At 47.3% G+C, this 71,747-nt stretch overlaps 1 protein-coding gene across 1 annotated transcript; it reads left to right on the top strand.

Moving 5' to 3' along the window:
• Positions 1-33,621: 33,621 nt before the first annotated feature.
• Kcnj5 (potassium inwardly rectifying channel subfamily J member 5) lies at positions 33,622-62,499 on the top strand. The gene is made up of 3 exons (XM_036193131.1): positions 33,622-33,823; positions 54,943-55,881; positions 60,472-62,499. Exons 2-3 carry the CDS (start codon positions 54,945-54,947, stop codon positions 60,792-60,794), a joined length of 1,260 nt encoding a protein of 419 aa, XP_036049024.1. The 5' UTR covers positions 33,622-33,823; positions 54,943-54,944; the 3' UTR covers positions 60,795-62,499.
• The last annotated feature ends 9,248 nt before the right edge of the window (positions 62,500-71,747 follow it).

Genomic DNA, 71,747 nt, shown 5'->3' with positions numbered 1-71,747 from the left:
ACTATGGAGTACAGATAGTCTATGGTCCTTTGCCAGAGATGGTCAAAACCATACAGAAAGAAAACTGAGGCAAGTGGCTGCCCAGATACTGAATGACTGCTAATAGTTCTTTAGAGGTGGAAAAAATGTTTTTGATATTGATTGTGGCTGTAAATGTATTATTTTTAAAAATTACTGAAGGACACTTCTGATAGTGGGATTGTATAAGGGGAGTTATATCCTGCTAAATCGGAAATTGCACACTAAAATGCCTGCAACAGCCGGGCGGTGGTGGCACATGCCTTTAATCCCAGCACTTGGAAGGCAGAGCCAGGCAGATCTCTGTGAGTTTGATCCCAGCCTGGTCTACAAAGTGAGTTCCAGGAAAAGCACAAAACTACACAGAGAAACCCTGTCTTGAAAAACAAACAAACAAACAAAAACAAAATAAAACAAAAAAATGCCTGCAACATAGTAGGGATGCAACAAACTTCCTCCCACCCTCACCTAGCTTCCATTCCTACAGACACCTGATGGAACCTCAGGTGACCTTGACTCACCACTGCCAATGCCACCCATTAGTTGCTTGATCGTGGAGCACAGAAAGCATTCTTCTTGGGCACCATCCCGTCTACACTTCCTGGCTAGATGCATTTGCTTTCTTAACTGTGTTCTCCCAAACATGAGGGGAAGGAGTGTGAGGTGCAACAGAAAAAGTAGAGTCCTGGGTTCCCCATCAGGCTGGATGGATTATGCTCTAGAATTCCAACTCCAGGGTGCTACTCCCCAACACCTGCAGGGCTGTTAGCTGGGGCTTCAGCTGCCACTAGTGTACCAGGCAAGCTTCATGGGGCCCTGAACAGCCCACAGTAGATGGGAGGGTGTTCTCAGGACCTTGGCCTGGTCACCGCACCACATGTTAGACCCTGCAGTATACATCATCATCTCTGGTTCTTTCTCTTTGTCTTTTGTTCTTTGTCCTTTAGCACTTCTACTGTGTCTAGCATTTTCTTCTTTGCCCACAGCTCTTATGTTCTGGATTCAGCATCATTAATCTTCCATTGCCATGGAAGCTAGAGTCAATGCCAACTCAAAGACAACCCCAGAGTCCACAGGACCACTTAAAACCCTTCCCTGAGACTAGAGAGATGGCTCAGCAGTTAAGAGCCTGATTGCTTTTCCAGAGGACCCAATTTTGATCTCCAGCACCCATGTGCAAGTTCAAAACCATCTGTCATTCCAGTCCCAGGGCATCCATCACCTTCTTCTGGTTTCTGAGGCACATGCGCATAAGCACAACACTCATACATACAAAATAATAAAACAATTTTTACAAAATTAGAAAGCTAAGAACAGAAATCTGAAGTGTCTCCTAGTTCCATCTCTCCATCCCCTCCTCTGCTGCCCAGCCCAGCCCACAGGATCCCAGGAGAGAAAAGGACTCGTGAATGGGACCTTGCCGCTCCAGAGAATAAGGACCGGCAGAAAGATGGCATGGAGTCCAGGCTTGGGAATCTAGTCAGAAGATGAGGGGATCAGTCCAATAGAGTTTGGTCTCTTGAACAAAAGTGGGGCTAGTGTCCTTGCCTGCTTCCTGAGAAGTGTCATGATCAAGAGTCAGCAATAATGCACTGGGTCACCGCTCTGTGTTCAGTTTTCAACCTTTAAAAAGAATCCTTGGGCGGGGCATGGTGGCACATGCCTTTAATCCCAGCACTCAGGATGTACAGGCAGGCGGATCTCTGTGAGTTCAAGGACAGCTTGGTCTGCAGAGTGAGTTCTAGGACAACCAGGACTACATAAAGAGACCCAGTATCAAAAACGAACAAACAAACAAAACAAAGAAAACGAAACAAAACAAACCCAGAATCTTCATCTGGATTAACACAAATCATAATGACCCGGTTGATGACACCTGTGTGACGGTTTGGGGGCGAAACTGAAAGACAGCCTATGCAAGCTGAGCCCTAATTTCCTTGAGGAAAACTACCTCAGTCCACCTGCTGAGCAAGTGCAAGCTCCCTTTAGGCTCTCGCCTTGAAACAAGCGTCAGTGTCCAAGTCTGGCTTGAATTCCATCCAGCTCTGTTATTCTCTGGGGCATGACCAAGCAGCCTGCCTGGAGGTTCCCAGGGCTCATCTCCCCCATCTAACGCATAAGGGAAGGGAGGGGAGGGGACCACTAAGCTGTTGTACATCCCCTCCCTATCTCCCTCCCTCATGCCCTCCAGCCTGTACCAATGTTTCTTGATTCCTTGTTCAGGCATTCCGCAGCAGCAGACTCAGCTCTGCCATGTCCCACCTCGTTAAGGCTCCCCCGAGAAGCAAGAAGACCTCCAGGAATAGTGAAGAAATTGACAGCTGTGCTCAGCTGGAACTAAATTCCTGGCTCTCTGGCTCCTGAAGGTTATGAGGCCCAAGGTGTGATCAGCATTAAGACTGAGGCAGTGCCCGCTGTCTACAAATGCTTCATGAGTTAGTAGCAGTCAATTAAAGCCAGTGGACTGGGGTGCCTTGTGTGTAAGGTCGTTCATGCTGTCACTGTTTGTACCCAGCACCACCACCAGGCCTCAGTGGTCTCGCTAACAGAGAGACCCCAGGGGAAAAAGCTGTTCTGGTTGCTCAGCTAACTAGCTACCCAGCAAAGTATCTAGGACAGCAGGAAAAGCACATGTTTTGAATTCAGGAAATGCTGAGGAGGACACGGCAGGAAGGAGCATCAGTTCTCCCAGACACATTGGATGCACCTTTGAGCATTCCTTCATCTTCTTAAGCTAAGCTTACATTTGATGACATGTGGGGGCTTGACATTTGTGGCACAGACATTTCACATGTATTGAAGTCATACATGAGCATCTGTTTCCATTACCAAAGACCTGCTAGTTTTTAATGTTTATAAACTTATCAAGGGTTTAAAGGTTTAAAAAAGAACAAAGCCACGTCTTTCATGTCAGCACTCAAGAGGCAGAGGCAGGCAAATCTCTGTGAGTTCAAGGCCCAGTTGGTCTACAGGGAATGTAAAAGTTTTGCACACTGTGCAAAAATATAGGCCTTCTTTCTTCTAGATCAATCCTGATATTTAAAGAAGGGAAATTAGAGCCATATCTGAAAGAGGAAATCATATCTCTACTATCTTTTACATTCCCTTTAGAACCTAGTAAAATATAGTAAGTAATATTAGGTATAAATGTTCCAAAACCAGAGGACCCCTCTGTGGAGGTCTGGTATTACATGACAGAAAACACACTGACTTTATCAGCTGGTAATAGAAACAGCCACAAAACACTGAACAGGTACAGTGTTGACTCTGCTTTTTGATAAAAGACACCTGAGTTAGATTAGCATGGAGATAGCATGAGATGAGGTACATTTGGAACAAGAACTAATGACCCGGGGTATATCAGATCGTCAGAAAATAGGAAAGAGCCTGTAGCCAGATGCAGAAGTGCACACATAGGAGGGAGCTGTAGACCAGAAGAGTTCTGTGGCTTCTACCCAAGAGAGGGGAGTCCAGGCCTTACCACAAGGAGATGGGGAAAATCCCATGTAACTGGGTAGAAACTCCAAGAGATGTCCTTAGGGTCTCCTTCTGCTTCATCTGGCTCCCCATCCTTAGATTCTTCATCAGATGGATTTGAAAGAGACCCAAGTGCAGTGTATAGAACACAGACTTTATTTCAGGTGATGGTGGAGAAAACAGAGATTAATCAAGTGACTACCCCAAGGGAGAGAGTGGGCCATAACTGAAGGGGCCACTGCTCAGATTTACATTAGAAAGTAGCCTGGGCAGCTTCCTGTGGGGGCAGGCTTTTCTAAGTGATTGGCAGAAAAGAGATAAAAGCATGTAATGTTTTGAGGAAAGATTGGAATGTCACATCTGAACCCTAGGTAGAGGTTAGAGCTCAGATTCCATTCTTTGAACCAGCAGTCAGTTTTGTTCCTAAGCTTCAACAAAATCTTGAAGCTCCAGCTTTTCATATGGTAGCTTGAATCTTTACAGAATAATTGTGATGTGTCTATTTCAAGTGTTACCAGGGAAACAGGGGGAATGGGTCCACCCTCAAGGTCTTCCAAGTGTGTGAAGATCTAGCTGGCTACCTAGCATTGGAGCCCTCATGCCTGACACCCTATCTGTGTTTCCAATGAGACACAAAGTCCTGCAGAACAGAACTGTCTTCACACTTTGCACAGGCCAGCAGGGCTTCCTGGGGGTCTTTTAGCATGATCCTGTGACATTGCCTGTACCTTATCTCTAAACACAATTCAAACTCTATACTCCATGCATAACTATTGGTAGCTCAACCCCCTAGTAACACCATAATAAAAGGTTGACTGTGCCTAAAAGCACAAGGTCAGATCCTCTAATCTCTCTGAATATCTCATCTTTGGACTCAACTCCATGGGTCCAAATTTTATGCACATTTTTTCCATGAGACACTAATAGCCACATTTGCCAAGTTCACTCTTCAAGGACAAATGACTGATCTGGAAAGAGCCAGAAAACTCCTAAGAATTTAATCAAGGGCAGCGAACCACGAGACTTCCCTTAGGGGCAGTCACCTGAGAGAGCTTTGCTTGCCCTAATTCTGCAGAAAAACACGATATTAACCTGTTGCTTTCAAACAGTGTTCGGTGCACATGTAAATCATCTCCCTGGGGATATGGTGGTATACAGATATACACCGGTAAACACAATTCCTGAATCTGAGCCAAACATACAGTGTTTGTGCAGTTGGAGGAGAGGGAGAAGAAGACGTATTTGAAAAATTCTAAGTGGAAGTTCTTGGCCTGTATCTAAGAGAACTGAACTTGAATCTTCTCTCAGAAGCAGAGGTGGTCCCCATGAATCTAAGTAGTGTACAGGGTTCGCAAGCATCCTACATGCAGAACACAGGGCAAGGCAGACAGGCATGCCTTGATGGATGCCATTCCTTCCTGGGGCACTTCTTCTGAGTGAAGAACTTATTGATCTAACGCTTTGCTGGCAGAACTCAGATTCTGGCTTTCTTGAAGCCTGAAAGCAAGTTCACCATACTGTGAACCTTTAGTCTCTTCTTTGATGCAGTGGATAAGTTGGGCTCAAAGATTTCAGGCAGTGCTTTGGAGCCATTTGGGGCAGGCTGCAGCTAGAGCCCTTACAGGAGTTCTGAGGAACAATTGAATGAAGCGCGGCATTTTGGGGTTGTCCGTTCTTCTGAGGTTGCCTGTCACTTGCATCATCCTCGGGTTCTTGCTGCTGTTTCTAAGATTTATTTTATTTTCAATTACTTGAGCCTGCGTATATGTGTGTCTGTGTGTGTGTAGGTCTGTCTACAGGAGTCCAGGTGCCTCTAGCAAAATACCCCTAGGATTGAAGTTACAGGCAGTCGTGAGCCAACCAAACTCAATCTCTACAAAAGCATACGGTACGTGCTTTTACCATTGAGCCATCCCTCCAGCTCATTGGTGCTACTTCTTTACAAAGCTCCGGGAGCTCTGTGGAACAGCATCGCTCCTCTTCGAATGTGCTGGAAGACCCTAACAAGGCAATGGGAGGACGGGACCAAGGGCTCAGGTTCTGCAAAGCTGTAGCGTGGAATGCATGCCAGGACTCCTGCGACCTAAGTCAACTTTCGAATACTGTTGACTTTTCCAAGAGTCCTCCACACCGATTGTTTCCTCTACTTGTTTCCTTTGAAGATGTTGCTTGTTCGTATTCAGTTTTGTTTTTCCAGTGTCCACACCCTGCTTTTCCACTTTCAAAGGACATTACCCAGAAAGCCATTCTCTGCCCTTTCAGAGGAAAGCTAACATTCATGAATCACACATGTTCCAGGAGAAAGCGTAGATGGGGGAAATCCTCTATTGACTTGTGGCTTTGGCCTGCATCGCCACAGTCTACACTGCCCTTTCCCCACCCATCAGGTGAAGATGATCTTATTTGGAAAGACAGACCAGGCCTTGATGTGAGGGTTGAGGAGAAGCAGGAAAGGACTATCGACCTTCACTTGAAGGTCTGGATTTGCCCTTTCTGGGACATTACAAAAGCTGGGATCATTTGGGGTTGCTGTTGGGATCTTAAGGGTCAGTTCAGCTCTAGGGACCAAGGTCCTGAGCTTTGCAGTGGCTGTCCTACAGTACGTCAGGACTTAGAACCAAGAACACTGAATCTACAGACATTCTGTACTGTCGGGCCTCACCAGGCATTTCAAAGCTGATAAACCCACCTGAAGACATAAAGGAAAAAGGATGAATGGGGGCCTTGGGGTCCCATGGAACTCAGATATGAATCCCAGAATACACACTAGGGCTTGGCCCAGTGCTTCCCCAACAGGGGACTCTGAAGGGTGTCGTGGGTCTCAGATCTTGATCTCTGTGACTCCAAAGGTCAGTGAGGACCGGAGGCAGCAGGCTCAACATCCTCGTCTCCACACACAGCAAATCCTTTAAACACCACCAAGCTCCAGGAAGCCAAGCAGGAAAAACTCAGGAGACATTGGCTCAACTTCATTTTACCTCACTGCTGAGGGGGCCCAAGAGGCATCGTCCTTAGGAGAAATGGTGCCCTGGAAGGCTTGCCTGTGGTGACTCAGGCAAGGGGGGGGTGACAGTAGGAACCAAGAGCCTTTAGCATTTGACTCTGCTGTGACACCTGGCTTTGTCTCAACCTTACACTGCCACATTAAGTCATTCCTATGTCCTACAGGGCCACTGAGGGCTTAGTACTCAGAAACCAAACGGACTCAAGGTCCAATACAATGCCTCACTTAAGGCCCAAGCACCCAAGGGTAAAGGTGCACCTTTTCCCCCAGACAATCTTGCATTTCAGTGAAGTGGACTAGACAGAGGACCCTGCAGAGCAGGAACACTGCCCAACTGGTCCCCCACTCCAGCTGTCTGAAACTGCAGCCCAGATGGAGGAGTGAAGATTAAGAGTAAGGAAAATGCTCACTGCCATTCGAAGCCTGCTCGCTCATCAGGTGACCTTTGGGAACCTTGCCAGGTCTCAGGCTTTACTTCATTCTTCTCTGCATCCCCCGCCCCCCCTGCCCCCCGCAACACACACACTCTAAAGCCAACCAGCAGCTAGATCTCAAGGATTCTGCCTCTTAGTGACCTCCTACCTGGTTTCCCAGCCCACTTTGCACTGAAAAGCCTCCTTTCCACTTTGAGACTAAGCTCTTACTTGGCATCCCATGGCCTTCCAGACATGCTGAGCCCTGCATCACCTCCTGTAAGGCCTTTTGTCCCATGTACCCTGTGGTATCTCTTGTCTTACATTACCCGTTCACTTTCACCCCCAACACTGCTATACTGGCTTAATGTTCCCTGCATGTGTCATGCCTTTATGGTTTTGTGAGCACTATTTCCTTATTCCAGAATGTTCTTTCTGTTGCCCCCATCAGGCACCATTCTATCTACTAAGGCTTTTAGGATCGTGCTGTTTTGAAATCTTCTCTTGACAATGTACAATCCACTGCATGTGCCCTCAGCCAGGATTCCATGACTGTCCTGCTGTACAGACCACCAGGGTATTTCTGCCACACACTCCACACATGTAACCTAGACTGCAAGTGGCATGTCCCCACAGCAATGCTGCCAGTTACAAGCATGGGTCTTGCCATGCAGCGTTGTCCCAGGACCCTAGCACAATTCCTAGAACATTCTAAATTTGCTTTTTGTACACTTACGGAAACGCATATGAAGATTGAAAAGACAGCAGGCATGATATTAATATTAATGAGCACAGGAACGAAGAAAAGACAAGCGTTATCAAAGTCATGTTTGACAATAGAGGGAGAGAAGTCAAATGTGGGTTCAGTGAGGACCAAAGTGCTGGAGCATGTTGTCATCCCAGAGAAAGTTCTGTAAGAAAAGTTGGAGAGCTACCTGTCCACAGAAACCCTGGGACAGAAAAAAGGCAAAACACGTGAGTCACAGCTGGATCTTTGGGAAATCACGTAGATTTGTAACCTAGTACTGAAAAACACCTGGCAGAGAAAGGAAAGAGACATGCATGGGGGATTCTGATTCTCAGCTCCCCAGAGCAGAGCACGTGTGGGCATCATAAGCATCGTATGTTGGGATTGCTCTTAAGAATCAGTCCGAGCAAACCAAAAACCACCCACAGCACAAAGGAGGAAGACTTTGTCATGAGCAACCTGTGCCCCCTGCTTTACAAGTTCAGTCTTTGGCCTGAGAGAACTTGGTCTCTTCCTTGTGCAGAGGAAATCCATCTCCATGAGTCAAGTGCCAAAGAAGAGAGAGAATGGGGGAAAGAACTTGAAAGGACTGATATTTTCCCAGATAATCCTGTCCCATTGTGACTTGAAGAGCTACAGTCACACCGTTGATTGGCTGTATGGGAACATATTCACACAAACCAGAGCACTGGACAAAGCAAACTCAGCGAAGGGCCGATGAGAAACCCAGGACCTCAGTACCAGGCCTCTCCTCCAGCACAGGAGTGTCTGGGGAGCCTTTGTATGCCATTGCTTCCTCCCACACTCACTGTGCTCCGCTCCAAGAGTTGTAGATTGCCCTTCCTAAATGTTGATTACAAAAGACCACCTTCTTTTGAGTACTTATGAATAGAACCCACAGAGACAGATACTTGGAGAAGGAGCCCATGCCCGCCTGAGTATAGGGAACCACTTGGTCCGCAATACCACTCTCCAGAACATTTATCAGAGCAATATTTAGGGAGCTGCAATAATAATGCAAGATCTAAATGCCTGCACTTAAAAGGGCACAGAGTCCACAAAGGGTTATGTAGGAAAATGCAGCAAAAGCGCTTGCCCAAAGCAAAATGCCAGATAACTTGTAACTTGCCTTCTCCACCCTAGACCTCTATAGTCCTCTTTCTCCTCTGCCTGTAAGACAGAGAGTGTCTGAAGGGAGTATTACTACTAAGCAAAGTGCTGCTGAAAAGGAAGGATGCCCCCAGCTGCAGAGGCCCTGTGTTCATCTCTGCTTCATCTGAGGGAAGAAGACAGTGTACTCAAGAGTGATGCAATCAGAGTCAGCCTTCCAGCCTCAGAGCTGAGAAGTGGCCGAGGGAAGGCAGGATGTGTAATCCCACTACTAATCCATCTGTAAGCAGCAGATCAAAAAGGACAAGTGATTTAAAACCACACTCTTATCCTCTGGGCGTGGAGGGGCAAATCTGGCTGGATTACTGCTAGGGGGGAAGAGGGTAAATTTCCATGAGAATTCACTATTTTTTTTTTTCTACAAAGAGACAATGAGAAGGTTCTCTTCTTACCTCATGGGCCGCTGGGGTAAATGTGGAGACAAACACTCATTTTCTTGGTCCCCCAAGAAAGCAGCCAGGTGGCTGATGTGAGCAAGTCCCTTGCACCTTTGATCGGAGAGTTTGGATGTCCCAAGCTGAAGGTACTCAGTGCCTTGGTTTTTATGTCTGTGGGTCAGCTCAGACCGGCTACTGACTCATCTATATGCAGCAGTTCTCAAAGAACATGGTTTACTTTATAACCGGATCCAACAAGAGTAGGCGTGGCATTAAATGAGTGAGATACACCAAAGGTGTTGAGCTGCCAAGATAATTAAGAGAAACTGCTTTTGGGAGCCAGGGCTCGGAACCAGAAGGAAGGCCTCTTCTTCTGTGACAGTGTCCACATCACATAAGTGAGTACACAAGGACCAGCATGCTACAAAGAGGGAATTTAGGGTCCTCAAGGAGCCCCTCAAAAGAGGCACCTGCCTGGTGACTCACTCAGCTATCCTAAAAGGTTAGGCCAACCTGCCCTTCCAGTGGTCTATCTTCATCACTACAGTTATACAGCAATGTTGGCCTTTCTTGTGTGGACTCTTGAGGAGCCAGACAGGGGCAAGACCCTGATCCACCAGCTTTTCCCTGAGGCAAGTTGCCTAGCTTCTTGCCTGCCCTCGGAAGCCTGTACTGTGAAATGAGTGAGATCATGTAGGAAATGCATTGGCATAAGTGTCTTCTATCCTCTATAGTCACCCTTACATCAGATCCTGGATTCCTTCTGAGTTGTTCTTCTAGGTGGCCCTTTAGGGTGCAGTCTCCTCTCTGAACACCCATGTCACCACTAGTCCCCACCAGAAGCATGGAAAGCTGTCATGGTGCAGCAGAAATAACGGCTGTCTAAACACAGCTTCACTCTGGCAACACGGAGATCCAGCCACAGCTCGGGAGTGGAACCAATGAAGAAAGCAGAAGGTCCAAGAAGCACCTTGGCTGCAGATGCTGCGCCAATGGCTCTGGCACCATAGCTTCTGTACAGCCATTTCTTCCATACTCCACCAGGTGGGCGGTGCTGGTGCACACCTTTAATCCTAGTACCTGGGAGGCAGAAGCAGGCAGATCTCTGTGAGTTGGAAGCCAGACTGACTGGTCCACAGAGCAAGTTTCAGGATAGCCAAGGCTATACAAAGAGACCCTGTCTTGAGAGGAAAAAAGAAAAGAAAAGACACATTCCACCTAGGAAGAGAATGGAGGCTTGCAAAGCTCACAAGAAAACTGCAAGTCTCAGAAGGCCCTCCTCAGAACTTTGCAGACAGGAAACACTGCTAGGGGAGAGGAGACGCGTCAGGGATGCGGCTTTCTTGAGCTGTCAATCATGCTGGAGCAGACATTTTGGCAATGCAGCTACCTGACTCACTTGTACTTCTAAAAGTAAGCTTCCTTTAGCCTCCTGTAAATAACCCTGGTAACTAGATTGAGTCATCAAGTTTGATTTGGGTAAAACGGTTTTCTTTTGTCTGTCAGTGGTTTTTTTTTTTTTTTTTTTTTTTCAGGGTTGAGCAGACTTTTGTCCATGTCGCCCCTAGGAAAAATCATACAGAAACTACCTTCCAGAGTAGAATTGACACACAGAGATGTTTGCAACAAGGATGAAATGAAAAGCAATGCAGAATTGCATGGGTGGAGGAGACCACCTGGGTGTTGCAGAGAGGGGAAAAGAACGCAGTCGGTTTCTGTGATCCTGCATGCTGAAGTGGAATTGACAACGTGATTGTCTTAAAAGATGGAGCCTGTAGAGGATGGTTAAGCTGTGAGGGCAAGGCCCTTAAGGATGTTATCCTGACCTTCGTAGAAGGGCTTGACGGAGTGGGAACACTCTCTTCTACTGTAGGACACAACATCTACACTGTGAAGGCACAGTGCTGAAGGTGCCATCCTGAACAGGCAAACTGGTCATTCAGAAGATTCAGAATCTACCATTGCCCCAATCTCTTGGGCTTTTCAGCCTTTAGAACTGTAGGAACGAATATCTACTGCTATCTGTGAATAACCCAGTCTCGTGTATTCTGTTATAGAAATCCAAGAAGACACAGCTTTAAGGAAAATCCCTTTTGGCAGCATTTTCCCATGTCAAGTTCATAGGAGACTTTTCCCAGGGAGCAATCATATGACACAGGGAAGAACAAGAGCAGCGACTCAAAGCTTTTACTAAGTGTGACCTTTCCTTCCATACAAGCTCTCCCATGGACACTTTAATTCCCAGCTGCATGCCCCTGTTCTTACATTCATTCCTTCTTCTTGCTCCTCATTGTGTGGCTCTCTTCTTATTTTTTATATCTCCCCAACCAATGAAATATTCCCAAAGCCCAGGCTGACCCCCAACCCAACCCCAAGCAGTCTAACCTCCTCCCAGTCTAATCTAGGAATAGAGTCCCCTGAGTACAAGCCCTAAAGACCTCCAAATGAAAGGAGAGCCATGCTCGGGCCCATGCCATTGATTCAGTACAGCAGGATGCTAAAGAGAACCCCTTCCTGGCTATATGAATCTCCTTCAGTCCCTACAGTGGTCTAGGACACTGCCACCAACCTGCCTTTCCCCTCTTCTTCATTCAGTCAGCCTTGACTCAGTCTTTGATTACTTCTGGCTTCTTCCCAGTTTTCTCTCACCTGACCCTAATAAATCCATCCCACCACTAATCTCATCTTATGGTCTGTTTCTTGGAGGAATCGGAAAGGCACCATGGGTTATTCAGATAAGACGGGAACCATCCCAGAGCTTGATAAGAGAGACATTGGGGTCCCACAGAACCTTGTAGGGAAGGAGCTCTCACAAGCCATCATCCCAAGCAGCACTTTCATAGGCTCACATTCTGCCTGCCTGCCTGCCCCTGTGGCTCTGCCTTTTCATCCTCCCAGATACCCAGCAGATGACTGTGGCAAGACAAACATGTATACAAACACTTAGATCTCAAAGATAAATAGTGCTTAGCAAACGTGAAGAATAAACCCCAAATGAGGAAAAGCAATGTTTTCTTAATGCCTCACTTATTTGAGAGGCAGGTGCCTCTTGCACAACAGCGCCAGATTGTCTCATTATTATGCTGACCAGGTAGTGACCTTAACTTTGTCCACCACCCTCGTGTCCTCTACCTTCAAAACTGGGCCCCTTTGCACCTGCAGGGAATGAAAGAGAAACCCGTCGCTAAGCAACAGAGGAGGGCAGGGCCGATGCATTCTCTCAATTCCACAAATCTTGGTGCTAATAAGTAAGTGAAGCCGGCTGACCTGATAGACGCTGCACCTTCTGTGATACCCAGGTAGCTGTTTCGTCCATCCCTCCTCCTACCCCAATGTCTGCTCCAGCTCCAACACCCATCTGCTGCTTTACCTCTTTCTACAATTAAGGAAAAGCCTAGGTCTCTATTCTATAACACTTGAGGCAGAGTGAAGAGTCTACCTCCCGCCCCCAACCCCCCATCCCTGCCACTCCATATCTATCCTTCTGTGTATCTAACAGTGCTGGCTTTGCTGGCAGTGAAGGAATTCTTATGCATCACCTCACCCAAGCACCTGAATGCGATCAAAGTGAGTAAATTTTGAATATTTAAAAAATATTGTTCTGTTGCCACTGAATATCCCAACAGAAGTTGTTTGGAGAAGCCATTTTTAGGGGCATCTATGTGCTTTAGGAAAAACCAGAACATTCTATGCCTACAACAAAGGGGGACAGCAACAGATTTCCAGGGGCAAGACCCATGGAGGTGGGAACAGGCAGGGAAAGCAGAGATGACCTTGCAAACCAGAGCCAAAAACCTGGCTGGAGGAATTAGAGACACATGAAAGACAGCCAAGGGGGAGCCACCCAGCCCAGCAAGACAGCCAAGGGGACTTCTGCTTAGTCAAAATGAGGCTGTTCACTGTTCACTGTTCACTGGACTGTTCAAGGCCTCTGCACACAGCATCACAGTTCATCGTTTGGGGACCCTGGACTTTTACTAATACATAAACAGAGAGGCACTTGCTTCAGGGTACATTCAGTTTGTGAATAAGCTGTGATTCAATGCAGGCCTACCAGTGGTGCAGAAGTACCCCCACCAGCTGGTTCGTGGAAGGAGTTATCTGTGGAGCGGACACAGTGTTCCCAGTGAGGGGATAGAGTCTGTCCCTCCTCTGATCTAATTCATTAAAAATCACTTGTAGCTGTAGACTTTATGGTTTCGTAAATATTCTATGCAGAACTCTGAACTCACCTTTTGGATAATCAGGGAAGAAGTCTGGAAGAATCTTAATATAAAAATACAATAGATTAAATGAGTGCTGCTGTTTTAAAGACAAATGGAATAACAAATCCCAAAGGTAAAAAGCCAGGAAGAGCCAGAAAAGAGAACACATGTAGTCGAGAGATTTTATAAAGTTTAAGGAGCTGGGAAACAACTGGAGAGAACACCACTGTCAAAGCCAAGCTTGGGACCATTGGAGAGCAAAGCAAAGGAGCAAGGATGGCCAGATACCTCTGAACAGGGCTCATATCAGGAGCTATACACAGGAATACTGGTTAAAGACCTTATAGGTCTGGGAATGGTGGCACACACCACCTTTAATCCCAGCACTTGGGAAGTAGAGAGAGGTGGCTCTCTATGAGTTCAAGGCCATCCTGATCTACATAGAAAGGTCCAAAAGGGCCACAGCTACTTAGAGAGACCCTGTTGAAGGAGGAGAAGGAGGCAGAGAAGGAGAGGAAGGGGAAGAAGAAGAAGAAGAAGAAGAAGAAGAAGAAGAAGAAGAAGAAGAAGAAGAAGAAGAAGAAGAAGAAGAAGAAAGGAAAGGACTTGGAGGAAACAGATTTCTCAGCCCATGATTTGAGGTTCACTCTAGAAAACGTAGCTTCTTTAGTCACAGCTCAGGGTGGGCACAAGGCACACTACAGTATAGACATGGTGCTTTGGTCAAATCCAAATTTTCTAATAAGAGGCCCACACCTCCTTCCCCTACTCTGGGCTCAAGTGCTGGATCCCGGCCATTAGAAGTCCTAATAAGGAAGCTATGGGCGGAGGAAAAAAGACCCTGTCTCTATACTGACATCTTGAGATCCCTCCACCTGGCAGGATCAAATGCAGCCTCTTCCTCACTATTTCAATAAGAGCCATTCTCTTCAATGCTGGGCAGCTAAGGGTCATCAGACATCTGAGGAAAGGCTCTAACATGAAAGAGACTCTAACAAACATGTGTACAAAAGCCAGAAAAAAAAGAGACAAAGCAAAGGACAATATAAACTGAGATGACACTATAGGTAAGTACAAGTACAGGAAACAGGGGTGGGGAGAGATGCACCTGGAAACATAAATTCTTACAGCAGGAAAAAGATGTAAATCATGGCATAAGATCCTGCCCAAGTTGCTTGGTCATGGTATCATCACAGCAATAGTAACCCTAACTGAGACAGGTATTGTACAGAATACCTTCCAGTGCCATGAACAGTAGTCAGTAGGAGTGAAGGCTCTATGTCACCAGATCTATTTTTGAAACCATTTTAAAAATATTAAAAATAAAGCAAAAGATATTCTTTGAACAAACATGTTCAGGAGAAATCACCAGAACTCCCAGTAGCCACACTGGACAGAAGCCCCCCCCCCCCCCAAAAAAAAAAAACAGCAGAGCAGGTCTACATCAAAATTATAAAGAGAAGAAAGCAGTTCTCACATACTCTGATCCCTCACCTGAATTGCAGGAGGGTTGAAGAATATTGCAGATGCACAGGGTTTAAATGGTAGTGCTCCAGACCATTCCTTCTGAGATGGCTGGAGGATGCATCTGCCAAAAAGGCAGAAGACACCCAGAAAATGGGATAGATGTGAACCCAGGGTGAGAGGTGAGGAGCCTTGCTTGGGTGATGGTGACCGAGCCACCTCAGAGAACACCTGCCTGGCTGACTGTGAGGATAGCCAGTACATAGGGATGACTGTCTCTCAGGGAAAATGGTATATGGAGCTGTCAATATTGATGTTAAAAGGAGTTTTATGGTTCTGATGATTTTCCAGATGAATTAATGATAGATATATAGAGAACTAGGTAAGTAAAGAATGAAAAATTTATTGATGCTATTAAATGCAAATATCTACAAATGAAAGAAAACAAATTCATTATGCACTTACTAACACACACAAAGCAGGTAATGGTATTAATTAAGAAACAAGAACATACGGTTAGGGATTTAGCTCAGTGGTAGAGCACTTGCCTAGCAAGCACAAGGCCCTGGATTCGGTCCTCAGCTCCAGAAAAAAAAGAAAGAAAGAAGAACAGGAAATTAAGAAAAGAAAGAGAGAGGGGGGGAGAGAGAGGGGGGGAGGGAGGAAGAAAGGAAGGAAGGAAGAAAGAAAGAGGAAGGAAGGAAGAAAGAGGAAGGAAGGAAGAAAGAAAGGAGGAGTAGTGATGGCACACACCTCTAATCTCAGCACTCAGGAGGCAGAGGCAGGTGGATCTCTGTGAGATCGAGGCCAGCCTGGTCTACAGAGTGAGTTCCAGGACAGGCACAAAAGCTACACAGAGAAACCCTGTTTAAAAAAAAAAAAAAAAAAAAAAAAAAGCAGTGTGAGCTAGATTTGGAGTTCTAATCATTCAAAAGTCAACTGGCCTACTAAGAAGTCTGATATAACTATATGGGGAGGACAGAGGACCGGATCTGCAGTAAGACACTGAGATCCTTCTAAAACCTTGTCTATATTGACATATTAGAATAGAGCAAAAAGGAACAGCTCCTTTGTTTTTTGTGGTACTGTGAACTCAGGACCTTACACATGCCAGGCATGCACTCTACTAACTGAGCTAGATCCCCAGTCCACACAGTCCATTTTTATCATTGGAGACTTTACAGTGAAATTCAGCATGCTAGAGCAAGTACAGAGACAGTGAGCTCTGTTCCTTTCAGATGGAGCCTCTGACCTCCCTTGAACCACAGTTTCCAGGGCCCTGGAAATTGCTGCCATGCTTCTGTCTGTGGAAATGGTGCTGTGACTCATTTTGAGTGACTTGAGGTATTTTCACCCAGCATGTACTCTTGGTGGAAGGAAGGTAGCTAAGTCCTCCATGGACAGCTGACAACAGTCACAGCTCCTCCAGACATTCGCCTGAGGGCAGGGCCCTTTTCAGAAACTCAGTTCCAGCCTGACTCTCAGTATTGAAATTATGTGACTATGAGTCTTCTCCTGGTGGGTAGTATTTCCCTTTCCTTAAGTCTGTCTCTGAGATATGAGACCTTTTTTCCTGGTAGAAAACATGCATGGCACTCACATTTGTCTGAGAGACAGAAAGAGCCAAACAGTGCCAGTGTGCACTGGTGAGGTGTATTGGTACGTGACTGTATACCACAGTCTCCCACATCTTACAAAGCAAGTGTACAAAGCTGGTCTTTTTATGTAGCTGCAAACCTACAGTCTATAAGTGACTTGATGGGCCCCATCTGGATAGGCCCAACCTCAACAAGTATTTCAAATGCGGTGAGACCAAGTTGAAGTCTTTTTGTCTAGCTGCAAAGCTACCATCTGTCTCTTATTTTCATTTAAGGAATCCTGATCTCCGCCATCTACAGGTGAGTATTCTTTGATTTAAGAAGGGTGGCAATGAAGATGCTGCCATTGGAAAAATCCACCACCCATGGGCCTCTCTGCTTCCGAAGGGGCAGAACAAAGGGGCTTCACTGAATCTTTATGTTTTAAAGTATATTTGTTCCTTGACAATTTCATACTATATCAGGTTCCTTCTGATTACTGTGGTCCCCATCCTCTCTAATCTTCCTCCCTCCCCTAGTGACCCCTTCCTATGCTTGCCTTTTAAACGTCCATTTCTTTCTCTCTTTCTTTTCTTTCTTTCTTTCTTTCTTTCCTTCTTTCTTTCTCTCTTTCTTTCTTTCTCTTTCTTTCTTTCTTTCTTTCTTTCTTTCTTTCTCTCTTTCTTTCTTTCTTTCTTTCTTTCCTTCCTTCCCTCCTTCCTTAGTTAGTTAGTTAGTTAGTTAGTTAGTTAGTTATTTTTGACACCTACTAAGTCTAACTAGGATTGTCTGTGTGACCATGTGTTTGGAACTATCCACTGGAGAGCCTGGTAGGCTCTCCAGTGGATATACAACTGAAGACCTACTGACCCTCCTTTGAATCCATCAGTAGACAATACTTGATCATGAAGGGACCTAATGGACCCTTCTCCAACCCATGAATGACTTGATAATCCCAATTTGTGTAGGCCCATTGCAGCTGTGGCTGCTTTGAGGTCATGACTACATTGACTCTGCCATGACCAGAAGACAGGATTTCACAGCCCATCTCCCTGTCTTCTGGTTCTTCATATTCTTTCTTCCCTCTTTTCTGCAATGATCCTGGAACTTTGGAAATGGTGACATAAATGTTTTGTTTACTGCTTAGCCCTCAATAATCTCTTGCTCTTGGCAATTTAAAAAGCCATGGGTCTCTGCATTCACTACCATTATTTGCAAAGAGAAACTTCTCTGATTAAGGCTACAAGTAACATTTATTTATGGGCATAAATATAAATACTTAGAAGACAGCTTGGCACTGTGACTATTAAACTATACAACAGTAGTAAGTCCCTCCCTTGGGCCTGAGACCTTTCCTACCATTTTTTTTAACATATTTACAACACAAGGCATGCATTTTTGTGTGTGCAGTAGGATTTAAATCCAGCAGAGAGCAGTTGGTTACCCCTATAACAGTTGTGCCACTATTGTGCAGGTAGACATCTTGCCTGGCAGATTGCTATTGCAGACAGGTTCTTTTATCTTTGAGGCTTGATTTTCTTATGGCCTTTGTCAGGCAGGAAGAATATGTTTGCTATAGAGAACTAATAAAGAGCCCATCAAGGTGAGACTAAGTAAAGAGCAATGTTATCTCTGTTTCAAGCTCAAAGGTTCTAAGAAAGCCATATATGAGAAATGGAACAAGAGAAAGAGAGAGAGAGACAGAGAGAGAGAGACAGAGAGAGACAGAGACAGAGAGAGACAGACAGAGACAGAGACAGAGACAGAGACAGAGAGAGTTAAATGGAGGATTTTTCACAATTTTGTCCAAAGCTTGTTAAGGGACCCACTAAATAAAAGGCACCATCCTAATGATTTGGAGGATCACAAGATGATAAAACATGGCCCTTGTCTTTCTGGAATGCAACATCTTGTGAGGCTAAGACAATGATGAGCACTGAAAAGCATCAATACCCAGGAAGTGACAGGGATGCACAGAAGAGAGGTTGCTTCCAGCTGGAAATGTTGGGAAGGATTCTTACCCAGTTATGTTGACATAGGCAAAGGAAGAAAGGAGAATTATGGCAGATGGACTTGGAAAAGGGAGAACTGATTAGTGAGTGCCTGCTGAGCAGTGTCAGAGTCCTCACAGGAAAAACCACTCATTTAGAGACAGGATGGTGGTGGATAGTCAAGGCAGAGTTAAGTGGGACAAGATAGCTAAAGAACAAAATGTCATGCCATTGGGATCCTGACTTCTGAGTGTTGTGTTTCTCTAGTGGGTGACAAGTACTCAGAATGCAAGAGCACTGATGCTCACTTCTTAGTCTTCATTTCCCAGCTTGAGTTTTGTCATGTTATTACCAGAATTTTATATTTACAGATACATTTCCTACTCTGGCATCTCCAGCATGTTTTTAACAGATTGGAAATTCTCCTCCTGGACAGTGGGTGCATCCAGTTAGCCATGCTGTCATGTACACAACATGCTATTTGCAAGAGCCCAGTGACTCACGCCAGTCAGAAAGCACTGGTTCCAGCTGGCTGCAGACTGGCTGGCCTCCTTCCCCTGGACCAGACTTTGCAGAAAAAAATCTGTCCATCAGCAGAGCTCTGGAGGCCTTCTGTCTCAGATATGCTTGAGTCTGGGTGGACTATGGTCAGTCCCCTCAAGCAATTGTTCATCTATCCTAAGCAGCAATGGTAGCTCCCAGCTCCTGCCCCTTGAGTAGGACCTCCCTGCTGACTAGGCTCTTTGTGAAGACTGTGTGTAATGACCATGGCTGGGGTTGATGGCCCTCTCCTCAGAGTGAGCTAGCCCAGGGACTATGCACTTGACAACCCCAAGGCCTTTTGGATGCTTGCTGGTTGAGGGAAATCCTTCTCATTAGAGTTGGATAAAGTGGCAGGAGGACTCCTAGGTTCCCATCCAGCTGCTCTGGGAAGCCTTACTCATGAGAAGGGCAGCATTGAGGCATGGAGGTGAGGTCCTTAAGTGAAGATGACTAGCCGCTTTCCATCCTGAAGTTCCCAAACACCCTGAAGTTACTTTGCTCTTGGCATCTTCTCCCTGGAAAGGAGGAGGTTAAGAAGCAGGTTTCGTAGGATTCACTTTAGAAGGATTGCAAGCTCTTCTGAAAGGAATGGTAGAACTGACCGACTTCACCCAGAGTCTGTGACCTTGACCACTGCAGTGTTTTTGACAGCTGGATAACGTATCAGGATTTTGGGGGGCTCTAGACATCCCTACACTCACCCCATGTCTCCAGGCAGGTACCTCCTTACGATGCAAACAAGGTTCAGGATTCACCAACTTCATACATTTAGAAGTCACCAGTCACCTCTGGCTTGCCCACATTTTTTAAATTTTCTCCCCCAGACACTCTAGCCTGCCTAGAGTCTTCTTTAAAATCTGGCCCTTGGGGCTCACTACAGCTAGCCCCAGTAGGACCTCCTCTGTTCTGGATATCATGTTCCTATTAGCAACCCCAACACACACACACACACACACACACACACACACACACTCATTGGGTGATATACATGGAACTAGAAGTACTTTGCTTACCGATGTTACAAAATCCATGTACTTCTCAGCCATCTCTTGCATGACCTGCTGGCTGGTTCAAGGAGACAGCTTCCTTCCCTAAGTCTGCATTCACCAACAGAGGATGACTGTCATCCACAGGTGCCCCTACCTAAGAAAACTGCTTTCAAAAGTCACCAGCATACATCTTGCAAAGGTCTTGCATACACTCAAGACCAAGGCAGGAATCTTGTAATTTCTTATTTTCCTGACACGCTGGCCACTGAGCCCATTGTACCATAGGGGCTGCTGTGACATACATGGTCTCTAGATTCCTTTTCCTTGCTAGTCAATGAGAAGTGGTTTCAGAACTTCCCACAATAGCTCTGTGTGCAAAATGGTGTGGTATTTGTGTATGGCTAAACACTTCTCCAAGACTCTAAATTGTCTCTAGATGACTTAGAATACCTAACATAATGTAAATACAATGGAAATATTTGTTAGGCTGTGCTGTTAGGGGATTAGTGGCAAGTGGGAGGAGCCTTGTATTTATTATGGTTGCTATTTTAAAGACTATTTTCCATGAATTGTTTGGATAGAGATGGCCAGTGGCTCTGTGCACTCTATGGCAAATGGCAGAGGAAGTGCTTTCTACAAGGGGGTTCTGTTTGCTGGAGAATTACCAGGTGGGCTTCCCACAACTGAGACATATATCAGAGGGAATTGGGCTAAGGAACAAGCTGAGTGGCCTCATTGATGAGGCCTCTATTCAAAATGCCTTGAATTAGAAAAGAGGTACATACAGGATGCGACAGAATCCCAGGGAAGGATTTTGGAAAGTTCCCAAACAGGCTCAAGAACAAGTCTTCATTTTGCATGGCAGGGTCGCTGGACTATGGCCTCTTGCTCAGTCTTTCCCTTCTAATCTCCACACTGGTTTCAGATTCTCAGTTACCTGGCATATGTCCCCCTAATATCAGAAGATAAGACAAAGGACATTTCCAGCTGTTCACCCCATGGACTCACTGAAGTTCCAGGAGGCAGGAGATGCAGCATGAGCTGGCAGGTGCATAGGCTGCTTCGGCAGGACCCTGCACCCAGGCTAGTCTGTTCACCAGGGTCTGTTTTCTGATTCCAGCACCCATCCCTGGCACTGGACATCACTGACATTTGCATAATAAGCACAGGCAATCTGGCCAGTCCAGCGACCTTGCAGGCAACATCCTTCTGGCCGCTTAGCTGATGTGAACAGCTCTCCTCTGTCCCTGTGACCTATCCCGTACAGCACTAGATTACTCCTGGATACCTACTCCCATGCCATGGGACAGTCTTGGTACATAGGACAAGCCACAAAGTCCAGGTTCTTCTCCATGTTTCCATATAGAGAACATGGCCTCCCAGCCTGCCCTTCCCCCAGCACTGACTTTCTGGGTCCATAGGCCCTTGTGGGTTAGGTCGTGAGGATTTGATGTCAAGGGTGAGAAACATGTGTTAGAATAAGGGCCCCAAATGAGCCTCAGGGAGCTTGGGTGATAGGAAAAACACTGAGTCAAAATCCTGGGTTTAAGGTCTAACTTTGGCACGCCATAGCTATATGACCTTGAGGTAATTAAATAACTTTCCCGAGTCTCACCTTCTGTTCCAGTGGGCAAACTGTGCGTACCTTATGTGACTGCGCAGAGATGCCTAGTGACAGCTAGCCATGGCTTGCCATCACTTTCTCTCATTATACGCAACACTAAAGCCAAGCACAGCCAGGAACTGGAAGTCCTCAGCTTCGCCTTGAGTCTTCCAAGCTGTGCAGAGTGGAGGCCACCCTTGGTCCTTCCCTGTAGCACTGAGGGAGAAAAATCTGTCTGAGTGGCTCTAGGGAATACTTGGAGCTGGGAAATGGGGGTTTCGGGTGATGGAATGTTCTATGGAGCCTGGAGAAGACAAATGGGGCCTGGTTTAGGCAGAGGCCCCAGGACATGGGAGCTTTGCTGCTGTCACAGGATCTTGGCAGAATTTCTAAGGCAATCATGACAGTAGCCTTCCTCAGGCTGGCCCTCACACAGCATGTCAGTGTCAGTATGTGACCAGCTGAGGAAGGAAAAGCGATGGCAGAGAGGGATGAGGACTGAGCCTGGTAGCATGACCCCATGACCCTCAGTCAGGTCTGTCCCTGTCCCCCAGCTGCACTGATATCATGGAACAGGAGAGTGATCTAGGGCATATCCAATCCTGCTACCCCTAACACTTCTCCATTGTGCAGCCCACACAGGGCCTTACCCTCCCTGGCTCCATGTACAGAAGGTATGAATGTGCCCCCCTGGCCTTGCAGAGACACTCTTAGCAGAGGAGGAAGATATCTCCCCACACCGTCTCTCACCAACACCACTAGCTCTTGGTCTCTACCTTGAAGGAGCACTGGTGGTTGCCAGGTCCAAGGGGAGGGGATTTGCTGGCAAAAGGACGGCAGGAGGGTCTCTTTCTGTGACTCTCTCTGGTGACCATAGCCTTCTTATAACCCTCCAATGCACAACAGAGGTAGAGAACTCGCTCCACGAAGCAATAGTATCCTCTCTCTCAATCCAATCAGCCCAGGCTAGAGTCTCAAGTAGGCCATTGCAGCCGGGAGGCGGGGGAGGGATTTGGATAAAGGCAGTCTTAAAAATGTCCCTTTAAGCAGGGCATGGTGGTGCAGAGGCCAAAGCAGGTGGATCTCTGTGACGCCAGCATGTTCTGCAAAGCAAGTTCCAGGATAGCCAGGGCTGTGTAGTGATGAGCCCTGTCTCAGAAAATAAAACAAAACAAAAAAACCCTTTAGAAAAAGTCCAACCCTTTTGTGTCTTCATGTAGAAACTGAGCTTTTGCCAGGAGGTGGTGGTGCATGCCTTTAATCCCAGCACTTGGGAGGCAGATGCAGGCGGATCTTTGTGAGTTTGAGGCCAGCCTGGTCTACAGAGTGAGATCCAGGAAAGGCACAATTCTACAAAGAGAAACCCTGTCTCGAAAAACCAAAAAAAGAAAAAAAAAGAAAGAAAGAAAGGAAGGAAGGAAGGAAGGAAGGAAGGAAGAAAGAAATTGAGCTTTTACATTAAGAAAAAAAAAAGAGATAGATAGAGAAGGGGAGGGAAGAGGTGGGCAGAGCAGAGCAAACAGGGACCCACTACTCTCCTAGGCTCTTTCCAGGAAAAGGCAGCCTCATTCAACAGCTCCGGCTTTACCTCCCACTGAGCACTGCCTTCCTCCTTGCTCAATCGCCCAAACCAAAAGCACTCAGTCTAGCCCACCCTTGACAGATTCCAAGTTCAGCCAGCAGGGCTGAGTCTCCAGGCAACTCACTCCTGCAGAGAGCCATGTGCAGAAGGGGCTGTCCTGTGTATTTGCGTTCCTACCATGATTAGGGGCTCACTGACTATGAGTTAAGGAATTAGCCTTCCCATCTAGGCAGCAGGAAGCTTGATGGCAATTAGTGAGATGCGTGTTCTTGGGGGGAGGTTGCTGTGCAGGAAAGCCAGTGTCTGGACCATGTAACTCGTTGGAATATCATGGAAAACAGCCTATCTGACCTCCATGGAGATTCACAATCCTCTCAATTAGCTGCATTTCTGCTCTAAATATATTTACCTAACAATTTATTCATCTGCCACATGTTTAAAGATCTTCTGTGGGGCAGGGAACACAGTTTTATTCAGCACACATCTAAATCCAGCTCAGGTCCATTTCTGAGATAAGGGCCAACAAGTAGTTACAGAGCCAATGATTCCAATGAACGAGCGACCAGTATGAAGTTGGTAAGGTATGGAAATGCTTGTACTTCGGCTCTCCTCTGACAGCCCAGTACAAGGCAGCTCTGGAAAAGGCATAAAACTTCAAGAGTAAGAACATCTGGGGATGGCAACTCTGAGGTTTCCAAAGTCCAGAAAGCACCTGCACTCTACCCTATGCCATGTGTCAGTCTTTCAAGTACTATAACAAATGTCCGAGTTAATAAACACATAAAAAAGAAAGGCGTGTCAGAGCTTGTTGGGTAATATTACTTTAAGCTGTGTTACTTTTATTTATGTTGCATTTGTTTAACTCTGTGAAGCTGTGTTACTGTGCCTGTCTGAAACACCTGATGGTCTAATAAAGAGCTGAGCAGCCAATATCAAGGCAGGAGAAAGGATAGGTGGGGCTGGAAGAGATAGAGAATATATAGAAGGAGAAATTTGGGAGGGAAAAAAGAGTAGCAGAGAAGGAAGAGGACTCCAGGGGCCAGCCACACAGCCACACAGCACGCCACGGAATAAGAGTAAGATTTACAGAAGTAAGAGAATAGGAAAAGCCCAGAGGTAAAAGACAGATGTGATCATTTAAGTTAAGGAAAGCTGGCAAGAAACAAGCCAAGCTAAGGCCGGGCATCCATACATGTGTGATTTATTTGGGAGCTGGGTAGCAGGCCCCCCAAAAGAGCAAAAACAAACAACGGCATGGGCCTTACAGTTTTGTAGGTTCTAGTCTGGTTGGCCTATGGCAAGGCAGCATGTCTTGGGCACATCCTCACGGAAGCATATGGAAAAGAAAGCTGTCCACATCACGGCTAGGATGCAGAAGAGAGAGGAAGAAGAAGAAAGAGCCAGAGTCCACTGTCTTTTCCAAGGGCAGGTCTCCAATGACCTAAAGACTCCTCAATAGGTTCCATGTCTAAAAGAGTGCACCGCTTCCCAATAGCACCAAGCTGGGGGACATAGTTTTAATGCATGGTCCTTTGAGGATATCTCAGATGCAAACACTTTTAATCACTCAGGAAAAAACACACAACTGGCACTTCAGATCCTGAAAGATATAGATATCTGTGGCACTTCCCGTGATAGATGAGGGAGAGAAGCTATGTAAAAGAAGCTGGTGGGCTGAGGGTCCACATAGAGATCATCAGGAAGCCTCCAGATCCCCTCCTTGATCCCGCCCAAACAAAAAGTCCCTTAGCCCTTGGAGAAAGCTGATGATTACATCTCTAAAGTGCAGACAACACAAGGTCCTGAACTGGGAGACACAAAGCACCATTAAGGATGGCTTATTTACCCCAAAGATGATTAGGTGATTATATGCACATTCCATATTAGGGTTCTGTGGTTAGCAGGGTTCTATGGTTAGGCATTAGGTGGACAGGGTTCTGTGATCAGGGTTCTGTGATCAGGGTTCTGATAGGCAGGGTTCCGGTGGTTAGGGATATGGAGGACATGGTTCTGTGCTTAGGGTTCTGGTGGTCAGGCTTCTGTGGTCAGGGTATTGGTGGTCGAGGTTCTGGTGGTCTGAGTTCTGGTGGTCTGGGTTCTGGTAATCAGATTTCTGTGTTTAGGGTTCTGGTAGTCAGGGTTCTGGTGGTCAGGATTCTGGTGCACAGGGTTCTGGTGGTCAGAGTTCTGTGATCATGGTTCTGGTGGTCAGGCTTCTGGTAGTCAGGCTTCTATGGTCAGGGTTCTATGGTCAGGGTTGTGGTGGTCAGGCTTCTGGTAATCAGGGTTGTGGTGGTCCGGGTTCTGTGGTCAGGGTTCTGGTGGTCAGAGTTCTGTGGTCAGGGTTCTGGTGGTCTGGGTTCTGTGGTCAGGGTCTGGTGGTCAGGGTTCTGGTGGTCAGGGTTCTGTGGTCAGGGTTCTGGTGGTCAGAGTTCTGTGGTCAGGGTTCTGGTGGTCAGGGTTCTGGTGGTCAGAGTTCTGTGGTCAGGGTTCTGGTGGTCAGGGTTCTGGTGGTCAGGGTTCTGTGGTCAGGGTTCTGGCGGTCAGGGTTCTGGTGGTCAGGCTTCTGGTAACCAGGGTTCTGGTGGTCTGGGTTCTGTGGTCAGGGTTCTGACGGTCAGAGTTCTGTGGGTCAGGGTTCTGGTGGTCAGGGTTCTGGTGGTCAGAGTTCTGGTGGTCAGAGTTCTGTGGTCAGGGTTCTGGTGGTCAGGCTTCTGTGGTCAGGGTTCTGGTGGTCAGGCTTCTGGTAACCAGGGTTCTGGTGGTCTGAGTTCTGTGGTCAGGGTTCTGGTGGTCAGAGTTCTGTGGTCAGGGTTCTGGTGGTCAGAGTTCTGTGGTCAGGGTTCTGGTGGTCAGAGTTCTGGTGGTCAGGGTTCTGGTGGTCAGGGTTCTGTGGTCAGGGTTCTGGTGGTCAGAGTTCTGTGGTCAGGGTTCTGGTGGTCAAGGTTCTGTGGTCAGGGTTCTGGCGGTCCGGGTTCTGTTGTTAGGGTTCTGGTGGTCAGAGTTCTGGTGGTCTGGGTTCTGTTGTTAGGGTTCTGTGGTCAGGGCTCTGGTGTCAGGGTTCCACCTTCCACACAAGAGATGAAAGTGTGCCCAGGGAACTTAATTACCTCAAAAGCAGCTTGTAGACGTCAAGTTCCTGCAGTGAAATAGCTCAGCCAGAGAATCCTCCAGGGAGCCGGACAGGTACCAAGTCCTAACTGTGGGCTACGGTTTTTTGTTTTTTGTTTTTTGGTTTTTTTGTTTTTTGTTTTTTTCTTGCTAGGTTACCAGATATTTGAGAACCAGACATGAAAACACAAGTTTTAGAAAACAGTTCAGCAAGGAGAAGAAAACCTCAAACAGCAAAGACCCTGCCAGTAACATGAGCGTGCAGAAAATCACAACGAGTCCCCTGGGAAAACGACAGTGCTAAGAGACACAGAAGAGTCACCGAGCAAAATAGCTGGGAAAGATTTGCTGAATGGATCAGCTATGACTAGGATTGTAACACCCAAGTTGTCCAGCTAGCATGGTGGCCTAGTTCCACTTCGGGGTAAGAAATGGGAAGAGGACAAGCATGAGGTGGGGATGACAGGGACGGAAGGAAAGCCAAGTCTCCGTCCTCAGTGGTGTCCATTTAGAAGCATTAACTGTGGCTAGAATTATTACCGTAGGAATGTCACTTGGGATAGACAGCAGTGTCCAAAGAAGCGGAAGGGTGGCTTCTGCAAACTGTGAGATGGAGGAAGAAGAGGACAAAATTTTACCATGTCAAACTGCAGCAATGTCATGCTTCAAATGCACGCACATGTAACTTTAGTAAAAACAAACTATAGATGAAAATGAACCAAGTAAACAGTTCTAGTTAATGTAGAATCTTTTTCAACCACGAGATGGCGCCATTGGCACCTTGTGGAAACAGGCGAACCAGGCATTTGTAGTTTTCCCCAAGACAGAATTGAGGGGTTATGTTCTTGGTTTTGTTTTGTTTTCTTTTTTACCAATAAATCTAGGAAAGAAGTGAATCATAAGATTCTTCCTTCCAGGACATTTGCGTTATTCCTCCTGACAGCACCTGTTCCAACCCGGCAGGGTTCTCCAGGCCTCTAAACCCTAGACTATACAGTATGGTTACCACCTCAAAGCCTGTTTTAATCAAAGTTAACTCATAATTAAACTCTATTTTGTATTCAGGGTCACATTTGACATATGCAGTGGACACGTGTGCTATCTCAAACAGAAAAAGTACAGATAACATTCTTTGCCGATTTCTGTAGGGTGGCGCCTCCAGGTAATGTCTGTCCCTCCTGAAGTGACTCTTTCCAGAACAAATTGTACAGTTTTGATCCTCCGCAGAGTCTAAGCTCCATGAAGTCCAGCTCTGAGGTGCCTTGCCATTCCTTCCATTTCTAGAACCTGGTCCACATCTGTTCTTCCATGGGACAGTGTTTGCTGGCTGACCAGTGTGCACCAGGTGCTGTTAGCCCCAGGAGTAAGTGATGTTCAGGGAAAAGCCAGACTTCCGTGGCTCCTATAATCACAGAAGTCACAAAAGAGGTCCTCTGCAATTATTCATGGAAAAGAAGAAATAAATGAATCGCCCTTCACAGTGGCTTTCATGATTCTCCCCAGTCCAGAAATCTAAAGCACTGACTTGCAGCCTGCAGAGTTAGGTTCCAAACCCATCGCCTGGGACACAGGTGTGCTGGCTAGTTTTATGTCAACCTGATACAAGCTGGAGTCATTTGGGAAAGGGAACTTCAACTGAGAATGTCCCTATCAGATTGGCCTGTGGGCAAGCCCGTGGTACATTTTCTCGATTGATGATTGATGTGGGAGGGCTAGGCCCACTGGGGGTGGCGCTGCCTCTGGTCTTGTAGTCCTGGATCCTAGAAGAAAGCAGGTTGATCAAGCCATGGGGAGCAAGTCAGTAAGCAATGTCACTCTGTGGTTTTTGCTTCAGTTCCTGCCTCCAGGCTCCTCCCCCAGCTTCTCTCAGGGATGGACTTACATGCTGTAAGATAAAATAAACCCTTTCCTCCCCAAGTGGCTTTCTATTCCTGGTTTTATCACAGCAATAGAAGAAACCCTACGGCACAGGGGTCAGTGTATTGGTTACCAGACTTCCATAACCAAATACCGTGCCAAAGGATAGACACTTAAGAGAATTTTATCTCTCACAGTTCCAGAAGCTATGAGACTAATGTCAAGGCCTGGTTTCTCATGAGCCCTCTCCCCACCCCCCACCCCAGCTTGCATACAATTGTCTTCTCCTTGTGTCCTCCTGCAGACTTTCTTCCATGCCTAACGATTCCTGGTCTCTCTCCGTGTGTCCACATGTCCTCTCTCTACAAGAACAGAAGCCAAATTGGATTAGAGCTCACCACAGTATCCTCATACTGATTTAATTAATTCTTTAAAGGCCCTGTCTCCAAACACAGCCACTTACCAAGGTACTGAGGGCTAGGATTTCAGCTTAAGTATTTGGTGGGGACACAGGTCAGTCTGTCACAATTAGAAATACTATTCTGGAATCTAAGAAAGTGGCTTCTGCTAAGAGCTCTGAGACACCACTGATGACTGCCCTAGCAGGAAGGACCCTTTCTCCCTTGAGTCTGCTCCTCAAAGGCTGTTGAGAAAATGACCCACAATGGCTTACAGGAAGCATCCAGCTGACTTGAGAGCATAGTAGGCACTCAGCTAATTACAATCTGCCACATCAGTCCTCTTCCCAAATTCCTGTAGCACCTCCCTCTCTGACACCACACACTTCTAGTCCCTGAACCCAGGGAGCTCACCGGGCCATTTCTGCTCATATCTGTCCTCCTGTGAAAATCCTGGTCTCCTTTCCAGGCTTGTTCTCTGCCGTAGCCTGGCAGCCAGGAGTCAGCCCCAGTTGATTGCTGGATTGCTCTCTCTGGGCTTCATTAACATTCTTATCAGTTCCACACCATCAGCCAAGCATCCAGGAGGAATTAAAAGCCACGTCGTGAGTCTGACTTTCTCTGTACACCTGCTGACCTTCCCGATTTTATAGGCGGTGGTTTGGGTCCAAGTCCACCATGCCTGTTACCTTCTCCTACAGTATCTATCCAAGTGTCTCAAATACTGCAGGCCTGCTGCTGTTGTATGTGAAATGACTCACAATCCCCTAACCTCTGCCTGTGCCCAGATCCCCAGCCAGACCTGAGCACTTGCTGCCTCCCTACACATGTGGAAGGCCTCTCCAACCAAACCAAGCGCAGACCATCCAGGTTAACGGCAGTGGGACGCGCACCTCACGCCACAACAAAGCTAGTGTTTCCCCTTCTTTGAAACTCCATAGACAGAAGTTTTGTTTTTCCCTATTAAAACTGGAGCAACCTTGGGCGAATGAAAATTCTTCCTTCTAAAGTTGGGAACTGTCACGGTTTCACGGAAAGGAATCATTTCACAGCTGGGGTCTGTGCGGCCTAATTACTACACTGCTGCTTCGGAGATATTTTTAAGGCAGGCAGAACAACTGGACACTAACGTTTGTTACCAAGTTCAAGTTCATGCCCAGGAAGTGGTCTCTCCTACAGTGTAGACACTCTGTGCCTGGATGGGACAGAGTGAGGTGGTGTAAGATTTCACCACGCTCCTCAGAATGGCATGCAATTTAAAATTTATAAATTGAGTATTTCTGAAATTTTCCACTTGATTTATTCAGACCACAGCTGACTGCTGGTAACTGAAACCAGAGAAAGTGTAACAGTGAATGAGGAGGGACTGCTGTATACATGGTCAGTGTTCACTGACTGGATAGCGCTCTCTTTCTCTCTCTCTCTCTCTCTCTCTCTCTCTCTCTCTCTCTCTCTCTCTCTCTGTGTGTGTGTGTGTGTGTAGTATAAAGAAATGTTAAGAACAGAAAAAACATATTCAGGTTGCTAATTCTTGAGGGGAAAGCACGTACTACTCTAGAGGGTTCAGTAGCAAATTACATGGATGCCATCTGACTTTTAGTTAAATATTCGGGAATATTTCTTTGATTGATATCTACTGTCCCTCTGTTCCTGGAGAGCTCGTTAACATATACAGTAATGTATGAGAGATTCTCCTAGCATGAGAAAAAAGTACTTAAAATATTTGTCTTAGAAGAGATTTAGTTAGGATTTCAGAGTATAACTCAACAAATTCTTTTAATTAATATTTTATCTGGCAGGAAATATTTATGAGACATTAGCAGCCTCATAAATGCAAATGCAATTTCTATAAATAGGAGAAAAACTAATTTCCTGTAAGTGTCATATTCTAAAGAGGAAAACGGTACCCGTGAATTCAGCTCCTGCTCATGAAAAAGGGGAAGAGCAGTACAGGGAAGACTCAGAGGAGGTGGTCTGCACGCTAATTAACCGTGATAACACACACCAGCTCTGCTTCTTTCTGGTGCCTCTCTTTGATTTCCAGACAAGGAAAGGCACTTAGCACCTTCCAAGCTCTGTAAGTGGTGCTGCCACCTGTCTGCAGATGCCATCTGGGCGGAAAAGTCCAGAACACCCTAAGTCTGCAGATTTGTAAACATGAGTTCGGACTAGAATCCCACCCACCACTTCTCATTTTTCAGGCCCAGGCTAAAAACTGAACATGGATGTTTCTGTCTCTGGTTTACATTCCCAGCATTAAGAGAATATTGTCAAAGTTGTACTGCCCAGACCATCCTGTTTTGTTACAAATTCTGCCATGTTCCATCAAGGGGCAGACAGAACACTGTGTTCTCTACACTAACCCAAAAGGCCACTGCTGCTACAGGATAGAACATGGAGCCAGGGCTCAGCAAATGCTTCAAGTGTGCTTTAACTGGATCTCAGAGCAACACAGCTTCTCATGACAACTAGGAAATCAAAGAGTTAAACACGCCTATGGAGCGTTGAAACAGCACATAATGGTCATTCTGGCTAGTTTTGTGTCAACTTGACATAAGCTAGAGTCATCTGAAAGGAGGGGCCCTCAATTAAGAAAATGCCTCCATAAGATCTGGTTGTAGGACATTTTCTTAATTAGTGATTGATGAGAGAGGGTGCAGCCTGTTGTGAGTGGTGCCTTCCTGTGCTGGTGATCCTGGGTTCTATAAATAAGAAAGCAGGCTAAGCAAGCCATGATGAGCAAGCCAGGAAGCAGCACTCCTCCATGGCTTCCACATCAGCTCCTGCCTCCAGTTCCTGCCCTGTTTGAGTTCCTGTCCTGACTTCCTTTGATGACGGACTATGATGTAAAAGCGTAAGCAGAATAAACCCCATTTTTTCCAACTTGCTTTTGGTCACAGTGTCATGTCATGGCAATAGTGACCCTAACTAGGGACAATAAGATGAGCACAAAGACAAAGTCCCTTGAGGGACAGACAGACAGATTTCTTGGGTAACATAGTAGGCCACAGTGAGTAACCAGGGGCAGGTGCTGGCCTGGTGGCACTCAGCTCTGTTCCTGGGTGGGCTAGGACGGTGGCTCCTGGTGGCACTCAGCTCTGTCCTGGGTGGGCTAGGACGGTGGCTCCTGGTGGCACTCAGCTCTGTTCCTGGGTGGGCTAGGACGGTGGCTCCTGGTGCTGCTCTCTGGTAAGACTGTATAGTCACACGTCAGGCCCAGTGACGGGCATATTTCTCCTTGTCATTGAATAAGCCACCTTCCTCCTCATGGCTACCATTCATATGATACATATTCTCCCAAACACAGGAGCCAGGGCCTGGGGATACACAAGCACAGCCAGGCTGTGTTCGCCTTAGGGGCCAAAGACAGCTTACTCTATGCCTAGTATTTGGGGTGTTGGACCCCAAACGCTGGGTAACAGACAGAGAGGGGCTAGAGTTAACACCACTGAGTTTGATAGGCTCCCCCACCCCCCCAAGGCACCAGCAGACAGTCACCTGCTGCCTCTCCCCAGACAGCAGCCCTCCCTGTGTAGAGTGACATTTCTGTCTCTCCTACAGTTCACAGGAATCGAAGACTAGAGTTCTCTTTGCTCAAGGCCGGGAGTCCACACAAGACGGGGAGTGGGAGTTTCAGACAGCAAGAAGGATCTGGGCTGCATAGAGACAAACAATGGATCCCAGAAGGATGTTCAGCCTCCAGAGCGGCAGCCAATGGAGCATATGTACGGAGAATGGAATAAAATCTGGAGATCTGATCAGATACAGAGAACGTGGATACAGAATAATGTACAAGAAGAGGAAAGTGAGTGGGTTTGTGCTTAATGAAACATGGGGATTCAGGAGTGTGCCATTAATACCATTATTGTACAGCTTTCTGTTTCGTATACTTATTAATACAACAATGTACACAGGACTTCATTTCAGAAATGACATTGTATTTTTAATAATTTTATAAAAAGCCTTTGGGAAGAGACCAAGAGAGAAGTGGGGCAGTGGGAGTTAAGGCCAACCATCTTACCAAGAGACAGTTAGGGGTCTCATTGTCCTTCCATGGAAGGCCACTTCCCTGCCTAGCTGTAGGTTAAGGGAATGCTTAGGAGACGGGGCCAAAGGAGAATGCCCCAACAACAGACCCATTTCCCTTCTCTCTTCTCTAGACTTTTACCTCCAGCCTTTTACCTCTAGACTTTTACAGTCCAGCTACAGGAGCCAAACTCATCAGCGTTGTCAGCGTCGGAATATGGCTTGAGATGGCACGGAGACTGTGACTCCTGACTTCCCTAGGAAGGTCCCCACCTGCTGCATTGGCTCTTGGGAAAGACAAGGAAGTTCTGTCAACACCCCCTTCAATGCGCCCCAGAGTGACTGTTGCAGTCCCTGCAAGGCTCTGAGCCTGCATTTTCTGCCCTAAGAGTTTCCCCTGTCTGCTCCTCCACACCCTCTAAACGTAGGCACGCCGGTGCTCACACAGTCGCGCGGGGGTTTGGGGGGGGCGCTTACACACGTACACAGGGGGAAACACATGCGCGATCACACACACACACACACACACACACACACACACACACACACACGTACACGCGAGACTTTCCACATATACAAGGGAGGCTCTCACACACTCACATCCACCGGTGCAGATCTCAGACCCTCACCTCCAAGTGGCAAGAAGCAAAGGATCATCATCACCCAGGAGGTCCAGGAGGGAGGTGGCGAACCAGGGGAGAAGCGGAGAACAGGGGACTAGAGAGTAAGGCGGAGGCTGCTAGCTCTCTCCCATCAGCCTCCAGCACCTGACCCCTTGCCCAGTGACTGCCACTCCCCCCCCCCCCCCCCCCCGGCACCAACAGCCCCCACCCATCTCCACTATCTGCCTCATCGTGCATGCATTTCCCCCAACGACTGCCTTTCCTTGTTGTTCTCCTTTGCCTGTGGCCCTTTAAATCGCGTTCTTATCCAGAGATTCAATTGTAGGGGGACAGAGGGAGGAGAACCCAGGGGGACGGGAGGGGATGGGGCGGGAGAAGAGAGGAGGGCGGGGAGGAGAGGGACAGCAGTGAGCCTCCTGCTGCTCTCTCTAGCTGGAAGGGCGAGGCAGACCTGTGAAGGGGCGGGAGGTTTAGACGCCTCTGCCCGCAGGACGCGCGACTCCACAGTAGCTCAGGGCAGCTGCCAGGAGGTTGGCAATGCCTGAGGCTAGGGAATCCCCGGGAGAGCCCTGAGCGCCACCTGCACCACCTAGGAAGGACAGCCAGAAGTTAGCCCCAGGGGTTCAGAGAAGCTCCCTTCTCGACAAGTAAGTTGTCTCTTTTTCCCTTGCCTCCCTCCCCAGCCCAGCGACTCCCAAGCCGGACTGGCGCCGGGGGTCCTTTGGTTCTGAAAGCAGGCTCACACCCACCCCGCACCCCAGAGCCTGCTAGGTTGAGACGGGATGGGTACAAGATCCCAAGGTCCAAAGTTCCGCAAACCGGAGCTGGCCTTAGCCTCTCGCCGCCCAGAGATGAGGAGTCCAGCCTCCCCGGACTGTAAACGCCCTCGCTCCCGGCGCCAGACCCGGATACCTGGGCGCCTGAAACCTTCCATCTTAGGCTTGCCCGGCCAGGCTATGGGAGGACATCAAGGGAACCTTGCTCCCATTAGCAGTTCTACCTTCAAGTGGGGGCCCGAGATGGCCCGGTGAGGCGACCCCCTGAACCTTAGACTTCAGCTGCTTGCTTTCTGATCAAATTGGGATGCCTCTTGTGTAGTGCTAGCCCTCTGTGCTGGCTGCTACCTTCTTTTTAAAACACCTTTGCCCTTATTAAAAAAAAGGGGAGGGGGTTAAAGATAAAAGCTGGAGGAGGGTGAGTACACTGTCATAGTATTTTTGTTTTTATTTTTTATGGATGAATGTCTCTCCCTGAAGATCTGCTCTGTAGCCCCTGATTCTGTCAGGGCTTCCCTCAAATGCAAGGGCAGGCCACTGGGAGTGGGGCTCTTCTGTTCTGGGGCTGTGGGACAGACTTTGATTAGTGCCGGCTCCTCAAAATTCCACAGGATACCCCCAAGAGGAAGTCGAAGCTCTAGCCTGCCCCGTACTAAGAAATGGAGACCCTTTCAAATACAAGATGACACGGGGGAATATGCATGTTTACCAAGAACTCTTTGATTCCTCCCAGTTAAGCAGGGACTACCAGTCCTATCCTACAGGTTAGAAACGGTAGCCCAGGGAGGGTGAGTAACTTGCTTGTAGTACACAGTGTATGGCAGGAGATTCTCATCTGCATCTGTCTCCAAATCGTACATACCTACCCTTTGACATAAGCTGCCTAGTTCACAGAGCACATTCCCCCATGGGAAAGTCGGGGAAAGCAGCGAATATTTCTGGGACTGGGGTGTTGAGCTGAGACAGGGTCTTGTGAGTTAACTTGGACACGGATCCTGTAAGGCTGAGCTTGGTTTTCCTGTTTCTCTAAGGAACTAACACATAAGGAACTCTGGGCCCTCAAGGGTGCTCCTAATCTTCTCCATCCATGAATTTGCTTAGACATAGCCTCCTCTGCCTCCATCATTATTTTGTTCTGAGAGATGCAGTACCACTATATAGCTGCTGCTCACTGTGTAGACCAGGCTGGTCTTGAATTCAGAGATCAGCTCACCTCTGCCTCTGGAGTGCTGGGATTAGAGGCATGACCCACAGTGCCCGGTTTAGGTGAATGTAGTCTTAAATGCCATCCCAGGGTTTCCTAGGCTGTGGTAGGCGAACAGAACAGAACGATGCTGTGAGATTTAGAAGAGGATTGAATTAGGTTCCGACATAAAAGAATTGGCTAGACTCCTTGGCATCGTGGACTACTGAACAGGTCTTACAGGCAAGGGTCTGCTTCCACAGAGAGTTCTAGGGCTCAGGGCGTGTTTGGGAGAGCAACTGAATCGGGTCACCACTGAAAGAGGGACTATCACAGAAATAATTTCGTCCTCCAGCCAACACCCAGCCATCTTCCCCAGACTTACTACCTAGCTTTCCAACAGAAAAAGGGCCCAGCACTCTGGCATTGCCTCTCCAAGACAGCTACCAACTGCTGGCTACTCAGAAGCAGCATTTCTTGCTTAGGAGCATGTCTGTTTTCAGCATAAAACAAGTGTGTTCCATGCTCCATCTAGCAAGCAGGTCAGCTGTGGGAGGAGGGAAGATGGGAGAGAGGGCAGGAGATGGAAGGAGCTGGTCATCCCCTCCGCCCACAGCTGTCTGCCTCTGTCCAGAGCTGTCCCGAAGCTGAAATACTTACTCTGTATAAAGTCAGGTCTCAGCAGGATTCCCCAGTAAAGATTCCCCAGAGGCTGCCTTCCACATCCTGGGCATGCAGAACATGTCTCTGTAGGTCCCATGGACACATCAATGCATCCCTGTGACTATATCTCATTGGCCTTGCTTCCTCTGGTACATGGTGCATAGACTGCAAAGTCTTTCTAGCATCCTCTGCAACTGTGTAACTGGGTTTCTGGTCCATCAACTGAAGAGCCTTCTAAGGCTGCTCTAGTCATTTGTGATGAAGTTTACTCCAAGGCAGGAGGCACAGTCTTCAGTTTCCACTCACTTTTAAGGTGCTAGGGGTTCTGCATGCCTTCTGGGGCCAAGTCACTGGAATGTATGCTGGAAGTCCATATGCCTGAAAACTCCATCCACTTCTGAATGTTATTTAAAATCGGTTCAGCAGTCAGTGGATCACCTAGCATACACCAGGAATAGATACTTTTTGGAGTCTTTTGAACGTAATCAAAGCAGGGTTATTTTCCATTAAGGACATTAGCTAGAGCTTGCCTGCATTTTCGAAGCCTATACTGACCAGACTTTTAGGCAGGGAGTGGACAATGGAAAGAAATTGAGTCAGGGCAGGAATCCGTGGGTGGCTCAGTGGACCCATTTTCAGAGTAAGCTTTTCCCTGTGTGAACTGGTCACTGAGAGGCAGTGTTTCTGAAGGGCCCATCATCAGCTGTCTGCTAAAACACTTGTCAGCTATAGAGAACATTTTTTCTTCTTTCTTTCTTCCTTTTCTTCCCCTCTAGAGACAGGAGAATGAGAGTTCAGATACAAAGAATTACAGGGAGAAATTTGAACAAAATTGCCTAAATGTATTTTTTTTCTTCAAAATAGCTTAGGAAGCGGCTTTCTCTGAAATTATTTTTAAAGTACGGAGAGGAACCCAACGGAAGGGACTGGGTGGCTGTCCTGGGTATCTAGTTCCTCCTACCTCGACTTTCTGATAAGGGAGCTATTCTTGTCAACAGAGCCCAGGGTGACAGCAACCTTTGCCAAGAGCTGTGTTAAAGCTAAATGTCAGAAACAAACCTTTAACACACGACCCTGGAGATCCTGGCTGGAGCCTGAATGTTAAGTTCTGCTGTCATTCGGAACCAGAGCAGGCTGGGAGCAAAGGTCAGGGTTCATCTGACCAGTGAGCAGGTAGCAACAGCACTTCCTGGTCACCAAGGACAAACCCATAGGCTGACCAGAGTCTGGGCGAGATGATGAAGGGGAAGGAGTTGGGTTGGGTTTGGCGGGCGCCTCTTCATGGCCCTGACTTGGCTGTTGGGGCTGGAAATGTCTACCTCTCTCTCAGCTTCGCTCACATTCCAGGCTCCCACTCTCACAAGCAGGGAGACCTGAGTGCAATTATCTTCCATCGCCTCTTCTGCTCAGAAGAAAGGTCGGAAAGCAAGAACAGAGGACTCAAAGATTCTATTTGGGGCCAAGCCTCTATTCTAAGATTCTGTCCCTTGTCCATCTTGACCCAGCCCTGATCTCTAAGAATTTAATATTTAAACTTGGTGGGGAATGGGTCAGAAGAGCAACCTACATGTGGTACTGCCTCTGTGACATGAAGGTGGCCATCTTTAGTGAAACAGAAGCCATGGACATCCCTAGGATCCTTCCAGAGGAAAGCTGTCAAGACAGCTAGCTGACTTTCACAGCAGGACAGACACCCCACTGACCATCAGAGCGCCAAGGTCTTTCCTACCCTGGTCAGATGGGTTGTTTTGTAAACCAATCTTCATTACACGTACTAAAAAAAAAATCACTCATCCCTTCAAAATACAAGCAAAGCCCCACTTGAGATAGAAGGTGGACACATTTACACACTTGCCTGCCCTACCCTGGGAAGGGGTATAAATTAGAGCCCAGTTGGTAAGTGACAAGGAGACACAGGCAGAGAGTCCCTACAAGGACAGCCCCAACTAAGGGACACAGGGAAGGCTTCCATGGAGTCTGCAAAAATAGATCTTCTGGTGGCAGCTGAGTGGCTTGGAGAGGGGCCTGTAGACACAGGACAGTAAGGGAACAGGATGGAAGAGCAGGGCCTGAGAACTGCAGCCTGGGGCTGGCTGGGCATGCCCCCCCCCCATGGTCCTCAGTCTGGCACTGACTCAAGTATGGCTCTCCCTCCACTTCTCACAAACACTCACACCAACACCATTTTATTTCCCCCTCCCTCCCCCTCCCTCCCTCCCTCCTCAACCTGGATCTTTCAGCCTGTCTGCTCTGACTGTTTTCTTCCTCTTCTCTGACTATATCTGCCCTTCGGGCTTTCATAACCCAGTAGCTTTTTTTTTCTTTCTTTTCTCCTTTTTTTCCACTACATCCATCACTCTCTCATTCCCTTTATTAATTTTTTATTTACTGTTTAGATCATTGTAGACTCTTGCGCAGTGTAAGAGATGACCATCAGAGCACTGTACCATATCTTCACCCACTTTCTCTCAACAGTAACATCTGGCAAAACTGACCGAATGGTCGCCAATAAAACTATGCTTAGGGACCTGTTGTGTGTTACCTCATTCTCACCACAGGTTCTGAACCACCCTGCCCTCTCCTCAACCCTGGCAGCCACTCTTCTGCCCTCTATTTCAACCTTTTCTTTTAATATCAAGAATATAATAGAAGTAGGATGATACTTTTGGGTTTGACTATTTTCTCTCAATACAATTACCCGGGAATTTGTATTCTTCTGTGTATATATATATGTTTGTGTGTATATATGTATGTATGTGCTTGTATGTATATGTTGTTGGTGAGAGTCCATTATATGAAAATATGACAGTTTATTTAACCACTCACCCATTAAAAGACATCTGAGTTTGCCCCAGTTCAGAACTATTATAAATGCTTCTATTAATATTGATGAGCTGGCTTCATGTGAACATAAGTTTTCAATTCTCCACACTAAGTGCTCAGAGATACAATTTCTGGGCTATATGGTAGTGGTGTGTTTAGTTAAAAAATTTTAAAAGTCAAGGAGAAGGATAGATAGCTCAGTGGTTAAGAACTCATATTGGCTGAGAGGTGGTGGCACATGCCTTTAATCCTAGCACTCAGGAGGCAGAAGCAGGCAGATCTCTGTGAGTGCAAGGCCAGTCTGGTCTACAGAGTGAATTCCAGGACAGGCAGCATGACACAGAGAAACCTTGTCTTAAAAAAACAAAAAAAACCCAACAAACAAAAAAAACCCAGAAATCATATTGCTCTTTGGGTAGGCTGGAGTTTGGTTCTCAGCACCCATATCTGGTAGCTCACAACCACCTGTAACTCATGTACACTTACACACATCAGTGAATAACAAAATAGATCTTTTTTTCAATGTAAACTGTTTTCCATGATGACTCTATCATTTTACATTCCTACCAGCCGTGACGAGCGGCCCAGCTTCTCTGCATCCTCGCCGACACTTGCTGTCAGCCCTGTACTTCAGCGTTTCTGACAGGTGTGTACAGTAGTTTACCATGGTGTGCTTGCATTTTCCCCATGGACAATGGGCTAGCACCTTCCAGGGTGCTCATTTGCTCTCTTCATATGTCACACAATGTCTTCGGCCTGTTTTCTAGCTGCTTTGCTTTCTGATTCTCTGTTCAGTTCGGGGAGTTCTTTATGTAGTGTGTGCATTAGTCCTCTGTCAAATATACACTCTGCAAGTATCTCTCCTCGGTCATCTGCCCTTTCAGCTCCTTAGAAAGTCTTTTTACAAAGCAGATGGTTTCCGTTTAGATGAACGTTGTCAGCTTTGTGTTTTATGGATTATGCTTTTGATGTCAAGTGTAAGATCTCTGCCTGGCTGCCCTAGATCCTGAAGCATTTTTTGTATGCTCTTTCCTACTCTTACAACTAAGAACCATATTAAGGATTTCTCTCTGTCTCTCTGTCTCTCTGTCTCTCTCTCTCTCTGTCTCTCTCTCTCTCTCTCCCCTTCCTTCCTTTTCTTCCTTCCTTCCTTTTCTTCCTTCCTTCCTTTTCTTCCTTCCTTCCTTCCTTTCTTTCTTTCTTTCTTTCTTTCTTTCTTTCTTTCTTTCTTTCTTTCTTTCTTTCTTTCTTTCTTTCTTTCTTTCTTTCTTGTTTTTATAAAGCCAGAGACTTCAGTTCACCCCCGCCCCCCATGGATGGATGTCAGATGCCCCTTCCTCATTTGTTGCAAAGGTTATCTTTTCTTCATTGAATTTCTTTTGCACTTTTATTGAAAATAAATGAGCCAAGAATGTTGAGCATCTTTGTGAAGGTCTCTTTGGCTTTCTGTTCCTTTGCTCTATATGTGTCTCCATCTCACACCACATTCTTGTTTACTACTGTGTCGTACGTCTTGAAACTGGGTAGATTGATCCCTTCTGTTTCATTCTTGATTTTTTTTTTTGAAGTTATTTTATCTAAGCTAAACTGTTTGTCTCTCTAATAGATCTTAGCAAAATCTTATTTATATGTGAAAGAAAACACTTGAGATAAACTTCGTGTCAGTTTGGGAAAGTGCCCCTCTTTATCACATTTATTCTTTCAAACCACAGACCTGGTGCTCTCCTCCGTTCATTTAACTCTCCTTTGATTTTCTCCATATCATCAGCAATTCCCCTCTGCCAGCCATTCACTGTATGTCCCCGAGAGTCATTGGATTTCTCAGTTCACTTCCTGGAAAACAGGTCAGACAGCACCCATCTTGAAATGGCATAGAAAAGATGGCAGATGGCAGGAGTCTCACAGGAAGTACACAGGGACACATGACACATGACCCCTTGACACATGACCCATGACCTTTTGACAGGGATCTTTCGGAGTTTTCCTTGCTTCCTTTTTATCCTTTGCTTCTCAGCTCTTTTTTTGTTTGTTTGTTTGTTTGGGGGTTGGGGTTTTTTGTTTTGTTTTGTTTTTTGAGACAGGGTTTCTCTGTGCAGCCTTGGCTGTCCTGGAACTCGCTCGGTAGACCAGGCTGGCCTCGAACTCACAGAGATCCACCTACCTCTGCCTCCCGAGTGCTGGGATTGAAGGTGTGCGCCACCACCGCCCGGCTGCTTCTCAGCTCTTGTCTCCAGTCCTCTGCCTTCTGTTTTTCTCCAGGTCTTCCTACCTCTCCCTTTTTCATTCATTCCCCAAGACATTCATATCCTCCCTGTGGATGGGATCTGAGGCCATTCTCTCTCCCTTGTGTTCCTGATGCTGAGGGACTCTAAGGTGGCCGGCCTGGGCTTTAAACTTAGAACAACAACTTGCTGCTTTGAATACAGTTCCTACACCCTGTGCCTGTTTCCTGGACCAGACACGGGGAAAGTACTACCAACTCCACGTCTTTTCTGAAGGGACTAAATAAACAGTACACACAAAGTGTTTGGAATGAATGTGTCCTGCCCTCCTGTACCCTAGTAGGTTTTAGCTGTAATTCTGGGGGCCATACCTACTGTACCCTGGTTCCCATCTCCTCCCTCACTGCCCACCCTTTCACCTTTACATAAACATCTGGATATTCACCTCATGTGCTTTCTTGATGTTGTCTCTGCACTTCTGTATGATACTCTCTAATCATCCCTGACAAATTGGCACCAGCCCAGGAAATCTGTCCCCCAGGCCTTGGAGAGGAAACAAGTAGTTTTTCATTTTGACTTAATTATTAATCCTCTTCATTATCTAATGCAGAATTCATACAGTGCGGGTTACAGTGATGAAATGTATTAGAATTACGGTAGTTGCTTTCATAGAGATGGCAGGCTTGAATAGAAAAAAAAAATAGATACAAATGTAGAGAAAATGTAAAAGGAATTAATTTGCTTTTCATGCCTTTTTATTCGTGATTTTCATACATCTTCTGCAGAGGACTGGAAGGGTACCTGTGCACTATACAAGTACACCACAGCCAAGTGTCAAAGAGAATGGATGTGAGCAGCTGCCCCCCCACCCCCCCGCAGCTCTTCCGGGTGGGCCATGAAACATTCCAGTTTAAGGAAGTTAGCAGTCCTCTCTACCAGTGTACTCAAATTGTTTTTCATCGTTTTTCTAAGTCTCTGTATTTCTCCAAGTGAGGTCCCTAAGCAGAATGCTAGGTTTCTCTCTTCTGGTCTCAGACAGGATGACTGTGTCCCTAGAAAGCCCACAAACACTATCTAGTCCCCTCTCTGCTTTTATCTCAATCAACTCTTGGTGTTTTTGCTTCTTTAATGACAAGATGGGGGGGGGGGTATTCCACAGCACTTCTAATTGGGCACTTATTTCTCCCCAGACCCCAGCAGCCTATGCAGGAGGCTTTATGACTTCCTTAGACAGGTGATGGGGAATCCGCCAAGGATGCTGTTTGAGCCAGCAGCCAATCACCGCCTTCATCTGGGCAGCTTGAGTTTCCAAGGGCCCCAAGCTCACCTTCTGGTGCACCGCTGGAGCCAGCTGGCGCCTTTGTTATGCCACTAGAATCAGGGCCACCTGTGAGGCCTGCTGTGACATCACTCCATGTCCCTATTACAGCCTCAGCAGTTCTGTTGGCGCGAGGGGCAGGACCGGTGCTTTCTCGGGTATCTCTTCTTTGCAACTCTAAAATGGGACTAATGCTATGGGAGTCTCATGAGCCAGAGAAAGAGCTTTGGAAGAACCCAACAGAACTGCAGACACCGTTGCTATCCTGTGATCATATTCTGTACAGTAGTTGGACCAGTAGTAATTCACACCACACCCGCCCTTGATACCAATTCAAGTGAAGGGGGCCCGAGACCTTACACTGGAATTGGGCAGGCTCAGACGGCAAATAGTTTGTTTCTTCAGCATAATGATTCCCATGGGCAGTTTTCATTCCTTATGAGAAGGAGACAAAGGGTGGAGATCGACTTCGTAAATGTAATCCAGGGAACAGGCGTGGCCAGGAAAGGCAGGATTATAATCCCTAGCCACGACCACTGGATTCTGATGGACAAGTAGAAGCTTGGCTAGCATGGGCCTGGTGCTGGCTCTGCTTCTTCTTGTCATGTGGCCTTGGGCAAGTTCCCCTTCTGCTCTGAATCACAATCTCTGTCTGCACAAAGGGTGCATAATATTTACTACATAATGTTGTCAAGTTAACATAGGTTCAGAGTTGTCCCCAGTTCAAAGTTGTCAGTGCGTGTACACACACACACACACACACACACACACACACACACACACACACACACCCCACGTCACTTTCAGAGCTTTTCTACAAAGAAGTCAGTATAACCTGCTTCAAGAGATACAGTGGACACGTGCTTAAAATTGAGCTAGCAGAGTTCGAAGCTGTGGGAACACAGCACAGACCCGTTTCTGTGCGTATTGCTCTGGCCTTGACACATGAATCCAAATGTGGCACAGCTGAGTGACTTGGCTGCAACTTCAGGCCTCTGTCTTCCTCCCCTGCTTGACTTAACAGTATTTTGACCTGTGCTGAAGGGCCATTTTTAGGACCCTCCTGTGAGGAGCAGAGGCAGCTAGGATGCAGGCCAGGGGCGTCCTGAGCAAAGGAGCCTGCGAGTTTGTGACAGATCCCCAGGGACGGAGTCTGTGCAAGGCTGATGGAGAGCAGCCCTCACCCAGCCCTGGCTTCTGCTTACAGCTCCCTTTGGTGGAGCTCTTCTCAGCCCACAGCCCAGCAACCAGAGCATCCTGCAGAGATACAGCCCCGAAGTGATGAAGTGTCCCTTCTGACACCATCTATTCCTAGAGTCACATTGTCCCTGGCTCTACACTCCACTAAGTGCCCCTTGCTCTGCTCCTGGAGCATGGCCTATGCTCGTCACTTCCCCCTAAAGCCACAAGAGATCTTATTACTGTGCCTATGGGAGAGTCTCTTTCTAGGGCCTTCTGCTTAGGGCCGAGTTAAAAGAACCATGCATTCCCCAAACCCTTGTGAGCCCCCCTGAGAATTAGCAACAGCCTGGGTGTAAGCACTGGCACCTGCATTCAGCTCTACTTACGTGGCAGAGCTCCACAGTCCCGCTATGCTGCCATGACTGACAGCTGGTGATGGGCATCCATTGCATCTGAGACAGAAGGCAGCAGAGAGGTGACCTGCTCTACCCCCTTGTCCTTACAGCCTCCCTGGAGGACTTGCATCTGCAGTCAGAACTCTCTTCCCAGTGAGAATCTCGCCACCATTAGTGAAATGGAGGACCATGGATGGCCCAGTGCGCTGCACTCTGCGGCCCTCTAGAAGTGGGTGCTTGCTGATGAGGAAAAGATGTGCTCTGTGGGGTGCAGGGTGCCCTGACAAGCCATCTGCATGACAGAGGGGCTGGGAGGACAAGGCTGTAGGAAGTAGCCAGGGCTGGTGGGAACAGAGGAGGTAGCCCTGGACCCCTCTCTGTTGGGGAGTGCGCTTAGATTGAAGGCCCTGCCTCCTTCTGTCCTGAGGACTGACAGTGCTTGTGTATTAATGACAAGAGAAAAGCTTGTAGGAAAAGTGTGGCTTTATCTGGCTGGACCTGTAGCTGGAGAGCTTCTCTCCAGCCCCCATCAAGCCCTGTTAGTCCAAGAACCCACTTATAAAATAAACACACAGATGCTCATATTATTTAAACTGCTTGGCCATTGGCTCAGGCCTACCATTGTCTAGCTCTTACTCTTATATTTAGCCCAATTCTATTAATCTATACTTTGCCATGTGGCTCGTGGCTTACCAGTACCTTACATCTTCCTTGTCATGGCAGCGGTTGGCAGTGTCTCTCTCCCTCAGCCTTCCACTTCCCAGAATTCTCTTCTCTGCTTGTCCCGCCTATACTTCCTGCCTGGCTACTGGCCAATCAGCATTTTATTTATACAGAGCGCTATCCACAGCATGGACCCTTAGTGCCAGGATCACCATAATTCAAAGTACAGTCTACCTCATTCAGGGAGGAGGTCCTCTTCCCCTTAGCAGCCCAGAAACATGACAGATGCTGAGCCAGGTTCATAGACACCTTTTTCTTTACCTCAAATAGTATCTCCAAAATTGAATCCATTATAATCATACAAAATGGAATTTTGATCCCCCCCTCGTTTTCTTTTAATATTGAGACAAAGTCTCACTGTGTAGCCTAGTAGGCTCTGAAACTTGTTATGTAGCCGAGGCTGCTCCCACATTTGCAATCCTCCTACTTCAGACACCCCAGTGCTGGGGATTATAGCCATGAGCCACCATGCCCAGCTCCATCTCCAAATCTTTTTGTCTCTAGATTTTCTAGAAGAAAAGTAGTGGATCCACAGCATCAACCCTACACAGTGCCATCCTGACACAGTCCTTCAGGAAGTGCAGGTGGACAGGGCTTGCTTCCTATGTCCCCCAAGCTCAGAACAATTTTGTTTACATTTACCATAGGCTTGGATAATTGCTTTTCCTAGACTAAAAAGAAAGAAGTATTTCAAGTCTTTACAAAAACAAAAACAAAAAAATCACCCATTGCAAACCAGCTTTAGAGGCACACACGTACAATCCCAAAACTCCAGAGGTGAAGACAGGAGGATCAGAATTTCAAGGTCATCCTGAGGCCAGCCTGGGATAGAGAGACCCCATTTTCTACATAGAACTGATAAGCAACTATGCAGGGCCCACCTAGAGAGAGCCCAGAGCAGCCTTACTCACTGGCCTCTCTTACCTGCTTTTGTAGGCAGCAGGGGTCAGTGCGCGTCATGGATTCTGTTTGCTACCAGTGTATACACTGCGCTAGGCATAGTATTTAGGAGAAATGAAGTATTTGCCTCGGCTCCTGGCAGAAGCAGATTCCCACAGATGAAGAGTAATCCTGTGGTGAGTGGTAAGAGTGGAACCAGTGGCTGCCACCCATGGTCTTCCCTGTAGGGTCCACTCTAAGGAGATGCTTCTGAGACGGAAGGAGGGCTGCATTGTGATTCTGCCAGAAGGGTTGATGTTCTCTGGACCACATCTCCTTGGAACAATGAGAGACACTTGGGAGCAGGGGATGCTGCCTTATGGCTCAGGGGGATCAGGAGGGAAGCAGGAGAGCACAGGGAGAAGACAGCCCCAGTGAGAGCAGAGAAGCAGCCACGCTCTCGACAGCCTAGGAACACAGCAGTCAATATTAATCGGCTTCCTGGCACAGATCAGGTGTCTGTCAGTCTGGCTGCAGGCTGGGTGGGTTGGGTTTCTTGAAGCCATAGAAGCATGGAGCAACTTGGCCAGACACTGAGAGCTGATGGGGAGCAGCCTGCACTCAGAGCATGTGAAGTCAAGAGGAACCTGGCCCTGCCACTCAGGCACTGCAGGCTTAAGCAAGCTATTAACCGGCTGTGCTTTCGTGATTTGCAAAATCAAGCTATTAAAAGGGACTTCCTAGCTGTGTGGGAGAGGATGCAGGGCATAGACACCCAGTGCAGAGATTGGCTTGGCATTGGAGCCATTATTTCTGCTCGGTCCCTGTCCTCATGACATGGTTTCACTGCTCTGCTCCCCTCTGTAGGCACTGTGTGCTACAGCTCTGCTGACCCTCCCTGACCTCCTCAGCCACACCCATTTATGAACTGTGCCTTGGATTTCCTATCATTCTCTATGTTCCCTGCCATCCCGTGAGCTGGTTGAAGTCAGGGAATAGACCTGTGGCCTTCACTCACTTGCCCACTAGAGCCTCCTAGAACCACAGAGCTGGTTGCCCTGTGCATTCAGGGTGGGGCAGCCCTGCCACTCCGGAAGGTACTGAGGGCCATGAGCAATGACGTCACTGGGACCCCTTGGGGAAAATGAAGATTCAAGGAACCCCAGACTCAGTAAGTCAGAACCTGCATTTCAACAATAGCTCCATGAATGGAAGTCACATAACGCTAGTATGGCGAGCTCCTAGGTTCCTCTATCCCCAGGGCCCAGCCAAACACAGGTGTTCAGTGGGAAGTCATTAACTGACTAATTGGCTGGCTGGTTGGTGAAAGCCTTGCTTCTCATTCCCATGAGCTTTCACACTTAGTACCTTATGTGCCGTGACCCAGACTGGCCTAGGTGTACCAGTGAAGAATTCAAGGTTAGATCCCACCTAAGCTGGTAGAGCAAATAGCAGCAATACGATGAGGTTTCTCAGGAACTCCCTGATGGGTTTTTAAAGATTTATTTTTGCTGGTCTCTGTGCCACAAAGCCTCAGAGTGCTCTAAAAAGGGTTTTCGCTTTAAGAATGACACTTTTGAAGCCGCGGGAAATCAAGACTGGCCCCTAGGGAAGAGCCAACTTTTTAGTGTGGTTTGCACACAGGCTCTTGGGGGAGAGAGGGCCTACACTGGCCGCTCCTTGAGAAAGAGACCCACAAGGTAAGGAGATTGGGCCTTGCCCATTACTGAGTCATCCCAACTCTCCCCCACCCAGAGCCCCGAGACCAGCTGTTCTCACTCCTCCTGGGATGGCCCCTCTCGTTCCCCCTCCCCAGCCAAGCCCTGGCATATGGCAGCCTAGCTATAATTTCTATGTCCAGCTGTGGAAGTCCATAAGCATCTGGGGCTTTTCCCCAGACAGCTGGATAGCCACCCGTGGACTAGAGGGCAGGTAAGTGGTGAGAAGAACATGGAGGGATTTTTCCAGAAGGGATGCTGTCCTAAACTGCTGGGAGGGTGACAAAAACTTCAGAGTCACTCACGTTCTGCCAGGCCAGCCTCAAAGCCTCAGGTCTTGGGGTTCCTGGGTTACCATTGCATCCTGAAGCCTCAGGTCTCAGGGCCCTCAAACGCCCTGCTCAGGGATCCAATTCTAATGCCCACCCACAGCTCAGAGCTACCATCCCCGCAAGGCTTTTCTGGCCCCACTGCCCATGGGGGCCTCTTCCTCCCCAAAGCCTCTCTGCACTTTGCTGCCCTGATCTAGGGCAGTACCCCAGAAGCAGTAAGCAAGCTATTAAGAACTGTGCAGGCCAGCCTCAGAGGAACTGCTCACAGGACCTGGCCCAGCTCTGCTTAGGGTAGACGACAAAAAAAGTGTTCTTAGAGAGTTCCCCAGACACGGCTTCTGGGAAGATACGCCCAGGAGGAGTTCCTAATCATGGTATGAAAAATAGAGAAATTCAAATCTACAAATTTGTGTGTGTGTGTGTGTGTGTGTGTGTGTGTGTGTGTGTGTGTGTGTAGTGGGGGGAGTATAAAACAACACACCATGCACCCTTGGGAAGATTTAGAAGCTCCTGTTTTCCCCTTTTGTAAAACAAAGACAAACTTTTCCCTCAAAGTGGAGGAGATGGAAGTCCTGGGATTTCACAGAGTGTGTTTAGGGATAGGGGTCATGGGGGCCTCTCAGAATTCTTCCTGGTTAAATGTACCTTCTCTGTGCAGGATATAGATACGGTTTCTTACGCCTTTAACCCTCTGCATGCACATTATCCATTTGTGAGTCTCTGTCTTAATTCCCATCTACTGCAAAAAAGAAGCTTCTCTAATAAGGGTTGAGTGATGCTCTGATGTGTGAGTATAGCACTATGTCATTAGGAGACATTTTATTGCTATATTCCTTTAACAGAACAATGGTAGCGGATTTTACCCCCAGGCCCATGATCTATCTAGTCTCAGGTTCTTAGCCTCTTGAGCAGTGTCAAGTATGAATTTCTCTCATACAGTGGGCATTAAATCCATTTTTTTATTTATTAAATCTAATTTTTAAAGAGTGATTGGTCAGTCCCATAACATTTGTGCCACTCTTGCCTATGTTGCAGGCAGATCTCTGTTGTTGGTTGCAGGGTTTGTAATTTAGTGATGCTGATGATTACTTTGTCTTCGCTGGTAGCATTTGAAGTACCTTCCAGCAGCGTAAATGCTAGTCAGTAGGGATGAGGCTTCTAGTTGGGCACCGGCTCGGTTTCTTCATGGTTGACGTAAGTGTTATCTTCAGCAATAGGCCTTACCTAGGCCTTACCACCAGGCTATGGAAAGTAACCAATAGTCTGTGAATTTGGGAGAGGAATCTATGGAGCTCCTTTGGCTAACGACTCAACATTAACATTTTTGTTGTTGGTTTGTTTTTTAATTTTTGAGGCTGCCATGTAACTGACTATGTAGTCCAGGTTGTCCTAGAACTCACAGAAAGCTGCCTTCCTCTGCTTCCCAAGAACTGGGATTAAAGGCATGTGCTACCACACCCAGCTTTAACATTAACTCTTAAAAGAGGAGCTAATAGTATGTAATGTTCTGATGTTTACTGTAGATCTAGATTACTGGTGGACTTCAGATATTTTGTTTGTTTGTTTATTTGTTTTTTCAAGACTGGGTTTCCCTGTGTAGCTTTGCACCTTTCCTAGAACTCACTTGGTAGCCCAGGCTGGCCTCAAACTCACAGATATCTGCCTGGCTCTGCCTCCCGAGTGCTGGGATTAAAGGCGTGCACCACCACTGCCCAGCCAGATTTTTTTTTTTTTAACTAGAAGGAAGTTGTGGTCCATTAATGGGCTTCAGTAAAGCTCTGAAACGTCCACCCTTTCTTCTGGTATTTTAAATCTTAAACTGAGGCAAAGCTGATGCTTTTCTTGGCTCCATCAATGGTCTCCGATGCTGTCAAACCTCATCTAAATATCTCGCACACTCATCGGATTTATCCAGAATAGTATCCAGATAGCTCCACAGGGACATGTGCATGTCCTCCTCTGTGCCCCTCCCTTGCATGTCCTTCATCACATGTCCCAAATTTCAGAGTATGCAGCTGGCACATGGGAGAGAAAGAAAGGAGTAAACCAGAAAGAGGCTTGTGATCCCCATTTTTATAATTGGGAAACTTAGTCTAAGATAAGACTCCCAGCACAGTGCTCTGTTCCGGAGGTGCCACCAAGATAAGTATTGATCTTATCAGACTCCCATCCAGGAACTCCTGGACCCCTAGCATCGTAGACCTCCCCTTGTTCCAGAGATTTCTGCACTGTGATGGTGTCTGGGGGGATCCTGTGCACTAAGGTCTAGTTAATGAATGTCAGTTGCATCCATACGCCATCTCAAATCCAGCCCCCTTGATGTGGCCTCTTTTGAGTCTCTCCACGTGTGGTGTGTTTGGTATCAAAGGAACTAACCCTCTTTGCTGCCCTTGAAGCTGTCTTTGCAGAGACCTTTCATCATGCTCTAGTAATTCTTCCCATGCGCAGGCACAAGGGGCAGCCAGAAGATAAGAGCCATAACAGGGTGGCCAGATGTAATAGGGTTTGCACCAGTTGGAGCCTTGAAGAGAGCAGCTGGGATGCTCAGCTTGACTCCAGCAAGCTTGTGCCTTTCTTCCTGCCTCTCTGCTACACACAGTTCTGTACACACTTGGGGTACTAAGAGATAGTGCTAAGATGTAAAGTACAGGTAGGGTGGGCCTGCATTTTACCCTCTTCACTGCTCTATGTCCAGCACTCAGTTCAGGGGCCGGACTATAGCAGTTCCTTAGTTAATACCCACTGGATGGATGCATAATTAGTTGAACTGATCCTAGAACATAATTAAAAGTCTACTTATATTGTCCCTGAAAATTTGTTTGAGTTGATGAGCACATGGTCATTGGAGGCCAGGATTTTCCTAGATGAGCCTGCTCTTAACTTTTAAGGAAATCTGGGTAGTAATGACTCCATGATCAAGGAACTTAATACCCACACTGCAAACACCACTGAGGTTTTATGTGCTTGATTTTTAGATGTTTCTTCTCTCTGTGTGTTTAAAATTTAGGAAAATTGAGTACCACACTGCATTTAAATTCAAGGAATGTAAAATTATAAATATATATAGCACCCAGCTTAATTACAGGGGTACAGTCTAAAGAAAATGCACCATTAGGTGATTTTGTAGAGCTTGTTTATACAAATTTAGATGGCCTAGTACAGGCTGTGTTACTCCTCGACACTGTCCTGGGGGACCAGAGTTATTTATATATCCAGTCTGTCATTAGCCATAGTATTATTATGTGGTGTGGGACCACATTTTATTTATATTTGTATCGTGTATCTTTGTAGGGTTCCCCACATGGCCCCCGGGCTAGAAGGACAGAGAATAGTAGCTGAGATATACAGCATAGGAAACTGAGGCCGATACAGATAGAACTGTTTTTCTGTGGCCCACAGAATAAGTTCGCTGCATACTGAACTCAACCCCAAATCCTAGCCTGCAGACTGGTAGCCGAGGTCAAACACTTGACAGGAAAGCAGCCTGAAGGAGGAGAGGTTGGTTTGGCTCAGGGCTTGAAAGGACAGGCCATCACAGTGGAGAAGGCACTCTGCACAAGCAGCTGGAAGCATAGGCGGTGAGAGCTAGCTCACATCTGGGCAGACCAGGAATCAGGAAAAGGGGTGGGGCTTCCATGGCTCATGTGCTTTCTCCTTCTCCTTTATGATTCAACCTGGAGCTCCAGACCATGGGGTACTGCTGCCCACGTTCAGGGTGAGTCTTCCCTCTTATGGTTTACCTCTCTGAAGACTCCCTCACAGACAAGCCTGAAGTTGTATCTCATTAATGACCTACAGGATTCTTAATCCCACCAAGCTGAGTACAGAACTTAGTCATCACGCACTGGGTGATACAAGGAATATTTTAGGTATATGCATAGCTCTTAAATCAGAAATATGCAGCCTATTTCTCCTTCTCCTAGCGGACAACTTTTTCAGACCTGGGCAGAGGTATCCTAAAAAAATCTTCCTTCTAAGACATCACAGGGCCCTCTTCTATAAGAAGGCATAAAGTGTATTTAAAAATAGGAAGGAAACAGTGCAGAAAATCAGCAGAGCCAAAGGCAGAACACACTTTCTCAAGTGCCCTGATCAGGGCTCATTCTCATGGCCCTGCCTTGGCCCTGTGCAGCAAGTGTGGCTGGGAGAGCTCATTAAAACACTCAGTTGGAAGCTAGTGTGGGCTACCACAACTGAGTCCCCAGGAGTGCAGGTGCTTCGGGGTTACCAGCATAGTTCACCAGCTCTAGGAATCTCTAGTCAGGTTTTTTGGTACAAAGACTCACCCAAGGGGCAGAACAAAATCCCATATACAGTACTCTATAAAGACAGTCCATTTCCCTTTTTATTTCATTTATCTTTGTAACTACCACACGTGAAAGCAGGGAGCAGGTGGCTGTGTGCAGAGAGGAAATGGCCAATGAATGTCTGAGACAAATGGCCCTTCAAATGGATGACTCTTCAATATGACATTTTAAAGGTTACCTTGAAATTGCTGCAGCCACCCAAGTAGCAAAGGAAAAAGGTGCGAGAGTCCTAAGATTCCTCAAGATGGCCAAAGTTACCTGAGTTGGCCAGTGGGACAGGTGGTTCAGTGGTCTGTGTCATTGGTATTTTGCTCTTGTCCCCACTCATCTCTATAGTCTTGTGATCGCTGTCAAAAAAATTCAGACAAGACAGGGAGAATATAGTTAGAAGACATAGTTTATTAGAGTAACATGGGACACCCTCAAGGGGTGAGAAGGAGCCATGACCACAGAGAACCTTGTGTCAATTTACATTTTAGATAGACCACACTCTTTCTAGTGTCCCTGAAGTAGACAGCTGCTCTGGTTTCATCTCTTTTGCTTCGATAAAATGCCCTAACCAAGAGTAACCTGTGAGGGGTAAGGGATCATCTGGTTTCAAACTCCCAGGTCACCTTCCATCCTTGAGGGAAGTCAGGACAGGAACTCAGGGCAGGAACCTGAAGCAAAAGAATTCTGATTGCTAGCTCACTTCTGACTTGCTCCCTGGATCATGTTCATCTAGCTTTCTTCTACAGCTCAGAGCCACCTGCCTAGGGATAGTGCTGCTCACAGTGGGCTGTGCTCTACCATGTCGGTCATCAGTTAAGACAATCTCTCACAGACAATGGCCACAAGGCAGTCTGATGTAGGAAATCTCTTGAGACTCTGTCCCCAGGTGACACTAGATTGCATCAGGTTGATAGCTGAAGCTAACTAGGACAACAGCTTCCCCAAGGGGTATTTTCCTGTCCAGATGATTGAGGGCCAATTTGGCTGAAACAAGGAGTTGGCATTCATATGTATGGAATGCATACTGCTGAACCAGAACCAGCTTTAAATAGTTATAAATGAATGTCCTCAGGCAGTTCAGGATGTCCCATGGAAGAACCAGATTTGACTCAGGTCCCTTTCCTCCAACCCATAACTAGAGTCCTACAGTTCCTGTCCTGGGCTTCACAGGATGTTGATTATAAGAGGTCCAGCCCTCATGTCCACCAAGCCTGCTAACTTCTAACTGGCTACCTAACATTTTCATGACCACTTATCAGAATGGTTCCCAGGAGTTCCATAAAGTCCCAAAAACTAGTGTTAGGGAACATCCCACAAGGGACTGCCCCCAACTGATTCCAAAGACAGATAGACATACCAAACCCCAGGTGAACAATTCACAGTGTGTGCTTGGATTCAAGCCTGCAAGAGAACAATTTTACTGGACCGGATAACAGAGTGGTCAACACACTTTGTTTCTCAGCCAGTACAACAAAGAAAATGGAGGCAGAGAATTATACATTGGGAAAGGGTGTTCTTGTGAAACCCAGGAAAGCTTGTTTATGAAGAATGACCTAAGATGACATATGCCAGGGTCAGAGCTCAAAGAAAATTCTCGAAATAGCAGTCTGTTAGCCAAAGCTTGAGCCATAGGATATCACCAAGTTGTCAGGGTTAAGCCTCTGGGGTACAGTAAGATAAAATCAGATTCCAAACCCAAACTGGCCACATGCTGCTTCAAGCATCATTTCCTCAACTGGAAAATGGAAAGATGAGCTTAGCACAGTGACACACCCCAGAAGTGCCAGCACCAGAGCCTCAACAGGAAGACCAGGGTTTGAGGCCAATCTGAGCTACATAGTAGCTTCCCTACGAATCGGAGACTGTCTGAAAAGCAAAGCATAAGCAAACAACAACTTTAGCAACAACAAAAGAAAAATGGACAGGTTATATATAACCATCTAATCACTTGTGATGGGATTAAACAAGCAAATGGAGGAACATTTCTTAGCTCAACTTCTGCCCCTGAGTAAGCTGTTCTCAGTAGTCAGAGGGGTTCACAGTCTTTCCTATCTTTATCAGAGTCTCAAAGCATTTTAAATGAGCTTGAGCAGAATGTCAGGAAGGCAACAGATGGAATATTCCAGGTGTCCACGTGTCTCTTTGAAGTGTGGCATGCCCTCTAAAAGCAGTCCTTTTGAAAGCCTCGGGGCACGAACATCTCATCCATCTCAATTTCTCAGGACTAACTAGATCAGATTTTTCAAGGGTGCGCCTACACAGTGGTTTGTCATTTTAATAAGTGCTCAGATGGCCGGCCAGACTCCCCATACAGACAGCAGGAGTGACCACTCAGTGAAGCAGACATATGCTGCCTTTCCCTTTCCATCAGCTGCCAAAGGGTCCCCAAGGAAAAAGAAGAAGGGAGGCAGGGGCCTTTAAAGGACAGCATAGGCTTGGGGCCAGGTGAGTAGGAATCCAGACAGCAGCCTTCACACTCTCTTCTGCTTTCTTAATCTTTCCATTCTTCATGCAGCACTGCTTTTGAACCAGTGTGTATCAGGCAATCCATCCTGTTTTTGTGTTTGAAATATAGCAAGGAACAAACAGTCACAAAACCTGCATGTGAGGACCTTGCATCCTAACAAAATATCAGACATCCACACGAGGGGATGGAGAAACACCTCAGTGGTTAAGAGCACTTGCTGCTCTTGCAGCAAGCTAACCCTCTTGCAGAGGGCCTGGGTTCAGTTACACCACTCACATGTCAACTCACAACTGTCTGTAACTCCATTCCCAGAGGGTCCAATGCCTTTTCTGGTTCTATAGGCACCAGACATGCAAACAGTGCACATACACACACAGGTAAAACATGCATACATCTTTTTTTAAAAAACTAAATCTTTTTTAAAAGAAAGAAATGCACTCTATACACAGTAGATAATGAGGATTACAGTCACTAACTCCAACAGGCTATTGCATTAATCGTAAGTGACAATCCATGAAACACAGCAGGCATTGAATAAACTGTGGCAATTATTATGTTTTAAATTGCTCTCAGATTACTTCAAATACCTTAAATACTTCATGTGTAATTGACCCCCAGTTTTATTCATTCAACAAACTCCTTAGCATGGGCCATATACTATATTCTTCAGTGGCCCCAGAGATACAAAGAAATCCCCTGAAGGGAGTAGCCTCCAGTCCCAGGTCTGTACTAATCAGAACGGGGCACTTCACTAATGACACTGTCATTTGAATCCACTGTGTCTCAGCTATGGCTGGCCATTCCAGGAACACTATGAGCAAAGACATGGAGACAGGAGTCACTTTCCAGGACCACAAGAAGATTCCCAAGCAGGCACGGGATTACATACCGATCGCCACAGACCGCACTCGCCTGCTGGCAGAAGGCAAAAAGCCACGTCAGCGCTACATGGAGAAGAGCGGCAAGTGCAATGTGCATCATGGCAATGTTCAGGAAACCTACCGCTACCTAAGTGACCTCTTCACCACCCTGGTGGACCTCAAATGGCGCTTCAACCTTCTGGTCTTCACCATGGTCTATACTATCACATGGCTGTTCTTTGGCTTCATCTGGTGGCTCATTGCTTATGTCCGAGGTGATCTGGACCATGTGGGTGACCAAGAGTGGATTCCTTGTGTTGAAAACCTTAGTGGCTTTGTGTCTGCTTTCCTGTTCTCCATTGAGACAGAAACAACCATTGGCTATGGCTTCAGAGTCATCACTGAGAAGTGCCCGGAGGGGATCATACTCCTCTTGGTGCAGGCCATTCTGGGCTCTATCGTTAATGCCTTCATGGTGGGTTGTATGTTTGTGAAGATCAGTCAGCCAAAGAAGAGAGCAGAGACCCTCATGTTTTCCAACAATGCTGTCATCTCCATGAGGGATGAGAAGCTGTGCCTCATGTTCCGGGTAGGTGACCTCCGAAACTCCCACATCGTGGAGGCCTCCATCCGTGCCAAGCTAATCAAATCCCGGCAGACCAAAGAAGGGGAATTCATCCCCTTGAACCAGACAGACATTAATGTGGGCTTTGACACTGGTGATGACCGTCTCTTCCTGGTGTCCCCGCTTATCATCTCCCATGAGATCAATGAGAAAAGCCCTTTCTGGGAGATGTCGCGTGCTCAGCTGGAACAGGAAGAGTTTGAAGTTGTGGTCATCCTAGAAGGAATGGTAGAAGCAACAGGTAAGACATTTTGCCCTCCTCAGCTACCTCATCCTCTTCTGTTCCCTGAGCTTAGACCACTGTGGCTCTAGAATGTACACATTTGTGTGTAAGAATTCCAAAATGACAGTGAGGACACCCTGTTCATGCCCAGTGTGACCTGAGGGGCAGTTACCCAAGATAGAGCACTAACAATAGCTAATACGGGCTGAACTCTCCAATTCCTAGGCGTGATTCTAGACTTTAAACATATTACAGCCCTGGGGGCCTTCCACACCTCCAAAAGGAGAATTCGGGGTTTAGAAACAGAAACACAGATGTGAGCAAGCACCACCAAACCAGCAGGACCCCAGAGCCAGCCCTTACACCAAAGTGCTTCTTGTCCTAAGACAGGCGGGCACGGGGTGATTGGGAAGCCTGGGCTGACTAAAACAGATGATATTTTAGAGTGAGATTTCATGGCCCCATTAGTGGTCCTCAACCTTCCTAATGCTGTGACTCTTTAATACAGTTCCCCATGTTGTGATGACCCCAACCATAACGTATTTTGTTGCTACTTCACACCTGTATGCTTGCCACTTTATGAATCAAAATGCAAATATCTGATATGCAGAATATCTGATGTGTGACTCTTATAGGGGTCACGAGCTGCAGGTTGAGAACCACTGCTATACATGTTGTGGGCCTCATCATTAGGAGAGGATGGTGTTGTTTTAGGTTTCTGTGATAGAAAATAGAGTATCACCTAGAATATGACCTAAAGCAACTTGGAAAGGAAAAGGTTTACTCATCTTATAGGTCACGGTCCATCATGGAGGGAACTCAGGACAGGACCTCCAGCAGGGAGGAAATTAAAGCAGAAACCATGAAGGAAGGCTGCTTACTGGCTTGCTTGCTCAACTTGCTTTCTTATATACAGCACAGGCCCACCTGCCTAGGGATAGTATCACCCATGGTGGGCTGGATCCTCCCACGACAATAATCAATCAAATTACACCCCTGAGATATTCCCACAGGCTGATCTGATGAAGGCAGTTGAGAGTCCCTTTTCCCAGGTGATTCTGGTTTTTGTTGACAATAAAGATTAACCAGGGTAGATGGTACCCAGCATGCAGCCTTTCCTGAGTTTACGGGTTTCCCGGTACAACCTGCTTTTAAAGAGCACCTGTCTCCAGATATGGGAGAGATGCTATCCTTGCCGCCCTCTCTCAGGAGCAATCTGTCCCCTAGCTTTCCTTCTGCTGTGGCAGATCTCTCTGAGGTGACTCAGTGAGTCCAAGGTCTAAGAGGACCTGAGCTCTAGTTTAGAGCCACAGGCACCAGCCTCATGGTTGGACCTGCTGCTTCTTGGGAAGGAGGGGCCACTGACCAAATGCTGTGACGGTCTTCCTTGATCTTCCTTCTCTTTAATTCACTATTAGACTGAGCAGCAAGCTAACCCTAGTGACAATTTGTTCAAAACTCCCCCCCCCCATGCTCAGAATAACACATCTTCAAAACCTTACAAATAGTGTTTATGTGCTTTTCACACCCTTTACAGATATGGAGGCTGAACCTCAAAAGTGCCAGGCAGACATTAAGTGTTCATACTTGGGGCTTTCATTTACAAGTCTCCAGCCTTTTCTGCACACCACCCTGGTCCCTAAGATGTTAGAGGCTTGTTAAAGGTGACCAAATATACCTATCAGCCCTTGAGAATCTGGCTGCTGGCTGCTGGCTGGGAGACTCAGACACACCTCCACAAGCCTCCCATTTCCAAGTCAGAGTCAGGCAGGATGATGGTGGGCCCTAGAGACTATGCCTAAGGCTGCCTGGCCATCTGCTGGGGGCCGGAGCCTAGCCAGGAAGCATATGGTGGCAGCTGGAGGAGCCCCTGGGGCTGAGGCCAGTCAGGAAGCAGGAAACGCATTCGTGTAGATGGGGACTCTAGGGTCAGTGTGTCCTTGGTGACAGGGTCAGGATAGAACACACAATCACTTTCTGGGGAGAAGCTCCTCTCTGGGTTCCTGAAGGAGGGATTGGGCAGAGAACACACCATCACTTTCTGGGGAGAAGCTCCTCTCTGGGGTCCTGAAGGAGGGATTGGGCAGAGAACACACGATCACTTTCTGGGGAAGGAGCTCCACTCTGGGGTCCTGAAGGAGGGATTGGGCAGAGACGAATCTCATCCTGATGCCCTTACTGCTACCAGTGTGCAGCAGGGGAGCACCCACAAAGCACCCAGCAGAGGGAGCGGGTGCTGATCCCATTTGTGGGCTCCTCCTTCTACATTTCCCTGAAAGCCTGGGCCTATATTGTCCTGTCCTAACTGCTTGACTTCCTTGCCCAGAACCTGTGCTAGCTATTCTTTGTTCTCTGTCCGTGGAACCATGTGGGAGACCGAGACCACCTACTCACAAATGGCATGCGATGTTTCAGTGTCATGCTCAGGGAACTCAACCTTGGCCTAAATTCGGGCCTAGCTTGAGTGGAGCGGCATAGCTCTTCCACACCCTTCCGACGTAAGTCTGAGCACGTTGCTTGACTTGTGCAAAGGAGGAGAGTCAACCTCATGTGCTGGTGTGAACACGAAAAGATCACATGGAGTGCCACAGGTGCAACACAGAGCTGAGACTTGCCTTGAAAGGTCACAGGTGCAAGCAGCCAGCATCTCTGGCTACAGGGTAGTCATGACCATTTCCCTAGAGGATGATCAGGAAGAACAAGGGGGAGAGTCCCACAGGACTTCTGCAGGGATTCTTACGGGAGTCCTGTGCCAGGGTCTTTTCAGAGTCTCTGGGGGCCTGCAGGCACTGGGCCTGGGCTAGACTGGTCAGTATCCAGTTCGGGTGTTTCTAACCTCTACTGGGCTGTTGGGTGAGGCCTGATTGGAGAGACCTGGCTGGGGCAGGCATCACCCCGAGCACAAAGAGTGGGCTATAAGCCCACCATGTATAGGATGCTTTGGGGAGCCCAGACTGGTTGTTGACAAGGACTGGAGCGGGAGCTGGAGAAAGCTCTCCTTCAGTGCCCAGAGAGCACAAGCTAGTACTTTCTTGAGCAGAGATTAAATAAAAATTTTGCTTTTCTGTGACCCTAAGCACAGAGGCTTCCTCATCCATAAACAAAACTGCCCTCCCTCTCTGGAGAGAAAGCAACACCTAAAAATAACACAGCAGTGGCAGGGCTGCAGAGAGGGATGAGAGGCTTCGGAGCATCCTCAAATCAGAAGCCTGGATGGGCATCAGTTTGCTTCTCCTTCCTGTGCATGTTTGTGTATGGATCCATGTAGATGTATGTCAGCATGTATGTGTTCATGGGTGTGCAGGCTTCTGTTTGTCCACTCAGAACTGTTTCCCTATGTTCTGAATGCCTGTCAGCAGCTCCCTGATTCATCAACTCTGAACTTAACCTGTCCAAAGCCTTTTCCTGCCTCCTTCCCAGTCTCAGCCTTCTAAATGCTGCTCTCAAGAACTGTGTCCATGTCCCCCTTTAGCATCTAGAAATGTATTCCAAATCTTGCCAGGGCATTTGTCTTTTTCTTTCCTATTGTGGTTTGAGCTCATCCTTAACAAGGCCCATCTCTTTTTTTTTTAAGCTGAGGATCGAACCCAGGGCCTTGTGCTTGCTAGGCAAGCACTCTACCACTGAGCTAAATCCCCAATCCAAGGACCATCTTATAGCCAGCTTTATCTTCCAGATCCTTAGCACAAAGTAGATGTTCAAGAGGTGCTTGAAAAATGATTGGATGAATGGATGGTTGGATAGATGGATAATTGGATAGATGGATAATTGAAGGAATGGATGGTGTCTTAGTTACTTTTCTCTTGCTGTGAAGAAACACCATGACCAAGGCAACTCATAAAAGAAAGCATTTCATTGGATTGCTTGCTTGCAGCTTCAGAGGTCTAGTCCATTTCTATCATGGCAGGGAGCGTGGTGGCAGCAAACAGGCAGGCATGGTGCTGGAGCAGGAGCTGAGAACTTACATCTTATCCACAGGCAGCAGGTAGGGATGGGGGGAAAGAGAGAGAGACAGAGACAGGTGCCTCATACAGGCTTCTGAAACCTCAGTTCTAACCCCCAGAAACACAACCTTCCAACAAGGCCACACCCTTTAGTCCTTTCTAAACACTCTACCAACAAGGAGCCAAACATTCAAATATATGAGCTTATGGGGGCCATTCTCATTGAAGGCACCACAGATGAATAGATTTTTTTTGTTTTTGTTTTTGGTTTTGGTTTTTGAGACAGGGTTTCTCTGTGTAGCTTTGTGCCTTTCCTGGATCTCACTCTGTAGACCAGGCTGGCCTCGAACTCACAAAGATATGCCTGCCTCTGCCTTCCAAGTGCTGGGATTAAAGGCGTGTGCCACCACCACCCGGCTGGATTTAATGATTTAATGGCTGGAGATGGGTGTGATTGAGTGGATGGACAGACAGATAATGAATGGATAGTTACATGAATGGATGAATGATGAAATAGATGACTAGATGGATAGATGGATGTGGAGGTGAGTGGGTGGGTGGGTGGGTGGGTGGGTGGATGGATGGATGAATGGACAGACAGACGGACAGATGGATGGATCAATAAATGGTTGCATCTTAATGCATGTGGTTTCTGTTTCCCTAGGCATGACTTGCCAAGCACGAAGCTCTTACATGGATACAGAGGTGCTCTGGGGTCACCGATTCACACCAGTCCTCACCTTGGAAAAAGGCTTTTATGAGGTGGACTACAACACCTTCCATGACACCTATGAGACCACCACACCCAGCTGCTGTGCCAAGGAGCTGGCAGAAATGAAGCGGAATGGGCGGCTCCTGCAGTACCTTCCCAGCCCTCCCTTGCTTGGGGGGTGTGCTGAGGCTGGGAGAGATGCTGAGGCTGAGCAGGATGAAGGGGATGAACCCAATGGACTGAGTGTGTCCCGGGCAACCAGGGGCTCAATGTGAAGTTCTACCCAGAGCCTCTTCTTACCAGACACCAAGGAGCCTGGGAGGCCAGAGAGGCCAATTAGTTGAGCAAGCTTTGCGGGGCCCCAGGAGCACGGGAGCTCTATAGAGAGGAACAGTCCTGAGCCCTCATGTCTCCTCTTCGGGGCCTCTGAGCAGTGGCCTTGCCTAGCCTTCATAGCAGTGCTTTCTAGGCCTCAGTGAGTGGGAGCATTAGCTAAGGCTATAGCCAGGGTGGGGTTCCTAGGGAGAGTTCTAGGGTTCTGTCTACCCTCTCTCCAATTACTGGCACCTGTTCACTTCCCTCCCAGATTTTGTCTCCTCTAGGGACTGAAAACATTACCCCTGATTCTTACCACTGAGGCCTGTAGACTGAAGGAGTGCAATTCTGTCCATGGGCGCTCAGACCCACAGCTGGGGATGAGTTCACAGAGGCCTCCTCCCAGGCCAAGTTACCCAGGTCAGGGACAATGCCTTTTAGTCTGAGGCCACAGCCACTTACTAATAACTTGTTTGCAAGGCCCCTTGTTCACCTCTGTTGCTTCCTAGTGCGTGTGTTTTCCTCTTCTATATTGTGTGGACACTACGGCTTACAGGGTATTGAGTTCATTGGCGTGACCCTGGCACACTGACAGTGTACCTAGGAGCATACACAATGCTGTCCGCACAGCTACCCGGGACTCCTAGTCATACTGTGCCTCACACTTCAAAGGAGAATCCCAGCAGTTGTGCTTCTGGTAGGACTTTGTGCTCCAAGAACTTCAAAGAACCTGTGAAGTGGTCATGACCACGTGAATTTCAGAGAGCCAGAAGAACTGATTGGTACCAACACAGGGCAGCGGGGAAAGGAATCGACGAAGGTTTTAGTATAGGAATTTGGAGCCTGGTGGACTGATGCATCCTAGCACTTGGCAGGTGGAGGCAGAATTATGAAGCTGAGGCCAGGCTGGGCTGTATAGCCCTGTCTCCAAAAGGCAAGAGACACACTAAACTAACGAACAAGAAAACGTCTGCCTCAGTTGTTGCTTGGGGGCTCCCAGGAGGAAAGTGGACTCTGAAACAGAAGTGATAGGTGGCCAAGGGTGGACCAGAGTCTTAGATTGGTACTGGGAGGCCTCTGGACCTCCCTCCTCCAGAACAGCTCCAACATGGTGGCAGGACCATGAAGGTAGGCCCTGAGAACAGGAGGTGAGAAAGTCCATGAGAGAACTAGGAAAAGAAGAGCCGAGGAGCAGAGAAGAGCCTTGAGGTCAACAGCCTTGGAACCTTTTCTCGTCCAGCCTGGAGGGCTGATGGTCAGGTCAAAGAATCTTAAGTAAGAAAGATAAGCTAGGCCAGTCTTGGAGAGATGTTGACACACTCCCCCACACCTCTACTACATCCCACACCCCTGCATGGCCATAGTTCTCAACCAGACTTTGAAAAGAGAAGCACTTTCCTGCCAGGTCCTGGAGCCCTTTCCCTGAGACACACAAGGAGAAGCTAAGGTAGCCAAGGGAACGGTTTCTGGACCTCAGGCCTTTCCCCCTCAGACTGGGTCCCAGGTCCCTGGGATGGTGAGGAGGAAGTGGCCTGAGATGAACAGTTACACCTGTTAGTGGCCCCCACATAGAAGAGGGGATCCTTTCCTTGGCACCTGAACTATATCTTGAGAAATGGTTTAGGCAGTGAGGGGTGTGTGTGTGTGTGTGTGTGTGTGTGTGTGTGTGTGTGTGTGTTTCTGTATATGTGTGTAGTATGTGATTTGTGGTATGTGTGTATATGTGTGGTGTGTATGTGTGCTGTATGCACATGTCTGTGAGTGAGTGAGTCAGGGGGGGGGGGTGGTATGGTGGGGGGGTCCCACAATGATAAGGTACCAGTTATGGTCTCAAGCATCTTTCTTGGCGAAGCAGGTCTAGCAGGGCATGGGAAATGAGATGCCATCCCCACTCAGGAAAGAAAACCAGCAGGTCCATAGCACCCAGTAGATAAGCTGCAATCAGGAATCTAAGGAGGGAGCCTGCTGTTAAGCCTGGATGGCTGGGGTAACAGGAAATGCAGCCACTGTCACGAGAGACACTTGGCCTGGCTTTCCACACCCCAGGCCTTCACAGGCAGGACCAGCTCTTCTCCTTGGCAGGCCTTGAATCCTGTCTTGGTCAGGACCCATAGTGAGTGGCACAGGTAAGGATAAGAGGCAGCAGGGGATGATTGTCTCAGGGCTCGGCGGTGGGCGGCAGGTTCCTGTTGCACACTTGCCTTATTTGTGTTTCTGAAACACCCCCCAAATGGCCAGGAGGGACCAGTGGTCTGGGGGAGTCAGGGCACTGCTGTGCCAATGAGAAGCTGTAGAAGCTATCAAAGAGTGGGTACACTCCTTAAGATCCCCCCAAGCCAGAGGTGATATGTGCTGGAATTAGGTAGATACTAACCTCATTCAGGTTTCTATCATGGTGACCTAAATGTGAAGAGACTGCCCTTCACATCTCAAGGACAATCTCCATCTCCACAGACAGTTGATTTCACTAAAGTTCATCAAATTCTTCAAATCATTTTTTGGAAGTTCTTGACTAATAAATTTAAAACATGGGTTTATAACTTAATGCCAAATCTGATGCTGGCCAATATGTCCATGGGTCACTACTCCTACATATGAACCACATTAGTCATGGTCTTTATTGTATGACTCTGAACTCATTCCATCCCTGATGGCCCACAAAGAATTGAGGCAGGGCTGAAGAAGAGGTCAACAATAATTCCCAGAGATCTCTGCTCCTTGAGTTTAGGAAGCTGACTTCCTGCCTTAACTACCATGTCCTTCCTCTCTGGAAAAATCCCTTGCTCCATGTGCTGGCAGAAATTTCCCAAAGACAAGTTCTTCCCAGTTCTCTTCCTCCCCACCAATCTGACACCTGCTAGGTTCTGCCAACAGACCACAAGATCCTGTTCCCAGGACTCTCTGCTTCAGATATGGCTCCCCCTGGCCTCCTGTACAATCAAGGAACCCACTTGCCCCTTTCACTTGGCTGCTTTCAGATCCTAGCTGAAGCGGTTAGCATTGATGGGGAAGAGCCCTGTCTATCGGGGAAACATGTGCCTGCTTGTTATCTGTAGCAACTGGGAACCTTCATTCACACCTCTTATCCCATGGCCTGCTTCCAGCTGGCCTCAGCCATGTGACTCCTGTGGAGCAAGGACCACATAAGCAGAAACAGCTCACCCTGGGGTTGATGAAAAGCAAAGGTTGCGTGTTGACTTCTAAGACATATCTTTGCACCTATCATGTGTGGGACTGTGGTGGGTTGCCTCTCCCAGATCCCTGGATGGTATCTGAAGGTCTTTGTTCCCACAGATGAGAGGCATGGCACCTGTCAAGCAAACACAGTGGGGCCATCATCCTGCACAAACACCCTTAGGGATCAGCGCCCAGGCCGCAGGCACAGGCAGAGTGCTCACAGACTCCCATGCTGCGCTGTAGAGCAGCGTTCCCCTTCATCCTGTAGCAGGTTAATTAGGAAACACCTTTCTCTGATTCCCAGAGAGCTAATAAGTCTTGGAAAAAGAGATTCTGTGGGGAAGAATGGGTTCTCCCGAGAGTCTACTTAACCGCTGGGCTTGGGTTCTCCAGCAGTATCCTAAACTATTGTGTCAAATTTGCCCTCCTGGGTATATGATTCAATCTTATGAAAAAGAACAAAAAAAGAAAGAAAGAAAGAAAGAAAGAAAGAAAGAAAGAAAGAAAGAAGGAAGGAAGGAAGGAAGGAAGGAAGGAAGGAAGGAAGGAAGCAAGCAAGCCAGGTGGTGGTGGCACACACCTTTAATCCCAGCACTCAGGAGGCAGAGGCAGGCGGATCTCTATGAGTTCAAGACCAGCCTGGGCTACAGAGTGAGTTCCAGGAAAGGAGCAAAGCTACACAGAGAAACCCTGTCTCAGGGAAAAAAAAAAGAAAAAAAGAAAGAAAGAAAGAACATCATAACACTGCTAAAAGTTCACCCCACAAAATGGCCTGGCCTTAGATAGCTCTTCCTCATTTAAAATAGATTATTCCTGAGTTCCCAGAATTCAGGTACATTCCCACTTGGAGCAAACTCACTCTTGTTTTTGTTGTTAATCTAAACCTGCAATGGTCGGCCTTTGGCATTTAGGATGGCGTTGGGGTCGGAGGGTCTGGCCTAGAGAGACCACTGCCCCAGTAAGAGGGTTCAGTCTCCACAGGGAAAGCACACTTCAAGACAGCAGCCAAGACAGACTGCCAGGGATCACACTGCTCATCTGTCTACAGACAACTTCCACCTTTCATGTAATGTTAGATATTCAGAACCCACCCTAAGTCACAAGTGCCTTTAAAGTTCTTTCTTCCTTGGAATAATTTTGAAAATACCCACTTCAGGGAGTCTGCATGCAAGGCATGAAAAATGACTGTCATCAGGGAACCCTGGGGAAAGACAGGGAGGCCATAGTAGTCACGGGTAGCAAGCAAGCCCTCAAAGGAGACGTTAGCTCCACGGAGCATGTCACTGGCAAGGCAGCTGGCAGGAGGTGTGCTCCTGTTCTGGTCATCAACTGCCAATGTCAAAATCTCACACAGACATGGTGGCTAACTAGATATTCCTCACTCAGACTCTGCTGTAAAGATAACGCAGTGAGCCAGGACATTGATTCATCTTGAGAGGTGGCATGAGAAGCCGAGCTGGGACAGTGCAGCTACTACGTACTGGACATCCCTTGTCTTGGCCTAGCACCCAACCCCAGGGTAATGAAAGGGAAGGAGGTCAACAGATGTGCTGGCAGACAGCAGCCACACAGACTCCTCCCATCAGCAATCAGGGACAGTGAGCCTGAGGACTACCCAATAATGGTAGAAAGCATAGACACGGCCATGGGCCAGGAAGCTCCGGGAAGGCCAGCAGCTTCTCACTGGGGATACCCCTGCCTGTGGGCACAACTATGGATCCTGTGCAGATGTTTAAAGCAAGGCAATGGGAAAAGGAATCCCCAACGGGCATGCTTGCCACTCAAGCCTGGGCTGTGAATTGAGTAGTAGCAGACCCCCAGAAAATCCACTCCAGGTATACATAACAGGTACCTCTTTAGACCCTCGTAGAGTCCAGCAACAAGATGGGTCAACCTGTTTGTGCTACACAAATGTCTAGGGAAGAGTTTTGGAAATAGAAATGTTGGCTGAGATTTTTTTTCCCCTCTAAGGGACTATTTGCTTTTATTCAAAAGCTGCTATTCAAATAACCTTGGCTTCCGTGTGCTGGAGGCAAGCTTTCTAAACCACAGGGGAGAGAGAAATCGGTAAAAACTCAGTGTGTTAGCCAGCACACTGAACATCACTCTTCTCAAACGGTAAAAGTGTAAGCACAGAGCACCAGGGTCATTCAGGGTGAGACTGCCATGGAAAGAAAGTAGCTGGTACATCTGTCTGTGCATTTAGCATCCCCCTGTGTGCACCTGCTAAATGTTGCTGTCACATTCTGAATCACCTCTGAAACCAGCACGTTCATGGAAGAGACTGCAGCCAGCCAGCCCTGTGTGATCTGAAACTTCCAGGCTCTCCTGGCTGTGCTCTCCACCTGGAGCAGTGAGCAGCTGCAGTCATCCAGGAATTCCTGGGCCATCTGTTGTCCTCACAGAGTGGAGCTCACTGGGTCTGGTCCACAGAGGCAACTGGAAAAGAGAGGAGCATGTTCATCGAACTGACTGTGCTCAAGAGGGTAGGAAGAGCCATAGAGCTGTCATGGTTGCACTGAAAGGACCCTCCCCTCCCTCCTCCCAGGCTAGAATTCTCCCCAGGAAGACAACCTATCTTTTGGGGGGCCTAAGTGCTTCTCTAGGTATAAGGATGCCCTTGGCTGTCTGTCTCTCAGAATCCCCAGAGCAGGAAAACCTGGGCATCAACCCAACAACTATTCATTCTGATCATTCCCTCTGGGCCTGGTAGGCCTTTGCTAGCCATACCAACACCAGTCCCATGGTGAAGGATGAAAACCCATGCATCAGGAAACAGAAGTCCAGATATATATATCTCAGAGGAAGATATTATGCAAGGATGTGGGCCTAATTCCCAGCACCTATAAAAAGGGAGAGGGACAGGGAGAAGGAAGGGGAGAGGAGAGGAGAGGAAAAAAACAAGAAATCAGAGGGCTCAATTCACAAAATGACCAAAGGGCCTCTGGATTCTCATTACCTCAGCTTTCCTACACAAACCACCATATTTGCTGGAGACCCACTATGTTCCAGGTTGTAAAAGAAAGCCTGGTGGTCACTGCCTGAGCAAAATTCTTACCTGCCTTTATGACCCCATAGGGATTCAAGCCTGGTGACCTTGCTGTGGCAGAGGATCACTATTGCTTGGGTTTTTAACTGAATACTCTAGAGAACTTGAGGGAGAAGAACTGAGAAGTATAAGGAGGATTTTGACCAGAGAAAATCGGAAGATGTGAAAGAGCCAGATGGAGAAGTACTAGCTGGGTAAGAACGAGATGAGAAGAACCTAGATGAGGCAGAATTAAGATGAGAGAATTAAGATAGAACTTGAAGGGGACAGCAGATAAAGGTAGAGCGAAATCAGGCAAGAAAGGGTTAGGCATGAGAACAGAACTGAAGCTGTGTAGACAGGATTTCATCCCTGAGGAATAAAGTAGACAGACAACGAGTTTGGTGTACTTAGATTCATTTCCCAAAAATAATTCTCGCCATCTGTAGTTTCTCTTCTGGGTCTCTGGGAAGAATATTATTAAGGCTGGTCCTTTAATAATACACAAGAAAGGACACAGGGAGGATCCTTAGAACTGAGTGGAGACCCAGGTCATGCAGTCGCAAGAGAGGGGACACCCAGCCCATACCTGACTGGGGAGGGCTTGGATGTCACTCAAAGGACAGTTTATCATAGCATGGCCCAATGTAATTCTACTCTGATATGGAATATATGTGTGTGATGCCTGTCTCCAGGGGGCTGGGATCTCAGGTGGGCATTACCCTACCTGAATAAAAGTACTTATTTAAGAGAACAAGAAGAACATAACCAGAAACCACTGTGAACAAGGGGCTGAGGAGATGATTTAGTAGGTAAAGTGCTTGAGTGTAAGCATGAGGACCTGATGAGTCCAAATACCCACACAGAAGGCTGCACATGATGACAGGTACTTTCAATCCCAGCGTGGGAGGCAGGGTCAGGAGGGTCCCAGGGGGTCACTGGCCAGCTAGTGTAGCCAGTTCAGTGACAGATCCTGCTTCAAAAAATAAAGTGGAAAGAAATAGACAAAGACACCCAAACTGACCTCTGGGCTCCACATTTGCGTGCATAGATAGTTTCACACACACACACACACACACACACACACACACACACACACACACACACACACTATTTTCAGTGTAGGAGGGGCCTTGGGGATTGGTTCCTCACTAGTGAAATGAGGTTGTCTCTGATGCTTTTCCAAGCTGCCCATCTAGGCCAGACTAACAAAACATCTATTGTACATTCCTGTAGACATCCATTGAACTTCTCTGGGTTCCAAGCAACCTGAAAGGACCCGGGGAAACAAAATGGAGGAAGACTCCATTTCTTTCTGTTGGGAGTTTCTGTTAAGCCCCACAGAAGGCTACATGCTGACTGCTCCAATGCATTTCATGAAAACTGTTTTGTTTTCATTTAAAACATGTTTTATAAAGACAAATGTCTATAAAATGTAACAATGCACTCATGACAAATTATTTTTAAAAAAGACCTAGCATTTAGTGTTCTTTCTTCTAAACCAAATCAGCAATTTGCCAGGCAACCAATATTAAGGTTGTTTACCCTCACCACCAAAAGGCAAGACCACATCCAGACAAGTCCTCCACCTGCTCCAAGTCTGCCATTGAAGCATTATTGTAATTAGTCTTAACAATAAAAAACCTGGAGTCAGATATTAGTGTGAACGTTGAAAGATCAGAGAAGCAGAGCAGCCAGCCACTAGAGGGACTTCTTACCTCTAGGAATCCTCAGACCAAATAATGGTGGGCATCCTGTCTCTATGAATCCTCAGACTGAATGGGGGTCGAGGTGGGGGGAAGATCCTGTCTCCACCTCCCAATTGTGCTGTGATTAAAGACGTGAGCCTCTCAAGTGCTGGGATCAAAGGTGTGAGCCACTACCACCTGGCTCTATTTCTCTTTTAGACTGATTCAATCTCCTGTAGCCTAGGGTGGCCCTGAACTCCTGATCTTACTACTTTCTCCTCCCAAGTGCTGGGATTAAAGGCTGGCCTCTATGGTTAACTAGTGGCCAGCAAATCTCTCTGATCTCTAGGCAAGCTTTATTTGTCAGAACACAAACAAAGCAAAGTATCATACAAGTCCTTGTAGAGCATGCTGTACCACGGTTCTCACTGTGACCCTGGTGAACAGCTTGGACCAGAGTGTCCTCTCAAAGGTGCTCTCAAAGACAGAGCCACCATCTATAGAGAGTTAGCCCATCTTCTGCGGGCGGGGGGTCTGAGTTTCTCCTGGCTGAAGCATAGGTGTCAACAGGTCTCTGTGTCTCTCTTTCTGACCTTACATCTTTGGACACAGTTCCCAGGAGGTTTCCATGTTCCGAATTTAAAAAGAACAAAAGAAACCATGGCCATTTGTCTACAAATCTGGAGGGAGACACCAGCCATCCTGGCTGGTCTTGATTCCAGTCTCTCTCCCTCTATTTGACCACATGGTCCAAAGCAAACAGCAGGAGACATTTCTCAGCTGGAGGCTCCTAGTCCAGGGATAGGATTTCTTCAAACTGGGAAGTTGGTCTTCATTTATTTATCATTCACTGAACAGTCCTTCCTACCGTACCTAGGCCAGGGAGTAAGGACATGTGGACCAAGCTCTGTGATCAGGATGGGAGATCTAACTAGGATCCAAAGAAACCTGATAGCCCCATAGAGAAGTCAGGGGTAAAGCCAATGAGCTCATCAGTGAGCTCCTTTGGCCCATCCAATGAGTCAAAGTGTACACACGCGCACACACGCATGCAGTCCTACAGCAATGAATATATGAAGTGTGTGTAGCAGTGTACATACTCATACAGCCCTACAGCTATGAATATATGAAGTGTGTGTAGCAGTACACACATGCATACAGCCCTATAGCAATGAATATATGAAGTGTGTGTAGCAGTGTGTGGTGATATTGTGTGCCACAAAATATTGTGCACCCTAATAAACTTATCTGGGGTCAGAGAACAGAACAGCCACTAGACAGACATAGAGGCCAGAAAATGGTGGCACACACGCCTTTAATCCTATCAGTTGGGAGGCAGAGATCTATCTTGATCTCTGTAAGTTCAAAGCCACACTGGAAACAGCCAGGCATGGTGACTCATGCCTTTAACCCCAGGAAGTGATGGCAGAAAGCAGAAAGGTATATAAGGCATGAGGACCAGGAACTAGAGCTGGTTACACTTTTAGGCTTTTGAGCAGCACAGTTCAGCTGAGAGGCATCCAGTCTGAGGAAATAGGATCAGCTGAGGAATTGGCAAGGTGAGGTGGCTGTGGCTTGTTCTGCTTCTCTGATCTTCCATCATTCACCCCAATACCAGGTCCCAGGTTTGTTTTTATTAATAAGACCTTTGAAGATTCATGCTACAGCAGTGGTCTTACCTAAGCCACAGAAGCAGAGTTTGAACTGAGATCTGAAGGATGAGCAAAGCTGATGGGTGGAGGTGATGTACAGGGGAGAACATAGAGAAAGATGTGTTGTTGGTTGCTTTTGCTCTTTTGAGGGGCCTACCACCCAGATCCCAAATAAATCACACATGGAGGCTTATTAAGATAATTATAAATGCCTGGCAGTAGCTTAGCTTGTTTCTTGACACCTTTTCTTAACTTTCAATTACCCCATCTACCTTTTGCCTCTGGGCCTTTTCCTTTTCTTCTGTAATCTTGCTTTCACTCTTACTCCATGGCTGGCTGTGTGGCTGTGTGGCTGTGTGGCTGTGTGGCTGTGTGGCTGTGTAGCAGGCCCCTTCTTTTCTTGCTCCTTGGTTTCTTTGCTCTTTCTTCTTCTCCCAGATTTCTGCTTTTATTTATTTTCTTCATCTGCTAACCCTATCTATCCTTCTTCCTGCCTCACTATTGGCTGTTCAACTCTTTATTAGACCGTCAGGTGTTTTAGACAGGCAAAGTAACACAGCTTCACAGATTTAAACAAATGTAATATAAAAGAATGCAACACATGCCAGGCGGTGGTGGTGCACCCAGCACTCAGGAGGCAGAGGCAGGTGGATCTCTGTGAATTCGAGGCCAGCCTGGTCTACAGAGAGAGTTCCAGGACAGCCAGGACTACTTCACAGAGAAACCCTGTCTCAAAAAAACAAAAACAAAAACAAAAACAAAAAACAAAAAAACAAAAACAAACAAACAAAAACAAAACAAAACAATAAAAGAATGCAACACATCTTTGTATCATTAAACAAATGCAACACAGCTTAAAATATTCTACAACAAAGATGTCCTTTGCTTAGGTGGTCAGTGCACAGGGAGAGGTGGCTGAAGCACCCAGTAGGACTGAAGAGGAAGTGCTGAGAGAAGACAGCAGCCTAGGTTACCCAGAGCCAGTTTTGATTGTCACCTTCAGAGCAAGGGACTCCTCTGAGAGATCATGGTTCTCCAGTGACTAACCCACTTAAGCATGGAGATGGATTGGAAATGGCAGGCAGTGAGCTGAACTAAGGGCATTAGAGCTGAGAAGGTGGATGAAGAATAATTTGCAGGATTGTCAGGTGTGGGGTGGAGGAGAGTGACAGCGGCACACCCATGCACCTGGGCTCCCAGATTACCTAGTCTAGCTGCCCTGGAATAGCATCTATTTGAGCTAAGGGAGCGTAGGAGTTCAGTTTCAGATTAAAGCAGGCATTTGCAAACATCTGTCTAGATCTACACAAATGAGAGTCCTGGGATTGGGGGTCATCGGGGTACAAGTGGGGTTGAAATTGAATTCCC

This window comes from Onychomys torridus, chromosome 7 (assembly GCF_903995425.1).
Source record: "Onychomys torridus chromosome 7, mOncTor1.1, whole genome shotgun sequence".
NCBI classification, from domain to species: Eukaryota; Metazoa; Chordata; class Mammalia; order Rodentia; family Cricetidae; genus Onychomys; species Onychomys torridus.
Note: the sequence above shows the minus strand (reverse complement) of the source record. Positions and strands in the feature narration are given on the sequence as shown.

Bases quoted from the DNA above. Each gene is read 5' to 3' on its own strand.
- Kcnj5 (XM_036193131.1), top strand. From the start codon at position 54,945: ATGGCTGGCCATTCCAGGAACACTATGAGCAAAGACATGGAGACAGGA. The intron at 55,882-60,471 runs GTAAGACATTTT...CTGTTTCCCTAG, and splicing joins AGGAATGGTAGAAGCAACAG to GCATGACTTGCCAAGCACGA.